Source organism: Lactuca serriola, chromosome 5 (assembly GCF_051521515.1).
Source record: "Lactuca serriola cultivar US96UC23 chromosome 5, Lser_US96UC23_V15, whole genome shotgun sequence".
Taxonomy (NCBI): domain Eukaryota; kingdom Viridiplantae; phylum Streptophyta; class Magnoliopsida; order Asterales; family Asteraceae; genus Lactuca; species Lactuca serriola.
The window spans coordinates 318,786,745-318,858,833 of NC_136412.1; the positions used below are offsets into that span (position 1 = coordinate 318,786,745).

At 36.6% G+C, this 72,089-nt stretch overlaps 2 protein-coding genes across 2 annotated transcripts; both read left to right on the forward strand.

Moving 5' to 3' along the window:
* Window positions 1-1,380: 1,380 nt before the first annotated feature.
* On the forward strand, window positions 1,381-6,370 carry LOC145051897 (uncharacterized). The gene is made up of 3 exons (XM_078999730.1): window positions 1,381-3,613; window positions 5,118-6,030; window positions 6,123-6,370. The coding sequence occupies exons 2-3, from the start codon at window positions 5,118-5,120 to the stop codon at window positions 6,137-6,139; spliced, it is 930 nt and encodes a 309-aa protein (XP_078855856.1). The 5' UTR covers window positions 1,381-3,613; the 3' UTR covers window positions 6,140-6,370.
* A 16,347-nt stretch (window positions 6,371-22,717) lies between these two features.
* On the forward strand, window positions 22,718-26,612 carry GLDH (L-galactono-1,4-lactone dehydrogenase). The gene is made up of 6 exons (XM_079003329.1): window positions 22,718-23,504; window positions 23,608-23,858; window positions 24,026-24,211; window positions 24,278-24,680; window positions 24,786-24,926; window positions 26,314-26,612. The coding sequence occupies exons 1-6, from the start codon at window positions 22,815-22,817 to the stop codon at window positions 26,473-26,475; spliced, it is 1,833 nt and encodes a 610-aa protein (XP_078859455.1). The 5' UTR covers window positions 22,718-22,814; the 3' UTR covers window positions 26,476-26,612.
* Window positions 26,613-72,089: the final 45,477 nt, after the last annotated feature.

The following is a 72,089-nucleotide window of genomic DNA, read 5'->3' on the forward strand; positions in this document are numbered from 1 at the left end:
CCTGAAGCTCCGAAGATCCTGAGAAGAAAAGACTTTCCGAGCCAAAGCTCTGCCCGCGAGAAGCCCGGTGTGTGAAGATATCACAGTTTCACCGAAGAATACTGCTTTTAGAGCCGTAGTGCTGTCCGAGCATCGTCTTATCAAGCGAGTGCATAGTCCCTTTCATATACACGATATTAATACAAGTATTGATGAATGTATTAGATATATGATATGAGTAAGTGTGTAGTTGCTTTCTGATAATACACATATATGAATTATACTCTAGGAAATACGTGCTATGTGATTATATACTATTTGTTATGTGGTATGAGTATTGAATGAATATGTTATACAGGTTTTAAGCTGTATATAAACAACTATATTTTATCTACAAATATGTTGGGGAGAACATGGGTAGATAGTGATGTGTGATGAAATAAAAATGACGAGAGGCCTCGATGTGATTGTGATCTAGTCGTCCAGCAGAATATTGATGACGACCACAGACGTTTCTAGACAGTTCAGTGGAACGTTGGCAGGCTCATAACCTGTAGGTGTAGTGAACTTGAGTGTTCATTTTTTGTATTCTATCCCCCTCATGGTTGCCTTAGGACATTCATTGCCGAGGAAACCCTTTTGCAGTAGTGTCCGTCCCAATGAAAATCCTAGATTAGGTCCCTTGTAATAGTTGTTGTCATAGGGACGTAAAGTGAGGATAACGGGAATGGGTAATCGGGTTATCGTTGGTTGGTGAAATTAAATATAACTATTTATTGTGGGTTGAAAACTCTATATGTTCACCAGGCTCCCAAGCCTGACCCACTCAGTTTCTTTGTATTACAGGTAGTGGCACGAGAGCATAAGTTGGAGAAATTGTGAAGATGTTTTTGTTTATAGACCAGTGGTTGTATATAATTGTGTAAGATCTATGTTTTATTGTTTATGATTTTGTGTCTGTATCAGGACATGACATCCTGAGTTTTGATATATAATGAAATTACATTTCTTAAAGAAATGCTTTGATAAACCTTATTTTATCATATATTGTTTTGGGGACAAATTCCGTAACTCTTTTAAATCAATGGATTTACTTTGAAATTATTTTAAAAGCATAAATGAAACCGGTCTTTTCTGGCCGTGATTTTGGGGATGTCACAGTTGGTATCAGAGCATTAGTTTAAGCGAACTTGGAATTTGTAGGATTTCTAGACTTAAACTTAGAATGCTAAGTGAAGATTGTGAAATGAGTGTCTGTCATATTTTAGACACGAGCACTAGTTTATTTTAGGAAAGTTGCCTAAAATGCTTTTATGTGCTAAATGTTATATGTTTGCCGTATATGATATTATTTGTTCGGATCTATGGTTTGTTGCCAACCGGATCTGGAAACCTCATGTGTTTACGATTCTAAGCGTATGATTACGGTATTAGAACTAGCATGTAAACGTTTCGGAGTGATAAGGATGATTTAATTATCTATCGTGATTGTGGATCTAAATTTGCCTTATTCGGTGTGTAGATCAAAGATGGTAATAACCAGAAGTGGAGTTGGAAACGTGAACGAAGACATGAATCAACCACCTGTGATTGAGCGAGTGGCTGTTGTAGCAGTAGCACCTGAGCCAATAACAATGGATGGTGTACAATTGATGATTCAAACAATGTTGGATCGTCATATGGAAGAAACGAGATGTCTGCTTCGGCAGAATTGTGAAGAACTTTCAATGCCGATTGAACAGCCCGAGTTGAATAAAGGGCATTCAGAAGGAGGTAACTTCAGTGGGACTGTTGGCCAAGCCAAGCTGCCGTTAGTTAGACAAAACTACCAGGAGGGAGGAATTAATGGACTTGGATGCAAGTACAAAGACTTTTTGACTTGCAAACCATCGACCTTCACTGGAAAGGAGGATCCGATCGGAGTTATGGATTGGATCTCAGAAATGGAGCTAGCCTTCATGACGTGTGGTTGTAGAGGCAAGTTGTAGACCACTTTCGCAGTGCGATAGTTCAGGGGTGGAGCTGTTCGTTGGTGGAACACACTGGGGAAGACCCTAAGCCCTTATGAACCACTACAAGTGACTTGGGCAGAGTTCTTGGTGCAATTAAAGCGCAAGTTCTGCTAGGCCCAAAATCTACTGGAGTTAGAGAACAAGTTTGTGACATTGACTAAAGGCAGCATGTCAGTCGACGATTACACTAACGCCTTCACCAACAAAATAGAGTTTGCTTTGCGCATCGTTCCAGACGAGTTGACGAAAGTTGATCGATATGAAAAGGGACTCCCATGGGAGTACGTTGTGCCAGTACGTCGGGAACCTACTCTAGAGGCAACTATTTGGGCTGCCAAGTCTGTTGAGGACATGCTCAAGGGAAGAACCGCCAGCAAGGTTGAAGTTGGTGATAAGAGAAAGTTTGAAGGAACTTCAGGTTCCAGCAAGAAAAGCAATTTTTCGAAGTCTGATTCGAAAAATTTTGGAGGAGGAAAAGGGGGCGAATCGAAATGGTGTAAAAAATGCAAGAAAAAGCACTCTGGGAAATGTAGTGAGGAAGTGACCTGCTACAAATATGGAAAACTGGGCATTATGCCAATGAGTGTCCGTCCAACAAGAGAGTGTGCTTTGGATGTAACGAAGATGGGCAAATTCTGAAAGATTGTCCTAAAAAGAAGGAGGCAGCAAAATCCAATATTTCGCCAAAGCCGAAGGCGAGAGCCTTTCAGATGACACTTGAGGCTGCGAAAGATGAAGCTGATGTCGCTTCAGGTACCTTTCTCATAAACAATTTGTCTGCCTAAATATTATTTGATTATGGAGCCAACTACTCCTTTATCTCGCATGAATTTGGTAGAAAACTAGCTTTGCCTGTCGATAGACTAGATAATGCTTTATTAGTCGAAGTTGCTAGTGGCAATTTTATACCTGTTAGCCATCACATGTGTAACGCCCAAAAAATACGAGCCAAAAATTTCATTTTTAAAACAAGTACATGGCAAAACATTAAAAATAAAAGGCTCAACGATGATATCATTTCACAAAAGATACTGCGTGTCCAGAAACATTTTTATAAAACATTAAAGTGTCAGAGTACAAATTCCCAGGAGGATCTCATGATGCGGAAAGCAAAGCGTGTGTGTGATGTACCGCTACCGCGCCGACTCCTTCCCCTTCGAAGAAGAGGTACCTGAAACCAAAACTAAAAACCGTAAGCACGAAGCTTAGTGAGTTCCCCCACTGTACCACATACCATATAACCATATAACATACATATATTGTCAGGCATATCTGGGTGCCCAACCTACCCCTTCGGTCCTCTCGACCGGATGTTGCCTAGCACTCCTGGGTGCTGGCCTCCCCTTCGGTCCTCTCGACCGGGTACTGCCTAGCATATCTAGGTGTTGGCCTCCCCTTCGATCCTCTCGATCGGGTACTGCCTAGCATATCTGGGTGCTGGCCTTCCCTTCGGTCCTCTCAACCGGATACTGGGGACTATTTCTCCCCTCTCTCCTCTACTTTCCTTCTTGCTAGTTTGGGTGTGATTCCATTAGAGGCATTACACTTGTGGTGCTAAGCTTCCAAGAAGATCAAGATCAAGATCAAGGGAATTATCAATTGTTTACTATAACAATTGAAAGGTATGTAATTACTAAACCCTAGTTTGTAAATTTCGATTATAGCCTCTCTCCTCTAGGGTTCTTGTTTTGCAATTCAAAGTTGTATGTTCAATAGATAAAACATAGATCCAAAGTAGGTTGCATGTGAACTTAGGAATTGTTTTCTAGTTTATTTGTTTTACCTAAAACCCATCAGTGGTATCAGAGCATTTGTTTGTTTTAAATTGAATTGTTATAATTGTTGAATTGCAAATTAGGGTTTATAGCTATTAAACCCTAAAGGCCATTTTTTCGATTTTTAGGGTTGTGGATCAAAGGGTTTTTGAAAACCCTAGCCTCCAAAGAACCCTAATCGAAATTAGGGTTAGGGTTTTGAAAACCCTAGCCTCCTCCCTTGGAAATTTCGAAATATGCTATAAAGATTAGGGTTTCTTTGTTTTGGATAATAGTTGCCTTATTGGATAATTGAGAAAAATAAGGAAATTATCCTATCCCCATATTTTCGAAATCTAGAAGGGATATGGATTAGGATTAAATTAATTGTTTAATTTAATTAGATAATCCTTACAAGATTTAATAAATTAATTAAAAGTTAATTAATAGATAAATATTAAATCTAATTAATTGGTTTATTTAAATTTAAAATTTAATAGTTTAAATTTCGAAAAAATTTATATAAACCCTTGGAGTTTTAAAATGTTTTAAAACACACCTTATATATATATTATAATTAAAAGTTAAATATTATATATGTATAAGAATATGGTCAGTCAAATCGCTAGTATGCCTCATTCACGAAGCTAGTCTATAAGGTGGTATAAGGAAACTGCCTATAAAATAGTAGTTGAATGGGTGTCCACTCTCACCCACCGCTTCCTTGATTAGTAGAGGGTCATTAGCAGAACGGATTTGATAGGACAACTACTTCCCATTAAAAGTATAAAGCTATTAAAGAAAGTACTAGAACACTATTTTTCAAAATCCCAACTCTAGTTACTTTAGGAAAAATATGAAAAGTATGCTAATCCATGAAATTGCACATTATGCTTTATTGGTCGTTAGTGGAGCGTGTGTGGTTAACCGGCACACTAAAAGGCACTAATAAAGAGTAGTAATGGGTATCTTATAATTATCATTTTGATGGAGCGTGTGTGGTTTACCGGCACATCAATAGTTAATGATAAAGACAATAAGGTTACCAAGCACATTTGCATGGTTATTCACATCTAGTTTGTGATCCTCGGTATCCCAGTCACAAATAGTAGAGCATAATCCGAGATTAAAACATGCCATTAAATAGTTTTAATGTATCTCAAAAGAATTAGGAATTTCACTTCGTTTATTTTGTCTAATGGTGGAATTGGTGAATCGTCATTCACCTACCTTTATGAGATTTGAACTTGGATCTCGGCATCCCATTTCTAAGTTGTAAATCATCATAGTTGGGTCCTAACCTTGATATGATATCTTTGGGTTATTATATTGAGGTGTCTTGGAATCTAACTAAAACTATCTTTCTTTTCAGATGTCTACTCCTGGAAACACTTCTACTTCATCATCCTCCAGCCACAACTTCTCTCTACTAAACATCTGCTCCAAAGTCGTTATGGATGGCTCCAACTATAACGATTGGATGCGTAACATCAAGATGGCGCTTAGATTCGAGGACAAAGAGTATGTCCTTGAAAAGGAGCTCAAAGAACTTGATGAGTCAAAAGCCACTCCCAAAGAGTATGCTGCCTACAAGAAACACTATGATGATGCTACCAAAGTGGCATGCATCATGGTTGCAACCATGTCCCCAGAATTACAGAGGTACTATGAGGACTATTGGCCTTTTGAGATGAACAAGGACCTTATGGAAAAGTACCATAAGCGAGCTCGTCAAGAAAAGTTTGAGGTAGTCAAGTCACTCATGGCTTGCAAGATGAAAGAGGGGGAATCGGTTGTATCTCATGTGCAAAGAATGCAACGCTACATAGAGCGTTTGGTCAAGCTCAACATTCACTTCGATGATGAATTGGCCATTGACATGGTCTTGAACTTGTTGCCTGATTGTTATGGTCAGTTTATCTTAACTTACCATTTGAACAACACTGAGCAGACTTTGGCCCAATTGCACAACTTGTTGCAGACAGCTGAGGCAGGGATGAAGGGTAAAAGTATACCCTCCACACCTGCAAGTGCCCCTGTCTTGGCCATTGGACAGGGAAAGAGGAAGAAGAGGAAAGGTCCTCCCAAGCAAAACTGGAAGAGTAAGGCTCAAGCTGTGTCATCTAGTAATGGCCCGAAGGCTAAGCCCAATGGTTCCACTCCCCATGTTTCTGATCCAAAAGAGGCCATTTGCTTTTACTGCAATCAAAAAGGGCATTGGAAGAGATCTTGTCCACAATATCTGCAAGATATCAAGGATGGCAAAGTGAAGCCATCCTCGGCAGGTATTTACACTATTTCTGCTAATAACTCATTATCTTCTCGTTCATGGGTCCTTAATACAGGATGTGGTTTTCATATATGTTCTGATTTGCAGGGGCTAAAGGAAAGTGAGGAGATAGAGCATGGGAGGATAAACTTGATCATGGGGAACAGAAAGTCTTCACCAGTGACCAAGATCGGAGTTTATCAATTATTGCTTAGTAATGATGTTAGATTAGACTTAATAAATTGTTGCTATTCGTCTGAGATGACGAGAAACATTATTTCATTTCATGCATTGTTCAGACAAGGTTTTAAATATTCTTTTAATGATTTGAATGGTTCAATTTCTGTTTATAAGAATGGTGTTTTTGTGTTTGAAGCTTTACCTTGTGATGGTGTGTATGAAACAGTGACTTGTGTTGATAGCTTAGGAAATAGTGTACTTAATATTGATTTGTCTAATAGTGTAGACAAGGCATGCTTGTGGCATTGTCGTCTTGGACACATTAGCAAGAAACACATAGCCCAACTCCAAAAGGATGGAGTGTTGGAATCATTTGACCTAAAATCAGATGATATGTGTGAATCTTGTCTTTTGGGAAAGATGACAAAATCACCATTCACAGGGTCTTGTGAAAGAGGTGAAGGTCTGTTGGATCTCATACACACAGATGTGTGTGGGCCCTTCAGATCAACCACAAGGGATGCTAATCGATTCTATGTGACTTTCACTGACGATTATAGCAGACATGGTTACATCTACTTGATCAAACATAAGTCAGAAACCTTTGAAAAGTTCAAAGAGTTTAAGCATGAAGTCGAAAATCAATTGGGCAGAAAGATCAAGATACTTAGATCCGATAGAGGTGGGGAGTATCTTAGTACCGAGTTCAACGACTATCTGAAAGAATGTGGGATAGTCTCACAATTGACTCCTCCTAGGACACCACAGTTAAATGGTGTAGCTGAGAGGCGTAATCGAACCTTGTTAGACATGGTTCGTTCTATGACGAGTCGTGCCTCGCTTCCTATTCACTTCTGGGGGTATGCCTTAGAGACAGCCGCCCACATCCTTATTCTTGTCCCTACAAAGAAGGTTGCCAAAACACCTCACGAAATGTGGACAGGGAAAGTTCCCTCATTAGCACATATTAAAGTCTGGGGTTGTGAAGCTTTCGTAAGACGAGAGACTCACGACAAGCTAGCAGCTAGAAGTGAGAAATGTGTTTTCATTGGTTACCCAAAGCAGTCTTTTGGATATTTGTTCTATAGACCTAGTGAAAACGTGGTGTTTGTAGCTCGAAGAGGAGTCTTTCTGGAAAGAGAGCTCATATTCAAAGAGGACAGTGGGAGTACCATTGATCTTGAAGAGATTCAAGAGTCAACCAATGAAGGAACCTTAGATGACACTAGCATTCAACCAGAGGAAACAGTTCCTGTTGAACCAGTTGATAAATCATTACCTCTTCGAAGATCCACTAGGGTGAGCGTGCCACCTGAGTTGTATGGTTTTCATATTACTTCGGATGGTGACACATTCATAAGTGACAGAACATTGGTAAACTTAGATGAACCAGTCACTTATAAGGAAGCAATGGCAGGCCCAGAGGCTTCCAAGTGGAAAGAGGCAATGGACAACGAGATTAAGTCCATGTATGACAACCAAGTTTGGAATTTGGTTGATAGTGCACCAGGTCGGAAGACAGTTGGGTGCAAATGGATCTTCAAGAAGAAGACAGACATGGATGGGAATGTGCATACATTCAAGGCTCGACTGGTTGCAAAAGGTTTCACTCAAACCCCAGGGGTTGACTATGATGAGACCTTTTCGCCAGTAGCTAAGATTAAATCTATTAGGATATTGCTCGCCATAACTGCCTTTCATGACTATGAAATCTGGCAGATGGATGTCAAGACTGCCTTCCTCAATGGGAAGTTGTCTGAAGATGTTTACATGAGTCAGCCAGAGGGTTTTGTTGATGCAAAGTTTCCCAATAGAGTGTGCAAGCTTGAGAAATCCATCTATGGATTGAAACAAGCATCTCGCAGCTGGAATCTTTGCTTCCATGAGAAAGTCAAAGAGTTTGGTTTCTCTAAAAGTGAAGATGAGTTTTGTGTGTATATCAAGGCTAGTGGGATATAGTAACTTTTCTAGTGTTATATGTCGATGACATATTACTCATTGGTAACGACGTTCAAACCTTGAATGAAGTTAAGTCTTGGCTTGGAAAGTGTTTTGCCATGAAAGACCTAGGAGAAGCCGCCTATATTCTTGGGATTAGAATATTGAGAGATAGAAATAAGAGACTAATTGGACTTAGTCAGAGCACATACTTGGATAAGGTACTAAAGAGGTTTAGTATGGAAAATTCCAAGAAGGGAGAGCTACCTATCCAGAGCAATACCAAATTGAGTAAGACTCAATGTCCGAGTACAGATGAGGAAATAGATGACATGAGTCGTGTACCTTATGCTTCCGCTGTCGGATCGATCATGTACGCTATGACATGTACTCGCCCTGATGTGGCATTTGCTTTGAGCATGGTCAGTTGCTATCAGGGAAACCCAGGTAGAGCTCATTGGATAGCCATGAAGAATATACTCAAGTATTTGCGAAGAACGAAGGACTGGGTCCTTGTACTTGGTGGCAATGATACTTTGAGAGTAGATGGTTATAGTGATGCCAGCTTTCAGACGGATAGAGATAACTTCCGTTCTCAGTCAGGCTGGGTATTCTTATTAAATGGAGGAACAGTTACTTGGAAGAGTTCCAAGCAAGATACGGTGGCTGATTCTACTTGTGAATCAGAGTACATAGCAGCAAGTGAAGCGTCGAAAGAAGCAGCTTGGTTGAGGAACTTCATCGGGGATCTCGGAGTTGTTCCAACCATCCAGGAGCCTATGGAACTGTTCTGCGATAATGAAGGAGCGGTTGCCTTGACAAAGGAACCGAGAGATCATGGTAAAACCAGACATATCGACAGAAAGTACCATTTCATCAGACATAGAGTAGAATAAGGCCATCTTATAGTGAAGAGGGTGTCATCTGAAGATAACCCAGCAGATCCCCTCACAAAGGGTCTGAGTAGGGCTAAGCATATTCAGCATGCTCGAAGCATAGGACTGAAAGATGATATTAGTTTTAGTAGTTAGATTAGTTTTGTTCTGAAACTTGTAACAAAATAAATGTAATTGACTTTTGGTGATTAAATAATAAAGTATTATTTATAAGTTTGGGTTCTACCTTTTGTCAATTATTGTGTTTCATTTTTGCATGTTTTACTTCCCGAATAATAAGATTATTCAAACTCCACAGTCGCTCGTACTTTTGGAAGTAAGTAGTGAATCAGGACTGTCATGAACTGGATTGTAGATTGTCTAAGGATAGACATGGCAATAGATTTTGCTGCAACGTTCATGAGTACTCAGAAATTGAGATTTGAGTATTGGATAAACCCTCGCTCAGAGTATTACTTCATGGAGTTCATCACGAGTAATACTGAGACGATAATATCTTATAATCTTGAAACATAGATATATGAGTTGTAATTTGCAAGTCGGCTACGCATTGGTAATACGAAAACGCATCAGTAACTTGGTGTTATAAAACGTATTATCATGTATGGTTTGATGAGTAAAAGATACAAGCATATGAGTCAATGTTTATTTGTTCCTTTTTCCTTAATGGGAAAAAGCGATATCTGTGGGCCCCTCGATGATTTGGTGTTGACTTATGTGCTGGGCCCAGCCAGGACTAAATTGATATGTTCAATTAGAAGTCCTACATCATCACTAATCAGGAATCGGGAAACATAGATTCTGGACAAAGAGGTTGATTGCATTCCATGTCTTTTGTCTAGGGATATCTAGCAGAACGAAGGATTATATGAACACTTATCTTAGGACACGTAACTGACTGGGTCAGAGTTCGGCAGCAGCTTTTTGGAAGCTACAATTTGCTGGTCAAATTTAGAAGGCATACTAGCAATTATAGTTACAGACTTATCCAAGTGGGAGACTGTTGGATTAGGTGTCTAAGCCCATAACTATAATTGGTATGTACTTGAATTGATAGCAGCATAGTCCTTTTGGGTTGCCCTCAAACCTAGCGACCGGACAAGAAAATTATGAAAGGAGAGATATTAATTTATTATAAGATTAATAAATTAATATAAATGAATTTATTAATATGTTAAAAGATTAATATATTAATAAGAAATCATTTTGTTTAATTAGTTGTTAGCCAGAAATTAATTAGAATTAATTTCGGGGTTAAAAGAATTAATTATAAGGTGCATGGACTAGTTTGCAATTATCTAATAGTTGAGTGGAAGGCTCTAGAACCCCCTTGGATAAGGGTGGACGAAATCTTTAGGGGAAACCCTAATAATTTCGTCCATAGGGGCTTGGATAAGGCCCTTGGGTTTGCTTAGGCCCTAAGCAAAGGATAACTAGGGTTTCCCCTAAACCCTAGATTCCTCAGCTATATAAGGAGCCTCCTGGTTCATGTTTTGGTCACTCTTTTCTTTTGAAAAAACCCTAAGGGCCGAAATTTTGCATACTCCCTCTCCCCTCTCTCCTCTACTTTCCTTCTTGCTAGTTTGGGTGTGATTCCATTAGAGGCATTACACTTGTGGTGCTAAGCTTCCAAGAAGATCAAGATCAAGATCAAGGGAATTATCAATTGTTTACTATAACAATTGAAAGGTATGTAATTACTAAACCCTAGTTTGTAAATTTCGATTATAGCCTCTCTCCTCTAGGGTTCTTGTTTTGCAATTCAAAGTTGTATGTTCAATAGATAAAACATAGATCCAAAGTAGGTTGCATGTGAACTTAGGAATTGTTTTCTAGTTTATTTGTTTTACCTAAAACCCATCAATAGCATCATATCATACTAGCACATAAACATAACATAGGTAGTAGTAATCCCTAGATGAATATCACAGAGACAATCATCTACTTACAACTCCTACCGGTGGGCCGGCATTGTGGCCGTAGATCCACCGCTACTGGAAGGTAACTCACCTCGAAAGTAACTGCGGAAGTCTGCTTGCTAAGCGTCTTATTGCTGACTCAGAAATCCTCCGGCTATAAGTCATAAACATAAGTTAGCCTCTCATTCACACCCTTAGGTCAGATGACTAACCCTCCCTTCGACCTAGGTCAACTTCTTAGTCGAGGTCAACTTCCAGTTAACTGGACTCGCCGAGTCATGACACCGACTCGCCGAGCCCTTCTCCACTAACCCGGTTCCACTCTACAAGCCCCTTCTTTCCACTCACCGAATCGTCCTTAACTCACTACTTGGGACGATGGGACCGGCTCGCGATCCGACTCGCCGAGTCCATGAACAACTCGTCGAGTCTATGAACAACTCGCCGAGTCCATGAACAACTCGCCGAGTCCATGCGAGCAGGCTTCCCACTTGCTTCCAGATCCTTGTCCGGACATCCTTCATGAGGATCTGGGGTTTCCGGGACTATCGGAACACGTAAGATTGCTAATCCTACGTGCAAACACGAAGGGTTGGACTTCTGACACTTAAACCCTTTGTACACAATTCAGTTCATACAACTCGCCGAGTTTGAAGAACAACTCGTCGAGTACCAGACAATCTTCATAGGACTCGCCGAGTTGTTCATCCAACTCGCCGAGTCTAAGGCCATATTCATAGAACTCGTCGAGTTCCACCTTGGGACTCGCCGAGTCCCTTGACCCATTTCCCATATGAACCAAATATGAGACATGCAACTCTTCAAAACCACAGATCTATGATCCTAGGGCATGCTTAACACGTAAAGTTGCAAACTTTACGTGCATGCATGGCCCTATAAGCTTAAAAATGCAATTCCAAGCTCTTTAAGAGGTCATGCACTCCAAGGGGGTCCTCAATCACTTCAACCACAACAACTTTATGCTTCTAACACGTCCATAAAGTCTAGATCTGAAGTCCTTTCGGATTATTAAGCACAAACACATGGAGTTTGGTGTTTTAGGGCTTGAAAACCACCAAATTGGGACAAAATGGGATCTAATGAACTAAAGATCAAGGTAGAGACTTTACTACCTGAATGGAAGCTTCTCCCAAAGTAGATTTCGGATCTACTCCCTCTCTTGCACTCTTCAAACTCTTATTTTCTCCTTCTAAGCTCCAATGTGCCCCAAAAATCCTTCACAAGGCAACAAATCACTCAAACTTACAAAGGGAGGCTAGGGTTTCGACAAGGAACGCTCTGAGGATGATAGAGGCTGAGATGGGGCTATAAGGACATTTAAATAGGGTGCAAACCCTAAGGATTTGGGTCTCCTCCTGATTGGCCTACTCGCCGAGTCCAGGCGTGGACTCGCCGAGTAGATCACTTAAAGACCGCACCCATCTCGACATCTACTCGGCGAGTTAGGGCTACAACTCGCCGAGTAGCTCTTCCAAAAAGAACCTTTAATCAAAACAAATACGTACCAGGAATTGGGCGTTACAGCATGAAAAAAAAATCATTGATTTGATCGGAATAAGTTTAACGATGAATTATTGCCTATTGAACTAAATGGTTTCGACATCGTGCTGGGAATGGATTGGGTTAGCGCCAATGGTGTCGAGATATTATGCAAGAAGCAGATAGTAAAAGTAAACCCACCAGGGAAAGAATCATTTATGGTGTATGGGGACAAACGATGAGTAAATTCTAGAATCATTTCTCTAATGAAAGCCAGAGAGTGTTTGGCCAATGGATGTATATCATATTTGGCATTCGTAATCGATGCAAAGAAGGAGAAGAAGGAGATGCAGAGCATTCCTGTGGTGTGTGATTATCCGGAAGTATTTCCCGAATATCTTCCCGGATTACCGCCTGATAGACAAGTGAAGTTCAGAATAGACTTGTTGCCAGGGACGACACCAATAGTAAAAGCACCTTATCGATTAGCACCGACGGAGATGAAGGAGCTGATGATGCAACTTTAGGAGTTGTTGGACAACGATTTCATTAGACCTAGTTCGTCACCCTGGGGAGCTCCGGTGTTATTCGTGAAGGAGAAAGATGGACGTATGAGAATGTACACTGATTACAGAGAGCTGAACAAGGCAACAATAAAGAATAGATATCCGTTGCCGAGGATCGATGACCCGTTCGATCAACTACAAGGTTCAAGTTATTTTTCAAAGGTCGACCTAAGGTTAGGATATCATCAGCTGAAGGTGAGAGAGCAGGATATCGAAAAGACTGCATACAGAACACGATATGGACACTACGATTTTTTGGTTATGTCGTTTGGACTAACCAATGCTCCAGCAACATTATGGATTTAATGAATAGGGTTTGTAAACCGTTCCTTGATAAATCTGTGATAATGTTCATAGATGACATTCTGATTTACTCGAAAAGCCAAAAGGATCATGGCAGACACTTGCGAGAAGTGTTGGAAGCCTTGAGGAAGGAGAAGCTGTATGCAAAGTTCTCCAAATGTGATTTTTAGATTTGAGAAGTCCAATTCTTTGGTCATGTGGTCAACCAAGAAGGGATAATGGCTGATTCAGCGAAGATTGAAGCTGCGATGAAGTGGGAACAACCGAAAAGTCCCACGGAGATCCGAAGTTTTCTGGGATTAGCCGGATGTTACCGAAGGTTTATCCAAGGCTTTTCTTCGATTGCTACTCCTCTAACAGCTTTTACCCACAAAAGAGCTACTTATACTTGGAGTGATAAGCACAAAGAAGCATTCGAGTTACTTAAGAAGAAGCAATGCGAGGCACCAATCTTTCTTTACCCGATGGAGTTGAAGACTTCGTTGTCTATAGCTATGAATCTAGGGTTTGGTTGGGTTGTGTTTTGACCCAAAGAGAAAAGGTGATAGCATATGCATCTCGACAACTGAAGGAGCATGAAAAGAACTACCCCACTCACGATTTGGAGCTGGCAGCAGTAGTTTTCGCTCTAAAGATATGGAGGCATTACCTCTATGGCACGAAGTGCAAACTTTTCACTGATCATAAGAGTCTTCAATGTCTCTTTAATCAGAAAGAATTGAATATGAGGCAACGATGCTGGCTAGAATTACTTAAGAACTACAACTGTGAGATACTTTACCACCCTAGTAAAGCAAATGTTGTCGCCGATGCTCTCAGTCGGAAAGTCAATCTTGAAAGAAAAAGGCCCAGAGCGTTGAGAATAGAAGTTGTCTCGACCATTGTGGAAAGTATAAAGAAAGCTCAATAGGAAGCTTCAAAAAAGAATGACCAGAAGGAGGAATGTTTGGGCAAAACGTTGGTGTTTGGTACAAACGGTCATGGACTGAAGGTATTCCAAGATCGTATTTGGGTACCTAAGTCAGGAGGAATAAGAGATCTTCTGATGGAAGAAGCTCACAAAACCATGTACTTAATTCATCATGGCAGCATTAAAATATATAGGGACCTGAAACCCTATTACTGATGGCCGCCGATGAAGCTTGATATTGCAAAGTACGTGGCGGAGTGCGTGACATGTGCACGGGTCAAGGCACGACATCAGAAACCATACAGAAGTTTAGAACCTTTACCTGTGCCTATGGGTAAATGGGAAGACATTGCTATGGATTTTGTCACTAAGCTGCCCAGAATAAAGAATGGTCATGACATGATTTGGGTGGTCGTTGATCGCTTCACTAAGAGTGCACATTTCATAACAGCCAATGAGAAATGGTCTATGGATAAGCTTGTGAATTCTTACGTGAAGGAAATTGTGAGGCTTCACGGTGTTCCGTTAACGATTGTGTCAGATCGTGACAGCCGTTTCACCTCGCAATTTTGGAGAAGTCTACAAGAGGAATTGGGTACCAAGTTGTGTTTGAGTAAAGCTTACCATCCACAGAATGATAGTCAGAGCGAACGAATGATACAAACGCTTGAAGATATGCTGAGAGCATGTACCCTGGAATTCCAAGGCAACTGGGATGAACATTTTCCTTTGGTAGAATTTTCCTACAATAATAGCTTCCACTCGAGCATTAATATGGCACTTTGTCAAGCTTTGTACGGACAGAAGTGTCGTACGCCGTCTTGGTGGCTTAAGGTTGGGGAAAAGCAGTTTATGGGACCTGAGATAGTCCATCAGACTACTAAAAAGTTGAAAGTGATTAAGGAGAGAATGTTAGCAGCTTAGGATCGTCAAAAGAGTTATGCTGACAACAAGCGAAGACCGATGACTTTTGAAGTTGGAGATTCGGTTTTGTTTAAAGTCTCGTCGTGGAAGGGACTTGTAATATTTGGTAAAAGAGGAAAGTTAAGTCCAAGGTTTATTGGACCGTTTAGAGTTCTTCAGAGGATTGAGAACCAAGCTTACAAGCTATAATTACCCGAAGAACTGAATGGTATTCCTAACACTTTCCATGTGTGTTATTTGAGGAAGTTTACGGGAGAAGTTCCCGACATGATTCCACTTTCGGAATTAAGAATTGATGAGAACAAAAGGTTAATTAAAGAACCAGAGGCAATCGTTAACCAAAAGACTAAGAAGTTACGATGCAAGATGGTCGAATTAGTGCTTGTCCGATGGAAACATGCGAATGGGCCAAATCTCACCTGGGAAACTGAGAGTGACATGATGAGTCGCTATCCGCATTTGTTTGTTAATATGTGATTCCGGGGACGGAATCATCCTAAGGTGGAGATAATTGTAGCACCCGTGTGGATATAAAGAACGTCGAAAACGAGAGCTGTAGAGCATAATCTCACCTACGCGTGGATATAATAAAAGTTAAGTTCAAAATTAGCCGGCGGAGTCTAAACGAGAGTTGTAGAGCATAATCTCACCTACGCGTGGATATAAAGAACATCGAAAACGGAGCTCGTATGCGAAAGATATGAATTTCTGAAGTTCGGGGCATGAACTTCCACTTATGTCAGAGCTCACGACGTGAGCACAGTGTTCACGACGTGAGCAGGTGATGGACACCCTCCAGGGCAAGTGACCTGATGTCGAAAGCCATGACATATCGAGCTCACGACATGAGCAGTTGTGGCTCACGATGTGAGCATAGATTTTCAGCCCTATAAATATAAGTTGAAGGACAGTCGGCCATGGTTGCTATTTCCCCACTCTCTCAGTCCCAATACTCTCTCTAGCCGTCTTGAAGTACCCCCGAAGCCCCGGTATCATCCCGACACCCGAAGTAAGTCCCGAAGCTCCGAAGATCTCGAGAAGAAAAGAGTTTTCGAGTCGAAGCTCTGCCCGCAAGAAGCCCGGTGTGTGAAGATATCACAGTTTCATCGAAGAATACTGCTTTTAGAGCCGTAGTGTTGTTCGAGCATCGTCTTATCAAGTGAGTGCATAGTCCCTTTCATATACACGATTTTAATACAAGTATTGATGAATGTATTAGATATATGATATGATTAAGTGTGTAGTTGCTTTATGATAATACACATATATGAATTATACTCTAGGAAATACGTGCTATGTGATTATATACTATTTGTTATGTGGTATAAGTATTGAATGAATATGTTATACAGGTTTTAAGCTGTATATAAACAAGTACAGTATATTTTATCTACAAATATGTTGGGTAGAACATGGGTAGATAGTGATGTGTGATGAAATAAAAATGACGTGAGGCCTCGATGTGATTGTGATCTAGTCGTCCAGCAGAATATTGATGACGACCACAGACTTTTCTAGACAGTTCAGTGGAATGCTGACAGGCTCATAACCTGTAGGTGTAGTGAACTTGAGTGTTCATTTTTTGTATTCTATCCCCCTCATGGTTGCCTTAGGACATTCATTGCCGAGAAAACCCCTTTGCAGTAGTGTCCGTCCCGATGAAAATCCTAGATTAGGTCCCTTGTAATAGTTTTGTCATAGGGACGTAAAGTGAGGATAACGGTAATGGGTAATCGAGTTATTGTTGGTTGGTGAAATTAAATATAACTATTTATTATGGGTTGAAAATCTTATATGCTCACCAGGCTCCCAAGCCTGACCCACTCAGTTTCTTTGTATTACAGTTAGTGGCGCGAGAGCATAAGTTGGAGAAATTGTGAAGATGTTTTTGTTTATAGACCAATAGTTGTATATAACTATGTAAGGTCTATATTTTATTGTTTATACTTTTGTGTCTGTATCGGAACATGACATCCTGAGTTTTGATATATAATGAAATTACATTTATTTAAGAAATGCTTTGATAAACCTTATTTTATCACTCATAACCACTGTCGGAACACCATTTCACATGTGCTTCTTCTCTCTCTAAAAACCCTAAACCCCTCACCACTCAGCCACCCACCCTGGAGATCGACACCACCAAATGCCATTGGTTCTTCTTTACCCATTTACTGATGTTCATCTCTACGGTTTTAAAAAGAAGTGTTTGGATCTGGATGAAGATGAATAAGAAGATGAACATGATAAGGAAAAAATAGTTTCCGATTTGCAATAGGTAACAAGCAATTACCTTTTACATCTTTAGATCTTTTATTTTTCTTTTTCGTTGCTTGATATTTTAGTAAAATTTGGAAGCTAAATTGTTTTTTTCATCCTCCATTTCGTCTTTATCTCTTTCATTAATGATTTTGTTTTTTTATAGGTTTGCAACAAATCATGAAACCACGTTGATTTTTGTTAGGCATGCTCATTTATTTTTCATATATTTTTCCGAGTTAATTTTTATTTATGCTTCCTATTAGATAAATGTTTGATTATTTGAGATTTTGATCATGGTTAATTAGTTACTTAATATTTGATGCAATATTAGAGGTGAAAGTGTTAACCGTAACTACCAAGGATTAAGAGTCCAATTATAGACAATTTATTTCTACTATGGACTTCGATTTCAGGTAAATCGAGAAAGGTTAGTTTGTTTCCTTTTCTTCTGTTTCGATCCATGATAGATGCTTTGACATTTTACAAAGTATTGCTTCTATTTCTACTTATCACTGATGGTCTCTAATTTTTGGCATAATTTATTGTTTTTCTGTATATTTGTTATGTCTTAGGTAATATTCACGACCTCTAGTTTGGCTGTTTCCCATTTGAAACGTTTGTTTTTTCATCATTTGACTTTTAAGTATGATTTCGTCTTTTTTAGGTTTTAGATGGTGTCTGATGCAAGAAAAAGAAGGAACTCAAGAATACAATTGTAGGTTGACTTTTTTGTTTTCTACTTTGGATTGGTTGCATGTTCGGTTCTTCTAAAAAGCATGAAATTCAAGAGCTTATGTGGAATGTCAAAGTCAAAGTCAAATTCAAATTAATGATAATAGCAAGTAGACTATCAATTTTGGACCTTTTGCAGCCTAATCTTGAGTGTTTCCAGCTCAATACCCAGCCCCTGTCACAATATGTTCATGTACTTATGTGTGCATGGTTAGTCATTGATATTAGGCAATTATTCTTACCTTATTTTATTTCTTGTAACGTTATGGTTGATGTGTTGAATTGGACATGCTGAGGTCGTACAGGAAGTGTAATGAATGCCTTTCTCTAATCTATTGAAACAAACAAGGTGAATATTTATACTTTGATAGTTTAACTAATGTATGACTTTGCTTATGACTTAAAGGTATGTATTCTATTTGTAAATATTGATTACCGTTTCTTTTGTATCAAATTTGATATTTGATTTAACTCCACCTTTTGGTTGATGTGCCAAGCATAAGAATTTTATTAGAGAGATTAACTAGTTAATCAGTTGATGATTCAAAGGTTACCTATGTAAGACGATGTATTTCTCTAAATCTCAAATTTATGGGCATTTTAGTCTTTTTATGCATTCTAGGTTCGCATTTTGCTTTGTGTAATGTAGGATTGCAACATTTCCCCTATGCACCACTATCACGACACCTTTGTATTTCTTTGTCATTGTTCTAGGCAATGCTCATATAACCTCTTTTATTTAATTAAATTTTTGATACAATTTCTGATTATGTATAGTTTTATAAAGAGGTTGAATAAAGAAATAATTTTTTATATATTTAATCTTTAGAGTGATGAGTTATTAAGAAAAAGTAAAACTAAAATCGATAGGCTGGAAATAGGTGTAATTTATTTAATCTCTTTTATGTAGTTGTAAAAGAAGTATGAGAAGTTGATGAATTTATTAATTAATACCCTATTCAACCTGTTGTAGGGGTCATCTTCATGCGAGATGAGTTTCGTTAGTGAAATCAAATGGAAGTTCTGTTCCATTCCATTACATTCCAATATATCTTATGCATGTGTAGTGCATGAAATTTTAACTGATGGAATCTACAAAAGTGATAGTGCATGGAATTTTAACTGAAAGAAGGTGAGACTCATATATGATGTATGGAAAAAGTTTGATTATAAAAATCAATTTGAATTTGAAATGCGATGTGTGAAGACACCATACAACCATTTTCTTTGATGAATGTGTTAACCGAAATAGATAAAATGATTAACGGAATATGATTTATAGTAATTGATTCTTTGTGCTATTTTATTTTTTAAATGGAAAAAATGAATTGCTAATAAATTCTATTTATAAAAAAAGTAAAATTTTAGTTAATTTATATGTAAACCGTTGATGAAAAATATGAAAATATAATGAAAATAGATTTCAAATATTGATTATTAGTTCGATAACAAACAAATTAAAGTTAATCGTTAAATTTTTGTAATGAACAACAAAATAAAATGTGATCTCTTTTGTGTTAAAAGGTATTTGGGTAAACAAATTTACTCTTAAGAGTTTGTTCAATGTTAATCAAAAAGTTCTCTTGGCACCAGCCCGAGAGGAAACTAAATGACTTCAATAAAAGCTGTCTTTTATATATCTTTTTAGTCGACGATCTAGTTTGGCCTTTTACAAAAGTTAGATATCCACTTCACAAAAGTTTTATTTTTGATATTTTTCAAAAATGATAAATGTCGAAAAATATATCTTAATGGTGCATGTCATGTGCAAATGTATTGCGTGTTTTTGGAATAAAACATGTTTATGAAATAAAACTAATTATCGCAAGGAATAAACATGTTTATTGTATATTAGGAAAAATTGCGAAAATGGTCCTTATGGTTTCTTATTTTATGTGGGTAATGTCCATACATTTGAAAAGTCGTAGATTTGATCATTTTCACCAAATTCTATTGTGGTTTTGGTCCCTCCTACGCTAACTTAAACAATGTTGGACCCTCTTTCGTTAACTTTAACAATGTATATTTATATAAATAAAACAACAATGTACATTTATTTTTAATCTAGAACAAATCATTAGTTTTTTTAACAAAATACATCAACATACTTCTATATTTAACCCAAAATAGCAACATACTTTTAAGAGACATTTCTAAATAACAAATAAACACCGAGAAAAAGGATTCGTCCAAAAATAACTTATGTTTCTCGAAATATAACATGTTTCCAAATGGAAATAGTTGTTGCAACAAACTATTCGCACTCGTCGCTTGACGCGGATAAATGATTAGTGTGTGTGTGTGTGTGTATATATATATATATATATATATATATGTGTGTGTGTGTGTGTGTGTGTGTGTGTTTGTGTTAGACCATGAAATGCCTCTTAGAGGGAAATGGTCAAACCAACTAGAGAAAATCCTCGAGGGAATCTAATTGAATTAAAATGATGTAAGATCACGAAAAGCCTCTCGCAAGGAAGTTGTCAATGATAGGTTAACTAGAGAAAAGTCTCTCGGAGGGAATCTAGCTGTACTTGTGTTATTTGTGTTAGCATATGATATGTGATAGATTATACTCGGTGGGAAGTTGTCAATGATTGATTATTCTATGTTTATGTATATGATGTAAATTACATATGATTTGTATAATGAATAAGTGTTGTGATTTTTCATTAAGCCTAGGCTTACAAATGCTACTTTATGACTTTAGTTACAGGTTCGTCAAGTTTGAAGGGTAAGGATTTAGATTGATTAGGATATTTGGACATTCTCGAGGTTATGACATCTAATCTATGTTTATCTATTATAACTTTGTTTTCAGAACAAGAATACAACTTCTGCTTTTGATGATGATTTTGTGATACTAAGCTTGATTATGTTTTCGATGGAACCCCTTTTAGTAATTTCATATTCTAAATTAAAAAAAAAATTATGGCTAGTTTTTGGGATGTTACTAACAACACGAGATCTATGATGGATTAATTCATTCATCTCGTATCCTTTGCAGGTTCATTAGTTGCTATATATTCAAACTCTACCGTCAAATCTACTACTATATCCTTCTTAGAACTCCTCCAAGTTTCTACTCCACCATTAAGTAAGAACACGAATCTCGACTGCGAATAAGAATCGTTTCTATGAACTAGCATCCATACACCCCTTTACATTGGGTTCCTCCACACCTCCATAAAATCAAGAATATGTCCTTCATCATCCTAAGATACTTAAGAATGTTACTAACTACATTCCAATAATTTCACTAGGGTTAGCATGATAACGACTCAACATGGTCAAATCACATGAGACATTAGGCCTAATACATATCATGATGTATATGAACGATCCCACAGTCGAAGCATATGGAACTCGAGTTAACTTTTTTAACTCCTCACTATAACTAGGACACTAAGTTATGCTCAATGTCACACCATGCTCCATAGGCACGGACCCTTTCTTAGAGTCATGCACCCTAAATTTCTTCAAGACTTTATCTATGTATGTTCTCTGGCTCAATTTAATGATTCTCTTAGATATATCTTTGTAGATCTTTATACATAGTATGTATGATGCTTCTCCTAAGTCTTTCATATAAAAACAATTTCCTAGACAAGTCTTTACACTTTGCAAGCTTGAGACACCGTTTCCTATGAAGAGTATGTCACCCACATACAATACAAAGAAAACTACAACACTCCCACCAACTCCAACATAAATAGATTTCTCAAGCTTACACACTTTACTTGGATACTTGGACTATACAAAGTCCGCTGGTTGTGCTATATATACATCTTCTGTAAGATTTCCATTAAGGAAAACGATTTTCACATCCATTTGTCATATTTCATAGTCATAAAATGTCATTATGACACATTATATCCTAGCAGACGTTATCATCGCCGCCGGTGAAATTTTTTTCTGATAATAAATTTCTTGAGTTTGAGTATAACCTTTTTGCATCCAGTCATGGTTTGTATGTATGAACATTTCCACCCATGTCAATCTATTTCTTGAAGACCTATTTGCACCTGACTATTTTAAGGCAATGTATATGATAAACTAAGTTTCAAACTTGGTTAACAAACATTAATTTTATCTCATTCTCCATAGTCTCCTTCCATTTGGCATTCTTAGGGCCTACCATAGCTTTCTGATAGCTGATATTCTCACCATGATCTACTAGTGACTCATAACTGGTATTCTCATCATGATCTACCAGTGACTCATAGCTTGTATTAATATGTAACCCATAAAACTCAGGTGTATGGCATACTCTATTAGATATTTGGAGAGTTGGTGGGTGTATGTCAGATTCCTCAACAACCGTTTGCTTAGACTCGATATGACTTTCAACCTCAGGTTTAGAACTAATGTCAAGCTGAGTTAAAAACAATCAACAACCGTTTGCTTACACTCGATATGACTTTCAACCTCAGGTTTAGAACTAATGTCAAGCTGAGTTAAAAACAAACTTTTCGACTAAATTGTTAGATGACACATGCTCTAAAAACCGAGGGGGGAAAAAGGTTGATCATTATAACTTAAGGGGTCAATGGTACAATCCTAAAGCAAATCTGGCGATACGCCCTTTGACATGGTGAAAGCAGACGAGGAGGTGTGGTGTCACTGCTACAGCCGATGTGAATGAATCACCGGAAAAATCAATACAAATGTTGCGATCTCTCCGAATCAAGCGATCCCTCCAATCCTCCGTTATCCACCGCAAAAACCCACATTTCAACAACACCCTCGAAACCCTATCTTCTTCACCTACCACTAAAACCCCTCTAATAAACCTCATACGTCAATTTTCTTCATCATCTCCACCGCCGCCAACACCGCCGCCTCTATCCGCCACGCCATCTACTTCCTCTGAACTCCGGAAGTACCTCGGATACTCCGCACTCCTCCTCAGCTGCGCCGTCGCCACTTACTACTCCTTCCCTTTCCCTGAAAACGCAAAACACAAAAAGGCCCAACTCTTCCGGTACGCCCCTCTTCCCGATGACCTCCACACGGTCGTTAATTGGAGCGGGACTCACGAAGTACAGACCCGGGTCTTCCTCCAACCCGAAAGTTTAGAAGAATTGGAGAAGATTGTGAAGGATGCCGACGAGAAGAAGCAGAAGATCCGTCCTGTTGGATCCGGGTTATCCCCGAATGGAATCGGTTTGGCCCGTGGTGGGATGGTGAATCTGGCTTTGATGGATAAAGTTTTGGAGGTGGATAAAGAGAAGAAAACGGTTCGGGTACAGGCAGGCATTCGAGTCCAGCAACTTGTCGATGCTATCAAGGATCATGGCATTACTTTGCAGAACTTTGCGTCTATCAGAGAACAACAAATTGGTGGCATTGTTCAGGTATGGATGCCATTTCCATTAGTTTTAATTTGTGTTAAACAATTTCATGATTGTTGAACTCATCTCCATTGCTTACTAGTCGCTTAAACTCTCCTACCTATAGGTAGGTGCTCATGGTACTGGTGCAAAGTTGCCTCCGATTGATGAGCAGGTTATCAGCATGAAATTGGTTACCCCTGGAAAGGGAACAATCGAAATTTCAAAAGACAAAAACCCTGAACTGTTCTATTTAGCTCGATGTGGGCTTGGTGCATTTGGGGTTGTTGCTGAAGTTACTCTCCAATGTGTTGAGAGACAGGAACTTGTAGAACACACATTTGTCTCAAACTTGACTGAAATCAAGAAGAAACACAAGTATGTATACAGTTTTCACTCGACATAGTTTCATTTCTTTGTGTATTATAGCATCCTACTTTCATTACTTTCAGTTACCATATGACAACATTGTAAATTCAACCTTTTTCAATTGCTCTATGATCTTATATTCTCTCATCTGATTGCATTTCTTCTTGTGGTTGCAGAAAGCTTCTAAATGACAACAAGCATGTAAAGTACCTTTACATACCATATACAGACACTGTTGTAGTGGTGACATGTAACCCTGTTTCCAAATGGAAAGGCCCACCCAAATTTAAGCCCAAGTATAGCCTCGATGAAGCTTTACAACCTGTTCGTGATCTATACAAAGAATCATTACAAAAGTACAAGTAAGTTTATTCCATAAATACCCCTCTTTCATTCACGTATCTCATCAATTAACATCTTATTTTCAGACGCCAACCAAATGAAAACGACTCAAAGCTTTCAGACCTTACATTTACTGAACTAAGAGACAAGTTACTATCCATCGATCCTCTTAACAAAGATCATGTTAAGAAAATCAATGAAGCAGAATCTGAATTTTGGAAGAGGTCAGAGGGATTCAGGGTAGGGTGGAGTGATGAAATTTTAGGGTTTGATTGTGGAGGTCAACAATGGGTCTCTGAGACATGTTTTCCAGCTGGAACTTTATCAAAACCAAATATGAAAGATCTTAAATTTATAGAAGAAGTTATGGAATTAATAGAGAAAGAAGAGATTCCTGCTCCTTCACCTATAGAACAAAGATGGTCTGCTTCTAGCAAAAGTTTGATGAGTCCTGCTTCAAGTGAATCAAATGATGATATTTTCTCATGGGTAAGTCTCTTTTTAATAAATTAATTATGATTCATTACATTTTTTCTTCAATTAACTATTTTAATAAATCAAAGGGAATGTAATATTTTGTTTTTTATGTGACAGGTGGGTATAATTATGTATCTTCCTACATCAGATGCTCGACAAAGGAAACAAATAACAGAAGAATTTTTTCATTATAGGCATCTCACTCAAAAACGTTTTTGGAATCAATATTCAGCTTTTGAACATTGGGCCAAAATTGAGGTATATTTTATAAACCAGATTCTACTTATATATTAAGTTGTTTTTTTTTTGTGTTAAGTCAAAAGAAACACCCATATATAGCTTATATGATTAACTTTTTGTTAAGTCTATTTTTTAAGAATAAAGGGATAATCACAAGACAAAATGATTTTCGGTTGTGAAATTACAAAAAAGGAAGTAAATTTGTTAAATAGACAATTACCATTTTGGTCATTTTTTGTGATTATTCTTAAAAAGAAACAGTATGTAATCGATTTAGCTAGTTAATTGTTTTCTATAGTGATTAAGCTATTATACTTTTTTGACTGTTTTAAAAAAAAAAAAAAACCATTTTTTCCGATTACCCGGTTTTGAATCACCATTTTATCGTTTTAGTTATTTTTATATGATTAAAGGGTTAAAAAATAGTAGTTCAGTTGCGAAAATGATAATATGGTTAAAGTATGTTATATTTTTTTGTATTTTGATCAATCTTGTATCTTATTATCCTAATAAATCAAAATCATTTTTGTCAATGTCATGTTCTCATTGCATTTGCATTTGACACATGTCATTTTCTAAGATTTTTTTATTTGTTTTTTTTATCTACTTATCATTTTATGTTTTTTTTTTTTTTTTTTTTTTTTTTTTTTTTTTTCATTTTATTAAATTCCATATAGTATTTTAATGTAATAAATACATATCAATTTCATTAATGCAACTTTCCTTTTTAATTTCTAAATTTCTGAATTGAATCAAATTATTTCATTTGTTTATTTATTTAAATTTAAAAGAGAAATAAAAAAAAGTTAAAAATAACAATATTTCAATAATTTTCTTTTTTTCCTTATAAATTCAAAATTCTTGAATCTCACTAGTTGTATGATATCAAAAACCAGTTACCAAAACCGAGTAAACGGAAGAAACGGTTATTTTAAATGTTAAAAAAGTTATAAAGCTTCAAATTCCAATTATTAAAGATAAAATGCAAGCTTTTCTGTTTTTTTGCCCTGTTGACTGGAAAAGTCAAATCTGTCCCTAACTCTGGAACATATTACTAGCATTTACCTTTTATCTTTATTGCTTGTCAACATCTTGTATGGTCATAATGATTAAAGGGATTTGTGATTTGAAAGCTGTGTATTATTTTTTCAATAATATAAAATCCTATTTAAAACTTTAAAACTTCAATTAAGTTGTTTTTATATATATATATATATATATATATATATATATATATATCACTAACCAAAAAATTTATGTCTATTCCATTCTTTTTACCATCTTACATTCCTCGTCCAAGAAATTAAAAAGAACAAGATAATGCAAAATATTGAGTTTCTAAAATCATATTTTAAACACAAAAAATCTATATCTATATTATTATTTAATAAAATCATATTTTCAGGTTCCAAAAGACAAAAACGAGCTTGCAGCCCTACAAGAAAGGCTAAGAGCACGATTTCCTGTTGATGCGTTCAACAAAGCACGAAAAGAGTTGGATCCGAATCGTATTCTTTCCAATGCCATGGTGGAGAAGATGTTCCCAATAGAAGATAATGCAACTTAATTACCAAAATTTATGTGTAAATTACATGAAGAGGATTCAAGTACTAAAAAGGATATCAAATTTTAAAAATAATGTCTTCATATCCTACAAATATAATATCTTTACATGTTTGGTTATCATATATTATATATTATATATATTATGATATGACATGATAGATCAAATTGTATTGTATTTGGCATGTATTGGACTAAAAGGATTCAAGTACTTAAAAGGATATCAAGTTTTCAAAATAATGTCTTCGGATCATATGAATATAACATATTTACATGTTTGGGTCATATATTATAGGGAAATTTTGGATAAAATCTCAATATTTTGGGTTAGTTTACGGTTTAATTTAAATATTTATTTTTTCAATAGAAAAGTCATGATTATCTAATTTTATATGATAATATGTTATTTTCTATTGAAAAATAAATAATGACTATTTTCGTATTTTGTTAATTTGTGCAAAATATAAAATAATTATGATTTTTTCAGTTCAAAAAAATAAAAGTTGAGATTAAATCAGGAATGAAAGTGGGTCTAAACCCGGTCCATATGGATTCAGACCTGGAAAACCTGGAACCGATTAATGAAATTTTGTAGAACTGGAAACGAAACTAGTATATAGGAACTGATTCCGGTTCGGTACCGGGTAAAGTGGGTCTAGAACCGAAAAACATGAAAACATCAAAGTGGGTAGGTTGGAACCGAATAAAGTGAGTTTAAAACCAGAAAACCCGAAAAAACAAGAATTTTTTGGTAATTAATTACTACTTAGTGGGTTGAACCTTAAAATTTTTCATATTGATATCCCGATTTCGGGAGATTGTAAGTTATTGAATTAATGAAAATCATGTCTTTAATTAATTAATTTTGATCTAATGCTCCATCTTTAGTTCTCAGGTTCTCGGGAAACTATGAGTTCTCAACGGATCTCACCCCAATATATATATATATATATATATATATATATATATATATATATATAAAACGGATTTCTCTCCTGTAGATATACTTATGTAGTATGGACGTATAGGTACATATACGAAAATTGTTTTATAAGCAATTGCATGTGATGGAAAGTGTCAAGTCGGTCATGGACATGTCACTTCAAGCATGTTGGTCCAATTTTATGCAAAGGGTGAATGCTACAATGAAAACTCTATTCCATGTCCCAAGAATTTACTACAAAAATCCAACAAAGCTTTCCTATAAAGGGAGAAGTTTTATATAAACAATGTAAGTACATTTTGTCCATATTATAACCATAAAAATATGAATTGTCTAGCACAAAAAATCTAGCATGTAAAGTGAAGCTGATCCATGAATGAATGAAAGCGGCTTATGATCAAAAGAAAACTTATTCTGATTCTAAGAAAAGGCCTAGGGAATCCAAGTTGGGTGATTGTGTCATGATAATTTCATCCAGAAAATGAAGTATTTGTTTCGGCAACTGTGCTAAGCTTAGTCCAAGGTTTATTCGATAATTTAGAATCTTAAAAAAGATTGGACAATATGATTATAGGTTTGAACTTCCATCCAAACATAATGGAATTCATGACACCTTTCATATGTGTTATATGCTAAATTTATGTAGATGAAGAAAATATTATTCCTTTGACCTAACACCATGTCGACGAGGAAAACATGATAATTTATGAACAAAAGCTTATGTTGGATCACAATACTAAACAATTTTGGAAAAACGAAATTGAACCAGTACTTGTTTATTGGAAGGATGCTTATGGATCAAATCTATCTTGGGGATAGGAGACTACATAAGGAAATGTTACCTTGAGCCTGTATTAGGGGAGAAGGATCATAGTGCCGAAATCAGATTAAGGGAGAGAGAGACGGGGTATTTTGGTATCATCCGTAATGTTTTAAAAGTATCCATAATGATGTAAATTAAGTAACAGATATATTTTTAATCACTAAATTTTTTAAAAAAAGTTGGATGTTATTAATGGACTTAGAACACATAAAATGACCAACTATGGACTAATAATATCTATATCTAGGTCGCAAGATCCCAAGTCACCACAAAGTTACTTAACCCAAGGGAGACCATAACATGGCTTATGTTGTAAGTTAGCATTGTCTTTTGACAGGTAGCGTACAATGTTTTTGATAATTTGTTTGATATTATGTTATTGGATAAATTGATTGTTTTAGTATATATCTGTTTCTGTATTTTTGTATTATTCGTAAATGCACGTCGTAAATGCGTATATGGCTGAAGACAGTAGCTGATTCAACTTGCGAATCAGAGTATATAGCAGCAAGCGAGGCGGCAAAGGAGGCAATATGAATGAAGAACTTCATTGGAGACCTTGAAGTTGTACCAGCTATAAAGGAGCCTATGGAGATTTTTTGTTATAACGAGATTGCAGTTGTCTTAGCCAAGAAACCATGGGATCACAACAGATCCAGGCATATCGATAGAAAATACCACTTCATTAGACATCGAATATAAGAAACACTCCTCGTGGCAAAGAGGGTATCATCAGATGAGAACCCAACAGATCCCCTCATGAAGGGACTGTGTAGGGTTAAGCATTTACAACATGCGAGGCGCATTGGGCTGAAGGATGATATTAGTTTTAGTAATTAGATAGCTTTCGAAACTTGTAATAGTTGAAATGTAATTGACATCTGATTTTTAAATTAAATGTGCTTTTATTTACTAGTATGGTACTGTCTTGTGTCAATCATTTACTATTGTTTCATTTTGCATGTTTTGACTTCCAGAATAATTATGTTATGGTATATCATATTATTCAAACTATCCACAGTCGATCATACTTTGGAAGTAGGTATTGAAATAAGACTGTCATGAATTAGGTTTGTAGATTTGTCTGAATTGTATTAGACATAACAATTTTTGCTGCAACATTCATGAGTGCTCATAAGCACTGAGTATTGGATTCAACCCACGCTCACTTGTATCACTTCATGAAATTTATCTCGAGTGATCGTGAGACGGTAACATCATATAAGTCTTCAAACCAAGAGATATGAGTTGTTAACTATGAGTTAGTTGTACATTGATAGTACAAAAATGCATTAGTAACTTGATGTTATAAAACGTGACGTTGTGTATAATTTGATGATTAGTTAGTACAAGAATATGAATCGAAGTTTATTTGTTTCTTTTAGTCCTTGGAGGATTAAAAACGATATCTTGGACCCCTCGATGATTTTTTTTAGTTATGTGCTGGGCCCAGTCAGAACCGAATTGATGTGTTCGATTAAGTTCTATGTCAAACAAATCGGAAATTTGGAAACAAACTGCTTGACAATAAGTACGCTGTTGTTCCATGTATTTGTCCGGCTGATATCTTGAACAAAGGATTATATGATCACTTAACTAAAATGGCACAACTTAGTTCCGCGAGACTTTGAAAGAGCTACGATTGCTGGCCGGATCCTGAAGTCATACTTGCAGCTATAGTTATTAGACTTATCCAAGTGGGAGACTATTGGATAAAGTGTCTAAGTCCATAACAATATTTGGTATGTACTTGACCCGATTTGGCATGGTCCATTTGGGTTGTATGGCATCGGAACAATTTGGATAGACTTTTGTGAGAAGAGGATATTTATGGTTTATTAATATATTATAAGTTGTAATATATTAATATGAATTATTTAATTAGTATTGATCAAGAATTAGTTTGGAATTAACTTTGTGATCAAAAGACACTAATTAAATAAATGGGGATTGATTTGGTAAATCATTCATTCTTATATAGTGGGCTTATGATCCATAGTTCTTCATGATGGGCTAAACCCATGTGGTTACCCATGGATACTCCATAGAGGTTAAAACCCATGGATCATGAAGAATATGGAAAAACATGAGTTACATGGAGTAACCCTATTATGCACACTATATAAAGAAGCCTCATCCTTGTAAAATCGGCACTTAAGAGATACTAGTGAGGGCTAGCTGATTTTGGTGCATAGTATCTTCTCTCAAGTTATTCCAAGTTGTTGGTGGTGTTGTGTGAAGCATTTGAGGCAGCACATTTAGGGTGCTAGGCTCACAAAGTCTTAAGGAATCAAAGCTACAAGAAAGGTATGTAATTCTACTAGTTTTTTATATTACATATACCCCATGATATGCTAGTTAGGATGAAACCTTGGAAAAATGAAAGTTTGCATGTATAATAGAGAAAACATAGATCCGAGGTTTCTAGGGTTGCATGCACACCATAGGAGTGTTAGAATGCTCAAAACCCATAAGAAATTAGGTCTAGGACCTAACACAATTATTTACAATTCAGAAGAGGGATGCCGTAATCTAATTGCAAATAATTTGAAGGTAAGTAAATGACGATTTACCAATTTCCACCATGAAAAATGAAAAACGATTTTAAGTTTTAAATGAGTTGAAACTCCTAGATCCTTTTGCGATTCATTGAACTTTTCAATGGCATGTTTAAATCTCGATTATGCCCTTGAAGTTTGTGACTGGGATACCGAGGATCACAAACAAGGTGTGAATAACCATGCAAATGTGCTTGGTACCCTCTATGTCATTTATCACCTTATCAATGTGCCGGTTAACCACACACGCTCCATTAATCTATGATAAACATCGAGCTACCCTTTGCCACCCTCGCTGGTCCTAAATTAGTGTGCTGGTTAGCCACACACGCTCCACTAACAACTTGGCAAGGTGCAAAGTGCAATTTCATGGGATAACATCATTTTCACATTTTTCCTAAAGTAAGCTAAGATTGAGAATTTTATGAAAACATTTAGTTACTTTATAAATCATCATACTTATTAATGAGGAATTAGGTTGTCCTATCCTACCTCTTCGGCTAACGACCCTCAACTAGTCAAGAGTGCGGTGGGTAAGAATAGATACCTAATGACGATCATTTTACATGCCGCTTCCTTAAACATCCCTTATAGACCAGCTTCGTGAACGAGACCTACTAATGGTAAGACTGACTTGTATTATACATATATATAATAATTAATCTTTTCATATTATAATAGTATACAGGTTGAATTTTAAACTTTTAAAACTCTAGGGTTTAGAATTTAAATATTTCAAAATTAAAACTTTTTAATTAAAATTTAAACTCCAAAACTTGTGGGCAAGTTTTGAAACTTTTCAAAACCTTCTAGATCAAATTGAAATAATTTAATTAATCAAATAATTTGTCATTATCTAAATTTGACCTAATTCAATTTATGGCAAGATAATTCACATCAAATAATACAAATAATTATCTTTATCATATAAACTAATAATTATAGTATGGATTGAAAATTATCTTCTAATTGGATTAAGATATGCATTACCATAACAGATAAAAATGAAATTTAATTAGAAAAACAATTTATGGTAATCCTCTAAATCCAATCTTAGCCAAAATCCCGAAAAATGCATTCTGACTTGCTACCACGTCGTGGCAAGAAATGCCACATCGTGGTCATCAGGCAGATGCAAAATCAAAAAACTTTTGCTTTAAACAATTAAGCATCGCATCAAATACAATAGAAAAACAACTTAGGCTCTGATACAACTGATGAGTTTTGAGCATAACAACAATCCTATGGTGCACATGCAAACCCTAACGCTTTGGATCTAGGTTTTCTAATTGTAAATGCAATAATCATCCAAAGCTTATAAACCCTTTTTCTAACATCTAAAAATCGAAAATCATAACTAAAAACAAAGTTAGGATGTTACCTTTGAATTGTAGCTTGATCTTTAACCTTTGAGAGCTTTAGTATCACAAGTATAATACCCCTAATCGATCATAAACACCAAGAAGCAAGTTGGAGAATATGAGAGAGAGATAGAAAGGAGAAGGCTCAAAATCGGCTCTAAGATCCTTCTAGGGTTTCTGGTCGCCGATTTTAGGTGCCCAAGGGGTTCCTTATATAGCTGAAGAATTAGGGTTTCAGTCAAATACCTAATTTGGTTGCTTAAGCCCTAAGCAACCCATAGGATCCTTCCAGAACCTTATCATTGGATGAAATCCTTATGGGATCCCATAAGATTTCGTCCATCTCTTATCCAAGAGATCCTCAACCCCTTTTGCAACTATCTTATAATTACAATATTAGTCCCTTAAATTTAATTAATATATTTTGACCACAAAATTAATTCTAAATTAACTGTTGACCAATATCAATTAAATAATATGATTTCTCTTTTAATATATTATTCATATATTATATAAATAAATCATAATTAACCTCTTTCTCCATAATTCATCCAGTCAAGTTGCTTTGGTGAAGGCAACCCAAAAGGACTATGCTACTACCGGGTCAAGTACATACCAATTAAATTTATGGGCTTAGACATCTAATCCAACAGTAGGGATGTGGAGCACGGGAAGATGAACTTGATCATGGGGAAGAGGAAAGCATCGCCTGTCACCAACATTGGAGTTTATTCTTTATTGCTTAGTACTGGGTTAGGTTTAGAGTTGAATAATTGTTGCTACTCGTCAGAAATGGCAAGGAATATTATTTCAATTCATGGTTTGTATAAACAAGGTTTTATATTTTCGTTTAATAATGAAATTGGTTCTATTAATGCTTTCTATAATGGTACATTCTATTTTGAAGCATTTCCTTGTAATGGTATATATGAAACTGTGATGGTTGTAGATAACTTAGGAAATATTGTATTGAATACTGATTCATCCAATGGTTTGGACAAGGCATGCTTGTGGCATTGTCTTCTTGGACATGTTAACAAGAAGCGCATAGCCCAGCTCCAAAAGGATGGAGTGTTGGAGTCATTTGACCTTAGGTCCGATGACGCGTGCGAGTCTTGTTTGCTTGGAAGGATGACTAAGTCACCTTTCACTGACACTTATGAAAGGGGTGAGAGATTATTGGATCTCCTACACACCGATGTGTGTGGGCCCTTTAGATCCACCACAAGGGATGCAAATTGCTTCTACATGACTTTTACCGATGATTATATCAAATATGGGTATATTTACTTAATCAAGCATAAGTCAGAAACTTTTGAAAAGTTCAAAGAGTTTAAGCAAGAAATGGAGAATCAATTGGGTAGGAAGATAAAGATGCTCTGTTCTGATCGAGGTGGTGAGTATCTAAGTATCGAGTTTCACGACTATCTTAAGGAATGTGGAATTGTTTCACAATTGATGCCGCCTAGGACACCGCAAGTGAATGGTGTGGCTGAGAGGTGAAATCGAACCTTGTTGGACATGGTTCGTTCCATGATGAGTCGATCTTCATTACCTATCTCATTTTGGGGGTATTCCTTAGAGACTGCTGCCCATATCCTTAATCTAGTCCCAACTAAGAAGGTTGATAAAACACCTCACGAGATGTGGACATGGGAGGTTCCCTCGTTGGCACATATCAAGGTTTGGGGTTGCGAGGCTTTCATAAGACGGGAGAATCACGACAAGCTTGAACCTTGTAGTGAGAGATGTATTTTCATCGGCTACCCGAAAAAGTCCTTTGGATATCTCTTCTATAGACCAAGTGACAATGTTGTTTTCATTGCAAGGAGAGGGGTTTTGAGAGAGAGAGAGAGAGAGAGAGAGAGAGAGAGAGAGAGAGAGAGAGAGAGAGAAAACTCATATGCCAAGAGGAGAGTGGGAGGAAAATTGACCTTGAAGAGCTTCAAGAATCAAGTGATGAAGGAACCTCAAACACTGGTGCTCAACCCAAGGAGGAAACTCCTGTCGAACCAATTGACGAGTCCTTACCTCTTAGACGTTCCAATAGAGTTAGTGTTCCGCCCGTATTATATGGTTTCCATATAACTGTTAAGGGTGATACATTTATTAGTGATAGTACACTAATAAATATGGATGAACCTAACAACTATAAGGAAGCCATGAGAGGCCTGGAGTCTGCAAAATGGAAAGAGGCAATGGACAACGAGATTCAGTCCATGTATGACAATCAAGTTTGGAACTTGGTTGATAATATACTGGGTCGTAAGACAGTCAGTTGCAAGTGGATCTTCAAGAAGAATACCGACATGGATGGGAAAGTGCATACGTTCAAGGGAGGATTGGTTGCGATGGGCTTTAATCAAACCCCTGGGGTTAACTATGATGAGACCTTCTCACCAGTAGCCAAGATCAAGTCTATAAGGGTTATGCTAGCCATAGCTGCGTTTCATAATTATGAAATATGGCAGATGGACATCAAAACCGCTTTCCTTAATGGAAAGTTGGCTGAGGATGTTTACATGAGTCTGCCAGAGGTTTTAGTGGATGTGAAGTACTCGAATAGAGTGTGGAAGCTTTAGAAATCCATCTATTGATTGAAACAAGCATCTCGCAGATGGAATCTTTGTTTCGATGAGAAAGTCAAAGAGTTTGGTTTTTCGAGAAGCGAGGATGAGTCCTGCGTATATGTCAAAGCTAGTGGGAGTATAGTTAACTTCTTGGTGTTGTTTGTGGATGATATACTACTCATATGAAACGACATTCCAACCTTGCAGGAGGTTAAATCCTGGCTTGAGAAGTGTTTCGCTATGAAGGACCTAGGAGAGGCTGCCTATATTCTAGGGTGAAGGATATTAAGAAATAGGAGTTAGAGACTAATATGACTTAGTCAAAGTACTTACTTGGATAAAGTGTTGAAACGTTTTAGCATGGAAAATTCCAAGAAAGGGGAGTTACCGATCCAAAGAAATATCAAATTGAGTAAGACTCAAAGTTCGAGTACCAATGCTGAGATAGCAGAAATGAGTCGAGTACCATATGCTTCCGCCGTTGGCTCGATCATGTACGATATGATGTGTACTTGGCCTGATGTGGCTTTTGCGCTGAGCATGGTTAGCCGATATCAAGGGAATATTGGTAGAGCTCACTGGATAGCAGTAAAGTACATTCTTAAGTATCTTCGAAGGACAAAAGACTGGGTCCTCGTACTTGGTGGAAATGAAGACTTGAGCGTGACAGGGTATAGTGACGCTGGTTTTCAGAGCGATAGAGATAACTTCTGCTCTTAGTTGGGCTGGGTATTTACCTTGAATGGAGGAGCGGTGACGTGGAAAAGTTCCAAGCAGGAAACTGTAGCTGATTCAACGTGCGAATCAGAGTACATAGCAGCGAGCGAAGCATCGAAGGAGGCAATATGGTTGAAGAACTTCATCGGAGACCTTGGAGTTGTACCAGCCATAAAGGAGCCTATGGATATTTTCTACGATAACGAAAGAGCGGCTGCCCTAACTAAGGAACCGAGGGATATTTGAAGATCCAGACACATCGACAGAAAATACCACTTCATCAGACATCGGGTAGAAGAGGGACTCCTTGTAGTAAAGAGGGTATCGTCAAAGGAGAACCCATCAGATCCCCTCACAAAGGGTCTGAGCAGGGTTAAGCACTTATAACATGCAAGGAGCATTGGTCTGAAGGACAATATTAGTTATTGTGATTAGATAATTATTTAGAAACTAGTAATAGATAAAATGTAATTGAAATTTGATGATTGAATAAAGAAGTTTTATTTATGAGTAAAGTTACTATATTGTTTCAATTGTTTACTATTGTTTCATTTTTCATGTTTTGACTTCCAAAATAATAGGATTATTCAAATTATACACAGTCGATCATACTTTGGAAGTAGGCTGTGAGGTTAGACTGTCATGAATTGGCTTCTAGATTGTCTAAACATTTAGACATAGAAAAAATTTCCTGCAACGTTCATGAGTACTCTTGAAATAAGATTTGAGTATTGGATTAAACCCACGCTCATATGAATCACTTCATGGAATTTATCACGAGTGATTGTGAGACAATAATATCTTATAGTCTTTAAATCGAGATATATGAGCTGTTGTTTACTAGTTGGTTGTGCATTGATATTGTTTAAACGCATCAATAACTTGATGTTATAAAATGCATTGTTGTGTAGTTTTTAATGAGTAAATAGTACAAGTATATAAGTCAATGTTTATCTGTTCCTTTTATCCTAAGAGGATTAAAAGCGATATCTTGGGTCCTCGATGATTTTGTGTTGACTTATGTGTCGTGCCCGGTCAGGACTGAATTGATGTGTTCAATTTAGTTCTATGTCAAAGAAATCAGAAATCAGGAAACAAACTGTTCGACAACGAGTATGAATTCATTCCATGTCTTTGTCCACACGATATCTTGAGAACCGAGGACTACATGATCCCCTATCTAAAGGACACGTGATTGGCTAGGTCAGAGTTCTATAGCGGCTTTTGAGAGCTACGACTGCTAATTGGATTTTGAAGTCATACTTGAAGTATAGTTATTGGACATATCCAAGTGGGAGACAGTTGGATTAGGTGTCTAAGTGTAACACCCGTCAAAATTAGTTCAATAACAATCACATGTGATTATGCCAATTATGTAATGTGATTTTGTTAAACTAGTAATGTGATAAACTTACTATGTAATTCATGTTAAAGTATGAACTTTCATGATACAACTCAAAGTATACGTTCATACGATTACAAAAATATAGAGAACATCTAAATCTGACTTCGCGTGAAGAAGTTATGATAAATTCTAATGCTATAATGCCTTATAACAAGAGGGATTTAAAATAGACTTAGAATTAGCTATTGGAGTCTAAAATAAAGTCATAGTACTCGGAATTACCTACGCGTGCATATAAAGAATGCCAAAAATGGAGTTCGTATGCAAAAGTTATGGCATTCCGAAGATGCAGCGGTCAGAAACCCTAATTTGACTGAACTCACGACGTGAACATCAAAAATTCACGACGTGAGGAGTCAAAAGACACTAATCGGAGCTATAAAACACACGTTAAGGCTATGGGATGACTCATGGAAGTTCACGACGTGAACCTATCATGTTCACAACGTGAATGGCCCCAAACACCCTATAAATAGCGATCAAAGCTCATTCAACCCTTACACCTTCTCCTTTCATTCTGTCTCGTTTCCGAAGGCCGTTTTCCCTTCTCGAGCCTGACAACGACGAGCCTCTGACCGTTTAGATTCTATAATTACGCTAATAAGGTGAGTTTCACGGCCCACTTTCTAATATTTTCGGGGGAAAACGCATGCTAAATATTGAATAAAAGTTAATATTATGTTTATATGATAGTATGTTCGTATCAACATATATAGTTATATTAACTGTGATATAGTTGTTTTTCCTCATATATACCTAAAGTATATATGATATTTTCAAAACATACAACTATCGTAAACTTGTTAGCATGCTATTATACTAATGTAGACCTTGAGTTATACTCGGGAGTTCTATATATACTATGTGTGATATAGCCTCGATGCTATACTCGAGAGTTATATATATATATATATATATATATATATATATATATATATATTGATTTCTAAGTATGTTATTATTGTTGGTTTTATGTCAAGATAAAACCTTGTTTTACTTCAAGTTATAGTTGTTATACTGCCTAAATGTTATGAAATTAGGAGTAATGTTTTAAAGCATAGTCTAGTAACTTAGGGTTTTAGACATGAAAATGTTTTTGTTGTTAGAACTATAGAACGTCGTCAAAGTCTACCTGAGCTACTATATTCATCATCTAAGATTGGGGATCTTAGTGAAAGTCCTTTGACCTGTATTCGTTAATCCCGTGAGCGAGGAAGTCGTGTATAATTAGTATACGGGTTGACCACCCCACTTGTGACTGTTAGCTACGGTCAACCAAAAGCGAGTGATGAACTATCCTTTTATTTGTTATTGTTCCGGCATCAATGAAACGTGCGGAAACTACCACAAGGTGTGATCCTTGTGCTACCGCAAGGTGTGATCCTTGTACTACCGCAATGTGTGATCCTTGTAATAATAATAAGAGGTATAAAACTAAGTCATACAGTCGCAGCTACAGACTCATGGTAGAACAACTTTAGAAGCATTATAATTTGTCGATATACAAGTATGAATGTTAAGTATAAGTTTCCCAAAGACTTATACTCTAAGTATAAGAATCTAGTAGGTATATTACTTGTATATTAAGTAGGCTACTATACCTATCCTACTTACTCGTATATAATTGAAATAGATTTATACGTAGCGGTTTTACTCGTATAGAATTGAAATAAGATTTATACGTAGCAACTTAGTTTGTATGGAATTACAAACATTTATATTTTTAATATATAATACTTATAGGTATATACTTATTCGGTAAGTAAACCATTATACCTAGGATATATATACTAAACGTTGGAGAGTCAAAATGATACTTTCAAAACTATACTTTCGAACTTGGAAAATGTATTATTTTATGGAGTCAAAACCTGTGAACTCACCAACTTTATGTTGATGTATTTTAAATTGCATGTTTTTTTAGGAAGTTGATAACTATGATACGAGAAATGACGTTACACTGCCCGGTGTTTCCGCCGACGGCCGGGGTGTGATAGATTGGTATCAGAGCTATTAACTATAGTGAATTAGTACTTTCTTAGGAAAGCACGACTATAGTTTAGGGCTTACTCTGCTAGGTTTAGGTATACCCCTTAACCTATAATAAAAAGTATTATTAAATTATACTACTGAAGGACTAATTACGGGAGCGGTGACATGATAGACACGTTGCTTGGGTTGCTGAATTTCAGAACGACTATATGCTAAAATGATCCTGCCCTCCGACTGTCTGGACTGGCCGGTGCCTTATCAGTTAGACCTGAAGTAACAAACTATAATTAATACTACCTGTGAATACAAAAAGCATAAAGATATAGAGTTATGTATGAACTCAGTCCCGCGATGAGAACACATGTATATAACCCAAAAATATAGAAAACCCAAACCCTCGATAAGAATTCAACGCAAGGTTTTAGGTCAAACTACTTAGTCGAGTTTTATTGTACATGGTACGAACCACAACTAAACGTAGACTGATCACCTATGTTTAATTTTGGTCAGACCTATGCACAACTAAACTTGGATATGGTGGTTGATGGACTAAAACACCTGAAGATTCTAGAAGATTAAAGATAGATCTCAGATCAGGATACCATCAACTCGGAGTACAATAAGACGATTTACTGAAGACAACATTTAGGACTCGGTATGGTCAATATAAGTTCCTAGTTAAGTCTTTGGATTAACCAGTGCTCCAACAATGTTCAAGGACCTCATGAATAGTGTTTGCAAACCGTACTTGGATAAATTCGTGATAGTATTATCGATGATATATTGATATATTCACGAACCAAGGAAGAACACGGTCAACACTTGCAAATAATCTTGGAACTACTAAGAAAAGAAAAGTTGTACGCCAAATTCTTCGAATGTGAATTTTGGATTAGAGAAGTACAAATTTTTAGAACATGCAGTTAGTAACAAATGGTTTCATGTCGAACCTTCCAAGATTGAAGAAATTAAGAATTAGGAGGCATTGAAGACACCAACAGAAGTGCGCCAATTCCTAGGATTTGCTGGCTATTACCGTAGATTCATAGAGAATTTCTCCAAAATATCCAAGCCGCTTACTGAGAAGGATACAAAGTTTAACTGGGAAAACAAACAAGAAGCTGCTTTATGATTTGGATGATTAGTATGGCATGTATAACTTGAGAAAAACCTAGATCCAAAGCATTAGGGTTGCATGTATACCATAGGAATGATGTAGTGCTCACAACCCATCAGATGTGTCTAGAATGGTCATGTTGGCTTGGTTGTTGAATTTCAAAAAGGCTATATAACGAAATGGTCCTACCTGCCAATTGTCCTGCCTGGCTGATCCTTACTTGATAGATCTTAATGTAAACATTATGAATAGTGGCGAATCTTGACTATAATTATTATAGTCAGCAAAATTACACAAATAGACTAAGGCATAGTATGTTATGCGTGTAGGTATTTTTAAAGTATGAAGCGAAGTGCCGCCGAAATCTTCAGTTATCCATTTTTATCAAGTGAGTGCATAGTTACCATCATCTTACATATAAATATGAAGTATCTAATTAATTAATTGTTATATGTGATTATGTGCAAAGATGTTATGTGTTAGATGAAATGTCACAAAGATAAGTTATATGATTTATACCATATATGATTTTTATAAATATAATACATTGGATAACAGAAGGTAGTAATAGATGCCATAGTATAATCAAAGATCTAGGCAATGATAGAATGCCATAACTGTAGAAATGGTACTAGTGTGCCAATGATGTAGGAATGGTACTAGTGTACCAGTGATGTAGTCATGTAACAAAGTATAAGTGACAACCACCAGACTATTCATGACAGTCTCGTGGAACACTGGCATCGATGGACTTCATGCTTATTTATTAGATAAACTTAGAAAGCGATCGACTTCGTGCCTATTTGACGGACACATGCAGCGATGGAATTCATGCCTATTCCTTAGGGAAAACCCTTAGGAATAAATATAGGAAGAAACCTACTGACATGTATTGCGGATAAATCCCTATAATAGTACTGTCAGAAACGATGACTATGATAACCCTTAGGATAGATAATCAGGGGTGAATAAGTAAGAAAACAGTGGTGGGTAATCGGGTTGAGTTTTTTTGATGAAAATAATATAATTAAAGAATTTAATTATTATGGGTCGAAAACCCTATGTACTCTCTAAGTTTCCCAACTTGACCCATTCAACTTGTTTATATCATAGGTAGCGGTACAAAGGTACATGCACAATGAGAGATTCAAGGAGAGTTAGACTGTTAGCCTAAGACATTGTAAGGCATGTTTATGCTTATGTTTTGTATCAGTTATGACATCCCAAGTTTTTTATAAATTAATGAAAATCATTTCTTCAAAAATAATTTTACGAGACCAAATTCCGCATTAATAAATAAACTCTAGTTTTGAATAAGCATAAACAAATTTTTTAAAATGGCCGTAAATTCGAGGATGTCACTATTTGTATTAGAGCATTAGTTTAAGCAAAATAGGAATTTAGAGGACTTCTAGACTTAAAATTAGAATGATAAGAGATGATCGTAAGATGAGTGTCTACTATAATTTAGGTAATACACTTGAATTGACATAAACACTAGCTCATTTTAAGATAAGGTGCCTGATTTGCTCTTATGTGCTAAATGGTTTTTTTTATTGCATGCCTTAGGTTTTCTATCTAATTGGTATTATTAGGTTTAAGGTTTGTTGCCAACCTAGAATTAAGAAATTTTATGTGTTCAGGTTTCTAAATGCTTAATTACGGTATTAGAACCGACATATAACTTTTCCGAGTGATAAGGAGGATCATGCGTCTAGACGTTCCCTATCTATATTCTCGTTTCAATACACTGGTAATATGATTTAGTGTATAGAACGTCATGGTGAGGACACGAAGAAGATTAGGAAACGGTAATGAAAACCAAAAGCATGAGCCCCCTATATGTGACAACCCGAAAACTTCTACCCGGTACATCTAGTCAGTTAGTCTAAGTTAAACTCATTTCTATTAACTCCTAGCACTGATTAAGGGCTCATTTAAGCATTTAAAGCCTTGAGTACAACCAAATTTTGAATTAGGGATGGGTTGGTTTAATATTTAGGGTTGCAAATAGGCCAAACACTCCATCAAAAGGAGTGTGTGGCCACAAACATGACTGTGTGGCCGCACACCCGAGTGTATGGCTGCACACATGAGTGTGTGGCCGCACACCCGAGTGTATGGCTGCACAAATGAGTGTGTGGCTGCACACCCGAGTGTATGGCTGCAGACATGAGTGTGTGGCCGCACAACCGAGTGTACGGCTGCATACATGAGTGTGTGGCCGCACACCTGTGTGTACGGCCACACACATGAGTGTGTGGCCGCACACCCATCCTCCAGCCGCACACTCATCCTAATTTATATAGGGTGACCCTTCACTCATTCCTTTCATTTGGCTGCACTCTACTTTCTCTCTCTAAAAACTTCATCCAAGAACACTCTAAGGGCCTCAAAAACGTGGAGAATTCCATCATTTAGCTTGTTATACAGGTAAAACACCTAAATCTAAGCCTGAAGCTCTTCATGTTCTTCGTCTTCTTCATCACTTGAAGGTGTACGGCGGTACACCTTCATGAGGTGGCTGTACACACCTCAAAAACCCACCAAAGTGAGAGTTTTGGCCCTTTATCTCTTAGTTGGACTTGGTTTGAGCCTTGAAACACTTGAAAATCGACGTTTGGAGCATAAACGAAGAGTGTACGGCCGCACAGTCCCGTGTGCAGCCGCACACATACCCTGGCCGCACACTCTAGCCACACAAACCCTCTGTCCGGCCGCACACTCCTGTGTGCAACCGCACACATAGCCTTGCCGCACACACCTTAAAGGTGGCCATACACTCACCTAACGCAATCCTTTAAGGTCCTAACACTTAGTGCAAGTAGTCCCAAGTTCCTAGAGTGGTTCTCCATCCAATTTGGTGGTGAAATACCTTCATTTGACTCCTTTATGTATCACTGCATGTTAATTAGGATCAAATCGCGTTCAAGGCTTCACTTGAACACCCAACTTTGCGTGTCAATCCTTCATTCAAATCACCCAAGGTGAGTTCATACCCCTATGTTTTTCCGAGCTTTTCATGTTTTCAGGGTGGAATACAAGCAAAAGTACAAGGAAACTTGTGCTCAGATGTATTATTTTGTTTAAGATAATTATATTTTCAGTATGCTTTTAAACACGGAAAACAGTTTTACCAACTGATTAAGAAATCAACACGTAGAAACAGTTTTCAAAACTAGAACAATGAACTTGTGAATCATATAGTAAAATGTATTATTTTATAAAGGATTCATGCAAATCATAAACAGGATTTCGGTATTATTACTTGTAAATTTGTTAGGCTATGTTTGAGACACGTCCTTGGTAACACTCACCACAAGAAACAGAGTGGAGGACTAGCACTCGTGACCAGAATCTCTTGTAGGGAGAGCATGACTGTTGTGTATAGATCTATACGGGACTGACAATCCCGCACCTCATTGCTAGCTACAGTCGGACCGACAGGTCTACGGGTGACAAAGTCATTTGGGATGCAGGCCGATGCAGGCTATATCCAGTCAGTTATGGTCATGAAACTCAAAACCTAAATAATAGAGATTTACTTTTGTAATAATGAATCAAATGAACTAACCTCAAAGTAATAACCGATAGATTACTGGAGGGTATTACTAATAATACCTTCAGGATTTAGTTCATCACGGTTTTCTATTGTTTAGTTTTATTTATGTAATAAGGCTAATATACCTCTCTGGGTGTAACCAGGGTTTTTAAAAGAAAACTGCTTTTATATACACGAGTATGGTAGATACTTGCAAACCTCAGTTTAAAACGGATAATCAACCTTCAACCTTCAGGGAAAATATAGGATTTTCCCGGGATAAACCGACTATTCAAAACGGATTGTTTTACAACCAACGGATATTCATATTCATTCCACGACATATTGGATTGTACATGTTCCGTACGAACCTGGAAGTCATGGAATGAATGGGTTTTCAAACATGCTTTTCATAAGAAAATATAGGATTTTATTGAGGAACACTTTTCAAAAGGATTCAAAGAACACTTTTCCATCAAAACTAAATGCTTATGAACTCACCGACTTTATGCTGATATTCTTCAAAACTGCTTGTATTCTCAGGGAATTAGTAGATAGGTACTTCCAGGAGTTCGGAGAAGTCGGAGCATTAAATTCGCATCTTTACTATTTTACTTTTGATATGAACAAAACTATGTATTAAACAATGTAAACCTTTTTCATATATGTATTCAATGTCTGGTTGTGTTTACTATGCTTTCTATGATACAATTGTTGTGATACTACGCATGACGTCAGCCACCCCCGAACGTTTCTGTCGTTCCGGTTTGGGGGTGTGACAGATTGGTATCAGAGCTCTTATTTATAGTGAACTAAGTATACCGAACCATACATGGTATACAACTATAAACATTAAGGGGCCTAAGTTCTCTAAACTAAAAGTATACTTTCAAAAATATAAGTATTTTTATAAAAAGTATATAAGTATACCTAAGTACCCGAACCAGTGTCATAAGTAGAACAAAAAAAAAGTATTTGGATGTTGGACATCGCGGTTAAACCTGGGCAATTATGTAATCATGATGTCTAGGTTCAATATAGACTGATCAACTATATTCATTCGAGACATGACCAACATGTGCTTGGGAGTGACTGTAGTGTCGCAGCAAGTCTAAAACTTACCTAGGTACCAGAAAAGTTCTAGAGTCAAACATAAGGGTTAAAATACTATAGGAGTATTTTAGGATGCTATAACGACCAAACCAGAAACTTACCCAAGAATCCATCATTGGAAGTATTAATAGATTCGATGCCTATCCCTTTACCATCACCTCGCATAGATAGCATGGCTGGATTCCATCTCCTTGGCAACCCGTACTTTCCCAACCAAGGAGATGATGGATGGATCGAGCCAGAGCCAGAAGGAAACCATGAAATCCCTTTGGAAAATGACCTTGCCGAACCATTTCCCGAAGAGACTAACTCGGAACCCGAATTCAAAAACATACCTCAAGTGACTCCAATACCAAATCCTAACCCTCGAGATGAAAACCAAGGTCCAACGCCTATGTGGGTCGGGAGTTTGAATAGGTGGAGCAATGAGCAAGACCAACCCCTCCCATATGACGGAAACCGCAACTTCTACAATCTGAACGAAGGAGGCCCCATGGACAGGGCCCTACCAATCCTGTTACGTTGAGTGGCTCGTAATGTGGAGCTATGTATGGCAACCCTTCAACGAACTATGGAGCTCGAAGCTGATTCGAACACCAGCACAGACCGCATCCGTTCCTTCGAGATTGCTCATGCGAGAGCTGCAAGGAACAATGAAGCCCTACAACAAGAGTAGCTACCACTTGAGCTGAGCTCATAGAGCTCCAAGCATGCCAGACAGTTACGAGAGCCTCCTTCTTGACATGGAGTGCCAGCTGGCTAACTTAAGGATCCGTCCGAGGAGTACCCATCGGCGATAGGAGAATACTCTACTCATCCTTCATTTTTGGTCCAAGGAATAACCATCATATCTATGTTCTAAGTAGCTCTTTTCTGTAAACATCCCTGTCCTTCATGTTGCCAAGATTATTTCCCTTTTAGAATAACTTAGACCTATTTTTAGGTCAAGGGTTCCGAAATATGGGTAATCTCCGTTTCAGTTATGATGGCTATTGGGTTTTGAGCATTCTAACACTCCTAAGTGTACATGCAACCCTAAATACCTTGGATCTATATTTTCTCTATTATACATACAAATATGAATATTCCAAGGTATTACCCTATCTAGCATACAATCTTTTGATACTTGGGTAATAAGATAGATAGAATACATACCTTTTTGATGTAACTTGTCTTCATGCAGCTTGAGTGCCTAGTGCCCCAAGTGTGACACCTCAAATGGTTCACACAACACCATGAACACTTGGAATAACCTTGAGAATAAGGATACTTTGGTTCTCACTAGTGAAATTGGCCTTGCCCTTTTGTGTACACACACTAGTGCATGATTTCTTGAGCCATGGGATTCTTTTATATGGTGGCTATTAGGGTTACACCATGTAACTCATAACTGTACCTATTCCTTATGCTCCATGGATTTTAAACTCCATGGAGTATCCATGGGTCACCCCATGGACTTAGTCCAACATAAGGAATCTTGGATCACAAGCCCACATATATAAGAATGAATGATTTACACAATCAACCCATATATTTAATTAGTCTCCTTTTGGTCACTTAATTAATTCCAAATTAATTCTTGATCAATACTAATTAAATAACCTTATTAATATATTAGAACTTATAATATATTAACAAACCTTAAGTGTTATTTCTCTCATTATAGTCTATCCAAATGTATAATGTCGTGCAACCCAAATAGACCATGCCGGGTCGGGTCAAGTCTCAGAATTACACTTAAGCTTGTAATTATAACCATATTTACTGAGCTTTAGTAAATTATGACGAATAGTCTTATCGATCTTTTTTGGTGGAGTTGACCCGTGCACAAGAATGTGTACTCAATCCCTTAGTCCTTCACTTGACTTACATATACATGTGAACAAGGAACTAGTCTTAATTTTCCAAAGATAAAAAATTCTCATTCATCATGCTATACAACTTGCAAGATTCCAAGTTTCGGTCCAATAGAAACTTGGGTGATGAGGATCTTTCCTTATTTGGTAAATTTAGACATTACCACAGATGAAAGAATCATTTTCATATTTCCACTCTTGCTATTAATGGAATCATATAAGCAACAAAATTTTTTCCACAACTGCCACTGTAAGGATATTTTTAAAATAAATAAAGTCAAAATTTTTCCTTATATTTTAAGACTTTGCGGAAAAAAAACTATCCTTACAATGCTAAAGAGCATGAAAACTTTGTTGTTATCTATTACTAAGCAATATATCATAACTCCTAAGAAGTAGCTCAAGAATCTGATCTTCAAACTATGTGATAGAAATCCATCTACGCGATCAAATTCAACATATTCTTTCTTTAAGTTTCTTCACTTTTCTTTGATTCTTAAAAACATCTACATGTGACCCAGTCAAATCATGTATCAAGAATCTCAGAAGAGAAACTTAGCAGAATTAGATAGTGGACTTTACCTGAAGTAGAGTCAAACTTATTGACTTTAACATCCATAGGTAAAGTTTGACAGCATCGCAACTAATTCCCCTTGCTTTGGAAATGTAAACATATGGACCCTTTGGTAATGGTATGCAGGACTATCACCAACTTAGCTTTTCTCTTTACCATTTGGTCAACCGAGTTGACTATGGCCGATCCCTTACCATTGGGAAGAGAGAGCGTTACTGGATATCCAGTGTCTTCATTGTCAATGTCCATAAAGTTTTAGGAAGTTTATCTTAGCAAATAGACAAGATCATTAAGGGTCTTGTCATAGTCTGTTTCATAGGGGTCCCAAAGGAACTCACTATGTGACTTAGAAAGTGATTGAACATCCAACTTTCTCAAGACTTTGAAACCCAACTCTCCCGGATTGTCAATATGTGACTTCATCTCCAAAATGTGATCACACCTAGAACTTGCCTTGCCAATAGGGCTTGAGTGACCTTGAATTTTGTGGGTTAGGGAGAATAATTGGAGGAGGTGGAGGAAGTGAAGTTCCAAGAGATTTGGGAGGATCATAGATGTCTGAACTAGACATATTTTGGGAGATATTCAAGATATTTGATTAAAAGTTCTTAATATAACACCCAATATGACGTATTAAGGCTAGGACCCTACAAACTATTTTATAACTTGGAAGAGGGATGACGTAATCCAAGCTATAAAATATTTGAAGGTAGGTGAATGACGATTCACCAATTTCCACCAAGATAAACGAAATATATTATTAGGTTTTAATTGGTTTTTGAAACTTCTAGATTCTTTTGAGATTCATTGAACTGTTCAATGGCATGTTTCAATCTCGAGTATGCCCTTTAGGTTTTGTGACTGGGATGCCGAGGATCACAAAACAAGGTGTGAAGTAACCATGCAAATATACTTGGTACCCTTAATTATTTACCCCTTAATTGATGTGCCGGTTAACCACACACACTCCACCTATACTATGATAAATATTAAGTTACCCTTTGCCTACCTTGTTAAGTACAGGTTAGTGTGCCGGTTAACCACACACGCTCCACTAACGACTTAAACAAAGTGCAAAGTGTAATTTCATGGGTTAGCACCAAGTTCACATTTTCCTAAGTAACTAAGATTGGGTATTAATAAGAGTTTTGTTACTTAGTATTTATCATTAATACTTTTAATGAAGGGATAATTCTAGTCCTTGTCCTACCCGTTCGGATAACGACCCTCCACCGGTCAAGGAAGCGGTGGGTGAGAGTGGACACCCATTAAACTGCCATTTTAAAGGCAGCAACCTTATACCCCCCTTATAGACCGACTTCGTGATTGAGGCCTACTAACGGTAAGACTGACTTTACTCTTATACACACACACACACACACACATATATATATATATATATATATATATATTATTAACTTATAATATTATAAAGTATAAGGGTTGAATTTTAACTTTTAAAATTCTAAGGGCTAACTTGGAATTAAAGAATTCATAAGTGAAAACTTTTCCAAATTCCAAAACTTGAGGGCAAGTTTTGAAACTATTGAAAACTAATTAATTCCATAACTTATGTGTTTAAAGTAGTTTTAATTAAAAGACTCTTCAAGTTCCATAACTTGAGGACAAGTTATGGAAGACTTTCAACTAATAAAAGAATGTAACTTTTCTTTATTTTGTAACTTATGGAATTAATTAAGGTTACACATTTTATTACTTAATGAAGTGACTCTTGAACCTCCATAACTTGAGGACAAGACTCTTCATTTTTTGTAACCATTGCCAAATTTTATGAGTTTTATGAAACTTAAATGTGACTTTTCATATAACTTGAGGACAAGTTACAAAACACATTTTAGAATCAACTCTTAGATTAAAATGGATTGAAAACACATAATCAATTAACTTTTCTATTAATCTAAGCAACTCATAGGAACAAGATAATTCAAATCAAACTTTTTCATGTAATTAGTCTAAACTTTAAACTAATACAAAGCATGAATCTATTGACATTTATCTTTGAAATTGGATTAGCATGAACATTACCACATCAAAAACAAGTTTATAAGTCCAAAAACATCTTAGGTTAATGTTCCTAGTCCAATTCCAGCCAAAACAATTGAATATATGCTGTCTGGGGGTCCAACTCGTCGAGTGCATGAACCAACTCGACGAGTTGGATGCATTTGGTCTTGGACTCGGCGAGTCTGCTGAGCAGACAACATAAAAACTCGATTTTTTAGCCAATTTTGCAAGTATAACAAGAAAACAAGCATATGATCTGATACCACTGTTGCGTTTTGGCATTCTAACACTCCTAAGGTACATGCAACGCTAAATACCTTGGATCTATGTTTTCTCTATTATACATACAACTATGAATATTCCAAGGTATTACCCTATCTAGCATAGAATCTTTTGATACTTGGGTAATAAGATAGATAAAATACATAACTTTTTGATGTAACTTGTCTTCATGAAGCTTGAGTGCCTAGTGCCCCAAGTGTGACACCTCAAATGGTTCACACAACACCATGAAAACTTGGAATAACCTTGAGAAAAAGGATACTTTGGTTCTCATTAGTGAAATTGGCCTTGCCCTTTTGTGTACACACACTAGTGCACGATTTCTTGAGCCATGGGATTCTTTTATATGGTGGCTCTTAGGGTTACACCATGTAACTCATAACTTTACCCATTCCTTATGCTCCATGGATTTTAAACTCCATGGAGTATCCATGGGTCACCCCATGGACTTAGTCCAACATAAGGAATCTTGGATCACAAGCGCACATATATAAGAATGAATGATTTACACAATCAACCCATATATTTAATTAGTCTCCTTTTGATCACTTAATTAATTCCAAATTAATTCTTGATCAATACTAATTAAATAACCTTATTAATATATTAGAACTTATAATATATTAACAAACCTTAAGTGTTATTTCTCTCATTATAGTCTATCCAAATGCATGATGCCATGCAACCCAAATGGACCATGTCGGGTCGGGTCAAGTCTTACCAATTATAGTTATGGACTTAGACATTAATCCAACAATGGCAACAACCATATTTCAGTTAAAGATGATCTTTGTCAAAAGTATACCTTAGATCGAAAACATGCAAATTAAGCAACTTTATCAAAGTCACGTTACCGTTTCATCTTAGAAGCATGTGTCATAGGAAGTACTCTTACCTTAAGACGATCATTCCTTTTCCCCATCGATTTTATATCAGTCTCCATAACAAGCTACGACGTCATAATCGTCATGAGATGGTTGAGCCCAAATCGTGCTGATATCCTTTGCTTCGAGGAAGCGATTCGTCTCAATCTTCCCTTCAACGAAATCCTTACTGGTCTCAGTGATAAGATTTTTCGAACCTTTGTATCATTTCCTGCGCCAAGCCTAGGAGCATCTGTGGAAGGAATGCTATGCATTCTTGGCTCATGTTGACAATGAGACGGAAGAAGTTAAGGACCGTGAGAGCATCTTCAAAGTCTGCAACTTTCCCGATGTCTTCCCCAGAGACATTCCAGGGATTTCTTCTAAGTGCCAAGTTGAATCCCATATCGACTTGATCCTCGAAACTACCCTTATAGCCAAATCTCCATATCGTCTAGAGCCGATGAAAATGTGAGAGTTATCCAACCGACGTAATGATCTAAAAAACAAGGAGTTCGTAAGTTATTATATGTGAACTTTATTGCGTTCAAATCATTTTCTATTCTTGCTAGACCACATCATGGGGATGTGGGTCGAATAAAAAATGAGAAATCTTAGTGCATAGATAAACGTTTAGGATTCATCTAGAGGAAACCATTGTTGCTCACAAACTCTTTTCTTGACATATAGCAGATCATGCCTCCGAAGAAGCAGAATCAACCCACTGGTAAGGCCTCAATCCTCCAGATGGACTCAACTACGTTCCAAGCTACTGTCACAGCAACCGTAGCAGCCACCCTAGCTGTTCTTAACACTAACAACACAAATGCGAGTAGAAGTGTTAATGGAAGGCCAAACCTTGGTGTGAACCAACCTCAACAACAAGTGCCTACTGGAAAGGACACCCTTGATCCCCAACCTAACCTCCTGAAATGAAAGTTCAAAGGAACTTGTTCAACCCAAGGACCTACTAAAAGGCAACCAATTGGGGCAGTCAATACCCCAGTCATCCCTTCTGTTCCCACACTAACCATAGCCTACTGTGGAAATCTCCTGCAATGCAGCAAATGTAACTACCATCATCATGGAGTCTGCCGAGTGCTGCATTGCACCAGATGCAACAGGAAGGGACACACCTCCCGCGGTTGTAGAACCCTAGTCAAGTTCATCACTCCAACTAAAAATGTTGGGACAAGTCCAACCTGTTACCTCTGTGGAAGTTTAGGACATTTCAAAAGAGACTGCCCAACATAGAAGAACAATGGGGAAACAGGAGGAGTCTGACCTCAGAGAATGAGGAGGCATCAAAGAACCCTGCTATGTTTTGGTACATTTTCGAAAACCCCTATAATTGCTCATAATCGTGATTATTTCCCAGTCCAAATTAAATCACGACATTCTTATAAGATTGAAAGCCCCTAATGAGTAAGTTATGACAATTTAGTGAATACGTTAAGTTCAATTGTAATTATACACGGCTTGTGTACACCAAATGATCATAGAGAGATCTAGTAAGAACCATTTCATGAAAGTCATAGTTTCAAGACATCAGAACCCTCGTGTTAGTAGTACATGTTAACTTTGAATCAAACACAACAAACACCAGAGCTGTTCACCCAGAGGCACCAATGTGCTAACGAAACGAACTTCCTAGACAAAATTAATGCATGATTCTACGACGTCATCTTGTTTAGTTCGACTGAGTCTATGTTAAACATAACCCTTTTGTCTTAAATCGTTCGATCGTGAAACTCCCGTCGCTCGTGACGACAACCAGATGCGAACTTCAAAGAATTCATCTCTCTTCAAAATCCGAAAGTATGCATACGAAGAGTATCATCCACAAAGAAAAGGAAAAAGTAAGAGAACCATCCGGATAATTGAAGATGTGTCATGGGACACACATCTACCCTTAATCGAACTTTCTTGCAGCAACGACGACCTTTCCGGTATCGATGTTGCTCCGTTTGAAGCCCTCTATGGTCGTAAGTACAGCTCCGCTCTTTGTTGGGCTGAGGTGGGTGACACATATCTAGTCAAGAGTTAAGTCCCCAACAGCACCCTCACGAGCCCTAAAATTGGTGGACGTGTCCCTTGAATATCTTACCCTGGAAAGGCCAGATACGCTGCGAAAAGCGTATAAAGCTAAATCCAAGATATGTTAGACCATCCTAGATCCTTGCTAGGGTTGGTCCAGTAAACGTACGAACTCCGGTTACCTCGAGAAATTAGCAAATTCCATTCCGCCTCCCACGTATCGAATCTAACGAAGTATCGGTCCGATGAGACATTTGCAATTCCCATGAACCTTAAGTACCTCCATCTTTTCCAAGGCCATGAGTTATATTCTTATTCTTGAATTTCAGGACGGAATTCCCTCTAACGGGGGGATGATGTGACAACCCGAAAACTTCTACCCGGTACATCTAGTCAGTTAGTCTAAGTTAAACTCATTTCTGCTAACTCCTAGCACTAATTAAGGGCTCATTTAAGCATTTAAAGCCTTGAGTACAACCAAAGTTTGATTTAGGGATGGGTTGGTTTAAGATTTAGGGTTGCAAATAGGCCAAACACTCCATCAAAAAGAGTGTGTGTCCACACACATGAATGTGTGGCCGCACACCCGAGTGTATGGCTGCACACATGAGTGTGTGGCCGCACACCCGAGTGTATGGCTGCACACCCGATTATATATATATATATATATATATATATATATATATATATATATATATATATGCACACACACACACACACACACTAAGGCATATATAATTAAGATTGAAAAGACAATCGAATAAATGATTCTACCCTAAGCCCACAACCAAACAAGGAACAAGAGTTAAGGCGAAATCACCAATTCTAAGCCTGTAGAATCTTATATATATATATATATATATATATATATATATATATATATATATATGTATATATATATATATATATATATATATATATATATATATATTGGTAAAACAACAGTTGAAACACTTTGAAATAGTTTGAATATTAACACGAGATTCCTTGTGTTTTACTTGTATTCCCCCCTAAAATATGGAAAATTCGTGAAAACGTAGGGGTATCAACTCACCTCGAATGTGTGTTCTTGGTCGGATATGAAAAGAGTGGCGATGTTCTTCGAGTTAGGACACTTGTAAATAGTCGTATCCTAATAATATTTATACCCGATACTGTATGTAAATTAGTGAAATAATCAATTAAACTTTTAGTTAACACTAGCTTATGTCAGAAATCGTTACAATAATTCTTAATAATTTTTGGAGATGTTCTTGGTATCCTTGAAGATATGAAGGTTATTCTTGATGTTCTTGGGTGAAATATGAAGATTTGAAGGAGTTATGAATGTTCTTGAAGAAAAATATGAAGATTTGATGATAATATGGGCAATTCTTATGAAAATATGGTGTTTTCGGATGAGTTTCTAGAGAAAAGGGAGGAGTTTTCGAAGTGAAAATGTGAGGAATGATGTATGTTTTCGGTTTTACATACATACATACATACATACATATATGTATATATATATATATATATATATATATATATATATATATATATATATATATATATATATGCATATTAAGTAAAAAGTGATGGGATGTTTGCATTGGAAAGTGTAATATATCACATAGGTTAGTGTGCCACCTAATAAAGCAAGGGATTTCGGTGTAGGATCCACCGAAATCATCCTGATTTTGGTCTTAAAGACCTACTGAGAACTAGTTTTCGGTCAAATGAGTTTGCGGTCTATGTGGTTTTCGGTTCGAAGAGTGGGACCTCCCTCACATGATTTCGGTCTCGGCCGAAAAGTGTTTTCGGTCTCACAAGGTTTTCAACCTAAATTGATTTCGGTGTACTTTTTGGTTCACAATTTGTGTTTTCGTTTTTGGTTTTGAATTTGATTCCAAATACCGAAAACCCATTAAGTGGGGTCTAAATCACTAATTATTGTAATTAAATCTTTAGCTATTTAATTATTTGATTTATAATTTGACGTGTTTGACTTTTATTGATTGGTTTGGCTTTTATTGACCCAAAATAACCGATTGTTACATATATCAATTTGATGAATATTGGAGGACGCCAAAGAAATAATGGTTGCCATATGAATTATACAAGAAGCAAAAAGAAGAAAAGTATCGGCAAACCGGACAAGGTTACTACAAAAAAGAACAACCACCACCCGAGAAGAAGATGGACTTTAAGCCAATGCTTAATTGGTTTATGGAAACCTCTAAAACACAAAACGATGCTAATGATGTGACTTTTAGAAATCACCAAGCTTCCACAAAAACACTGAGACTGAAATCGGGCACTTGATTATATTTGTTAACGAAAGGTTACCACCCAAAAATCCCGATCGAAAACCACAACCACATGTCACGGCCATAACCACTAAAGAAGACCCTCATTTAGAGCCTATAGTGATCCATAATTAAGCCTCGAAGCAGCCTGATCCACAGCCGAAACAAATGAAGATCGAAGAAAAAAGAAAGGGTTGATGCCCAATTCTTACAACGTGAGCAACAGATGCTCACGTCGTGGCTCAGTCTGAACAAAAAAAATTCTTCTTTTGATAAAATGTATCAGCCTCTGTTACTTTTTCCTTTTTGAGAAAGGGTACATCCATTGGAGCAAGAGCACAAGAGATTTATAAAGAAAGTTAGGGGTATTCCAATTAATAGCCCATTTATTGAATCATTAGCGAAAATGCCCGAATACGCAGAATTTCTTCTAGATCTTCTAGACACTAGCCAATAATTAGAGAAAACTTCCGAGGTTGTTCTTAATGAACAATGATCAACGATAATCATGGAAGGCATAACAAAGAAGATGGGAGATCTAGGATGCCTTACACTACCATGTAAATTTTTCTTAATGAACTGTCTTACTATAAGGAAGCGAGGACAGGCTCCAAAGCTGCTAAATGGAAGGAGAGTATGGAAAGTTAAATTTAAAAGATGTATGATAACTAAGTTTTGAATTTGGTTGATCATACACGGGACCTTAAAACTGTTGGGTCAAATGGATCTTCAAGAAGAAGACTGACATGGATAGGAATATACACACATTTAAATATAGGGTGGTTACAAAGGGTTATACTCAGGATCAAGGATTTGATTATGAGGAAAATTTCTCACTAGTTTACCAGATTAAATTTATTAGAATATTACTTGTCGTAGCTGCTTTCTATGATTATGAAATATGGAAAATGGGTGTGAAGACTGCTTTCCTTAATGGGAAATTGATAGAAGATGTCTATATGACTCAACTTGAAGTCTTCATTGATCCAAAATATCATAATAGAGTGTGCAAGCTTGAGAGGTCCATTTATGGACTCAAAGAAGCGTCATGTGACAACCCGAAATTTCTATTCTGTACAACCCTTCACTTCTTTAGAAGTCACAACAGTTTCTGCTAATTTTCAAGCTTTTTGGAATAAGTTTGAGCATTTTAGGATTAGCACTTTAGGAGATATCAAGAGAGAGGATGCCCTAGGGTTTATTGTGCATCAATAAAGTTCCAAAAACTCCAAGAGTTTGGAGTTTACGGCCCAAATGGCTTTTGGATCGTAAACCCTAATGACTATATATATGACACTTAGCCATTTTTCACACTTTTTACCATTTCAAAGCTAGAACTCAAATCCTCTCAAGTAGCATCCGACTTTTCCTCCTAGATCTTCAACTTGTAAGTGTTTCCAGCCCTATTGAGTTAATATATTACTTAATCTAGTGATCTAACACACTTCCATCCGTGAAATCATTCCAAAAGGTTAGATCTTCAAGTTTCACCAAGAACACCAAGAATACACACTAGTATTCTTGGACTTTTAGCACCTTTTCAAGCCTCTATCTTGTAAGTACTTCTATCCTAGAGTATCTTAAGGCTTGTTACACTTCCACATATCAAGAAATCACACGAGAAACACCAAGATCAAGGTGTTTACGGTCCAAGATGTTCTTGGACCGTAAACCCTAAAAAGGGTGCCAAAGTGTGCTCTAGCCCCTCCTAAACCTTGGAAACTTGCTTAGATCCCTTCCTTGATGTGTTTAGGACTTGAAAACATCAAAAGACCATAAACCATATGGGTTTACGGTCTTAAACCCAAAGGAAAATGGTCTAAGGACCGTAATTCCATTTAGGAGTGAAAGGGTGCCCTAATCCCTTCCATAGGCTTATACTTCAAGTAGAAATGCTTCTAAGGACTTTTGAGGCTTCAAATCACAAAGTGGTCAAAGGAGCATGAGTTTACAGCTGTAAACTCATGGGTTTACAACCGTAAACTCATGGGTTTACAACCGTAAACTCATTGGGTTGTGGTCACAAAAACCGTAAACTCAAATGAAGGGTTTCCTTGAACCCTAGACTTGATAACAATGTCCTACAACACTTAGATGCAATCCTTAGGATTTATAGCACTTATATAAGGTGTTTTGCATGTCTTAGGATGTCTTAACTTTGTTAATTAGTTGTTTAAAGACTAATTGGATACATATATGTGTTATTATATGTTAACTAGGATCATTGTACGTGTTCAAGTCTTCACTTGACACTTAGCATCCTATACAGTCCGTTCAGCCAAACCACTCACTACAGGTGAGTTCATACCCCCTTAATCAATATTTTAAATGTTTTTAAATGCTTTTATGGGGGTGGGGATACAAGTTGAATCATGCTAGTTATTATACCAATCACATGTCATTAATAAGTAGCATACAAATGGATTTACTACTCTTTTAGCTGTTTTACCAAGCAGATTACTTCAAATGGCTTTCCAAAATGTTTTTACTTGTTTAAAACTCTTTATCAAACTGCCTTACGTACTGAATGTTTCTTTTCAAACTCTGTTATAATTGTGTTTCAAACAAAAGTTTCCTTATACTTTAAACTGTTCTTATCAAACAATCTGCTTTCAAATCGTTTTACAACTGACATCAAGTCATCCTTTCTTAGTTACTAAACGTTTAAATGGTTTTACAAAACTTATTTTATACTTTTATATTGTCAAATGCATGGCTATGTATGTATAGTTATATAAGCAATGTTTAAAGGACTTAGGAAGGCTAGCTCGCTTTATCTTCTTTTTCTCGTTGGGATGTGGCTTTAGGACATCGGTTATCCATCCGAAGGTCGTCTAAATATTAGTTATATATTATGTATACATATGTAGACATAAAAGTTCTATCATTCAATTCAATACCCTTGGGTAGCAAGGGTATACGTTCATGTTCATACGTACAAGTCATATTACTAGTAAACTACGATAAGTGTAGTTTAGGAAGTTACTAATACTATTACTAGAACAAAGAATCATATAATGAGTCAGTTCATTCATGAGTCAATACTTGCTAGATAGAGAGAACACACAATACAGCTAGTACACACAGTACATTTCAATACTTTCTAGATAGAGAGAGAACACACAATACAGCTAGTACATGCAAAACATTACAATACATATAGGCTAGACAGAGGGAGAGCATACAATACAGCTAGCACATTCATTACATATACATTCATGCAGTTATGTGAGCCACTAAACGGGGCATGTCACTACTTTCCATGACCGTTTTTGTATCCAGAATCTCCGTAATTGGGGAGCGTATGATTTTGCGTATAGATCTATACTGGATTGACTATCCTACACCTTGCTGCTCGCTACAGTGGGACTTGCAAGTCTACGAGTGCCAAATGTCATTTCTTACAGCGTCTTACATCATCGTTTTACTAGAGTCGGTAGCAGGATACAGGCCGATCACATGTTACTTTAAATTAAAATTGGTTTAAGGTAGTTAGTATAGCAGTAGTTACTTATTACAATACTACAATACTATAATATTTTTCCCATTACATTCACTTCGTGAACATTCACACGATGCACGGTAATGTAAAAACTATATTTTTGGTTAATGATAGTCGGATTTGGGAAAATACACACTCTTACAAGAGACACACACAGATACTAGATGCCTTGGTAGAAGGCTACTTTTAGTAGGAAACATAGGGTTTTCTAGGAGGTTCAAAACTTTTACATACTTAAACTTCACATACTTACAAATACTTTCTTACAAATTCAGACACTAAAATACTTATGATCTCACCAGCTTTAAAGCTGATACTCTCTTTCAAAATTACTTGTATCCTCAGGTCAATAGTAGATAGGTACCGATGCAAGGTTTAGAGAAGATGGAGCTCGTTCAAGACTCATCTTTCATTTTGATTTGTACTTTAGTGTCTATTAAACATGTCAGAACACACTTGTATTAAAATTTTATTATTAATGCAATGGATGATGTTGTTGCTTGTTTACTACTATTCAATGTTGTGATACTGTACATGACGTCCTCTACCCTAATACGTTTCCGCCGTTCCTGGTTTTGGGGTGTGACAGATTGGTATCAGAGCATTGTTTATAGTGAATTGAGTATATCAACCCATAAGAGATATACAGACTATAAATACAATGGGATTAAAATATTCTGACCAAGAGTTTATACTTTAAATAATAAAATATTTAATTAAGTATACGTGCCTGCATTCATACTAAAATCAGTGTCACTAGGACAGTACAAAAGTATTACGATTGTTGGGCAGCACAAGTAGACTTAGAGACATATAGTCAAAACTGGGAAGATATAACCTGATCAACTATATTATCCGAGGGTTGACTAGCATGTGCCTAAGGATGGTTGTGAGGTTGCAACAAGTCTAAAAACTTACACACAATACCACAATGAGAACAATAGAACCTAAATCTAAAATACTATAGGAGTATTTCGAGTTACTATAAGCTACTTATGTGCTAGATTCTTATACCTCTTTTCTCGCGTAGATAATATGGCTGAATTCCATCCTTACGGCATCTTGTACTTCCTTAACCAAGGTAATGAAGGCGGGTTTGAAGCTGATCCAGGAAATGACCACCCAATCCCTGTGGATGGTCACCAGGCTGAAGGCTTAGGAGATGGTTCTGACTCCGAGCCTGAAGTAGAGAATCTACCCCCAATGGCTCTTGTCCCAAATCCTAACCCTCATCCGGCTTTTGAAGGCCCGACGCCTCCGTGAGTGGAATGTTTGGAAACATGGAGCCAAGGGCAGGATCAGTCCATGCCATTTAATGGAGACCGAAGCTTTTATGACCTGAGCGAAGGGGGCTCAACAGACAGAGTCTTGCCAATCTTGGTCCGTAGAGTGGCCCGAAATGAGATTCAAGGCAGGACAACCCTACATCAAATCACGGAAGTTGTCACCAATGCGAGAATGCATACCCTCTGCACCATTCGTCTAGAAGATGCTCGTGAGAGATCCGAGAGAGACCACGAAACCCTACTGCAAGCACTGACTGAATCACGAGCCGAAGTCATAGAACTCCGAGTACGCCAAAGGGTGTATGAAAGACACCTGCTTGATATGGAACGCCAACTGACTGAACTAAGGGTTCACCAGAGGGATGGACGTCACCAGTAGTAGATGCGTTACTTTCTTTCCCTATTAAAAGGAATCATTCTTCCTATCTATGTCCTATGTGGCATTTTTCTATGAAACTATCTTGTACTGTAGGTACTCTTAGTTAGGCCTTTATGCGGCCAAAACCTTTCTACTTTGGATATGATGTAAGACCCTCTACATGGTCAATTTTCTCAAACTTATTACGTCATGAATATCAAAGATATTGACAGTCGGCTAACTTCTGAGTCATTCTTTGTTCAAATACTTTCATCATGCTATCATGGGAGTCTATCTGAAACCCACTCTAGTCGAACTATGAACAAGGGTAATGTAGCTCAGGGATCATTCCCAATTCTTTTTCAAGGGTTGGGTTATGTTATTTACCAACCGATGGTACCCTGTTTTAGACGTCAAGCATCTTGTGACCATTCTACGAACTTACTTCTACTCTTTACTAGGACTACATCATGGGGATGTAGGTCAAACCTTCCCGAACTTACTTCTATTCCGTACTAGGACCGCACCATAGGGATGTAGGTCAAACCTTCGAGAACATACTCTTTCTCTTTACTTGAGCGATCGAAATTCATCTAGGTTCAACCATAATAGCTCACGAACTCCTTTTCTTTTTCGTGTAACAGAATCATGTCGTCATCCGGAAATAGTCAGCCGAACAACGAAACCCCTATCCTTCATATCGACGCCGCTACATTCCAAGCCGCGATAACAACTGCTGTGTCAGCTTTCCTTACACACCTTGGCTCTGGCAACGCAAAAAAGACTGACAAAGGGGTTGACATTTCTTATCGTGGTAACGATCCGAGAAATCAATAAATAGTAACAGTCGCTAACACCCAAATCAACAACTCAGAGTTTAAGAAACGAAAGCGTCAAGCCCAAGTGGAACGCAAGCGATTTCAAAGGCTTTCCAGGCAACAACAACCAGTGGTGACCCCTTCCGCCTTAGCAACAGTCAAGCGATATGAGGGAACACTCCCGAAGTGTAACACATGTAACTATTATCATACTGGAACTTGCCGGGTATTGCAATGCAACAATTGCAACAAAATGGGCCACATTGCTCGTTTCTGTAGAACCACCGCTACCACAGGGGCCAGCCAAGTTTGCTATAGTTGTGGTGAGGCAGGATACTATCATAGGAATTGTCCAAATGGGAAGATCCACGAAAGCAACCGTGTCCACATAACTCCGACCCGACACATCGCTTCCACCACCGATGTTGGTACCAGCCAGATATGTCACCAATTCGGTGAAATTAGGCACCTCAAGAAGGATTGTCCGATAGCGAAGAACTCCGGCGCAGACAGAAAGATACTAAGGATCACTGCCGCAGGAGAGACTACTACGGACCCTCGTTAAAGTATCTAAGGCGTTTGTTGTAACAGACTCATAAACTGTTTAAAACTAGTGCAACTTGAGTCTTATCTTTTGTGAGATCCCGTCAGTAAAGGGATGCTCGTGCTGCGTATACTTGTCTTTTATAGTATACCTTGTTCGCAGCAATAGTTTTGTGGTAAATCTATAGTACTGTATCTCTGTTAAAGGTTGCACTATTGGGTTTTGTTTGTAACGTCTTTATGATCAAGTCTAATGTCTTTATTTCCAAGTGATTCCGATATTATCATACAACTAGACTCCATTCGATCCACACAATACCAGTTCGTGCGTACATCTCTTTCTCCGTAAACGTCTTTCTAGCGAGTCCGATATTATCATACAACTAGGCTTGTTTTCTTGTTAAACTTGCAAAATTGGCTGAAAAATCAAAGTTTGTTGCTGTCTGCTCAGCAGACACGCCGAGTCCATGAAGGCACTTGACGATTCCAAGGCTAAACTCATCCAACCCGCCAAGTTGGTTCATGCACTCGACGAGTTGGACCCCCAGACAGGATATCTTTGACTGTTTTGGCTGGAATTTGACTAGGAACATTACCCTAAGCTGTTTTTCAGCTTATAAACCTGTTTTTGATGTGGTAATGTTCATGCTAATCCAATTTCAAAGATAATTGTTAATAGATTCATGTTTTGTATTAGTTTAATGGTTAGGCTAATTACATGAAAAAGTTTGATTGAATTATCTTCTTCTTATGAGTTATTTAGATTAATAGAAAAGTTATATGAAATTGTTGTTTTCAATCCAAATTATTCTAAGAGTTGGTTCTAAAATGTGTTTTTATGAATTCTCCTCAAATTATATGAAAAGTCACATTTAAGATTCATAAAACTCATAAATATTTCCATAGGTTATGAATAAAGAAAAGTCATATTCTTTTAATAGTTTAAAGTCTTCCATAACTTGTCCTCAAGTTGTGGAACTCGCAGAGTTTTTTGAATTAAAACTACTTTAAACACATACGTTATGGAATTGAATAGTTTTGAATAGTTTCGAAACTTGCCCCTCAAGTTTTGGAATTTGTAAATTTTCCCTTATGAATACTTTAATTCCAAGTTAAGCCCTTAGAATTTTAAAAGTTAAAATTCAACCCTTATACTTTATAGTATTATAAGTTAATATATATATATATATATATATATATATATATATATATATATGTATAAGAGCAAGTAAGTCTTATCGTTAGTCAGCCTCATTCACGAAGCCGGTCTCTAAGAAGGGTATACGGTTACTACCTATAAAATGGCAGTTTAATGGTGTCCACTCTCACCCGCTGCTTCCTTGACTGGTGGAGGGTTGTTAGCCGAATAGGTTGGACAAGGACTAGAATTCTCCCTTCATTAAAAGTAAGTAACTAAACTTTTATAAATTCCCAATCTTAGTTACTTTAGGAAAATGTGAATTTGGTGCTAACCCATGAAATTACACTTTGCACTTTTCTTAAGTCGGTTAGTGGAGCGCGTGTGGTTAACCGGCACACTAGTTGGATTTAACAAGGTAGGCAAAGGGTAACTTAATGTTTATCATAGTATCGGTGGAGCATATGTGGTTAACCGACACATCGATTGAGTGGTAAATATTAAGGGTCCCAAGTATATTTGCATGGTTATTCACACCTTGTTTTGTGATCCTCGACATCCCAGTCACAAAATTTGAGAGGGTACAATTGAGATTGAAACATTCCATTGAACAGTTCAATGAATCTCAAAAGATCTAGGAGTTTCAAATCCAAGAGAAACCTAATTAATTTATTTCGTTTTCATGGTGGAAATTGTTGAATCATCATTCGCCTACCTTCAAATATTTTATAGCTTGGATTACGACATCCCTCTTCCAAGTTATAAAAGTATTGTGTTGGGTCCTAGCCTTAATATTTCATATTGGGTGTGATATTAAGGACTTTAGATCAACTATCTTGAATATATCCCAAAAGATGTCTAGTTCAGACATCTATGATCTTCCCAAATCTCTTGGAACTTCACTTCCTCCACCTCCTCCAATTATTCTCCCTAATCCACAAGTTCAAGGTCACTCGAGCCCTATTGGCAAGCAAGGTCTATGTGTGATCGCATCTTGGAGATGAAGTCACATATTGACAAGCCGGGAGAGTTGGGTGTCAAAGTCTTAAGAAAGTTGGATGTTCAATTACTTTCTAAGTCACATAGTGAGCTCCTTTGGAACTACTATGAAACAGACTATGCCATGACCCTTAATGATCTTATCTATTTGCTTGGTGCTGCTGAATCAACAAAGGTTTAAGGACTAGTAAAGCAAATTTGATTAGGAGATCAACTTCCTAATGGATGTTGACAATGGTAACATTGGATATCTAGAAAAGGCTTTCTCTTCCCAAGGAAAGGGATCGGTCACAGTCAACTTGGTTGCCCAAATGGTAAAGAGAAAGGCTAAGTCTGCGATAGATCCATGTACCATTTCCAAAGAGTCCATATGTTTCTCTTGCCAAAGGAAGGGGTATTGATTGCGAAGCTGCCAATTTACCTGAAAGATCATAAGGTTGATTAAGTCAAGAAGTTTGACTCTACTTTAGGTAAAGTCCACTATCTAACTCTGTTAAGTTTATATTATGAGATTCTTATTACATGATGTGACTGGGTCACATGTTGATGTTTTAAGAATCAAAGAAAAGGTGAAGAAACTTAAAGGAAGTATATGATGATTCTGATCGTGAAGATGGATTTCAATCGCATGGTTCCGTGATCAGAATTTTGAGCTGTTGCTTAGGAGTTATGATATATTGCTTAGGAATAGATAACAACAAGTTTTTCATATGCTTTTGCACTATAAGGATAAGTTTTTCTGCAAAGTTTAAAATAAAAGGAAAATTTTTATTTTATTTATTCTGTGTATCCTTACAATGGCATTTGTGAAAAATTGTTGCTTATATGATTCCATTGACAACAATATTGGAGGATTTGTTTCTTTCATTTGTGGTAATGTCTAATTTACCAAATAAGGGAAGATTCTCATCACCCAAGTTTTAATAGGACCGAAACTTGGAATCATGCAATTTGTATAGTATGATGAATGAAAATCTTCATCTTTGGAGAATTAAGACTAATTCCTTAAGGGACTAAGGGATCGAGTACACATTCGTGTGCACTGGTCAAGTCTACCACAAAAGATCGATAAGAACATTCGTCATGATTTACTAAAGTTTAGTAAATATGGTTTTAATTACTAGATTAAGTATAATACTGAAACATTGGAAAAGTTTCGATGCATGGCAGAACGAATGAGAAGAATCAAATTAGGTAGAAGGATAAAAGTTTCTCAAATCTGAAAAGATGGGAGAGTACTTTAGTATCATGTTTTGTGATCATCTTAATAATTAAAGAACCATATCACAATTGTTCTTCTAAGGACATCTTAGTGCATTCTTATGTCTAAGAAGAGGAATCTTGAATTGTTGAAATGGTTAAATCAAGAAGATGAGTCATACTTCGTTCCAAAAGAAGTCTTAGAGTCATACTCCAAGATTGTAACTTGAGTGACACATCTTAAAGAAGGTTTATAACACTTTTCAAATGTAAGAGTAAAATGTTTTCTACTCTTGTACATTTGAAATTGGTAAGTTGTGATGTTTTGGATAAAACAAAGACTAACTAAGGCCAATTGTGTGAAGTGTTTGTCTTGATAAAGAATCCGCACTATCTCTTGAATATTTGGCAAGATAGTCTTATATGTCAAGAGGACAGTGGGAGTCTTAAAGATCCTGAAAGAATTTCAAGATTAATCAAGTATAAAAACCTGTAGTTTGACACTAGCACACGACGTGAGGTTTATAACCTATCGTGTTGACATATTTCTATTTCTGTGCCCATTCCAGTTAAATTTGGCTTTGCATATGATTTCTGAGAGTTCTCAATTGGTTGCATAACAACTTAGAAGCAATGGCAGGACCTTGTGTTGCTAGGTGGCAAGAAATTAAGATTGAGTTCAGTCCATATGAGTTTGGATTTGTCATTATCCTTGTCTTGTGATTATGGTTTTGACAAATTCACATGGATAAGAACACATACACCATAAAATCTAAGTGTCATAATGTTTCTCTCCGATTCATGAAAATGATGGTGAGGAAACACGTTCACTAAGTAGATTTTAAGTAGATAATAGTTGTGGTATTTTCATTATCAAAGTCGTTAGTGGAGCGTGCGTGGTTAACCGACACACTAACATGGACTTGTGAGAAATGGCAAAGATCTAAACAATTGAGACTATGATTACGACGTCCCTTTTCATAGTTCTAAAAATTGTTTAGACACACATGTGAGATATCTAAGGAAAGGTGTGTGATTTTGATAAAGTCTTATCAAAACATCTCGTATCAGAAATCTGAACTTTGGTAAGAAAAACAATAAAGTATTGATTTCTAGAAGTTCAGCTGATTTCTGAGTACATGTCAAACCTAGTGGGAGCATAAGTGTTATGCTAATAATCATCATGTTAGTGGGAGCATGATAATTATTATTAGTATTGCAAGATAGCAATGTTAATTATAAAAAACAAAAGTTTCAATTCATGAAGTTGCAGGGGCTGAAAAGTTGTTTTGCTATAATTAAGGGAGAGGAAATTATACTTCATTTCAATTCTAAAAGCTTAGATTGAGGTTTTAATCATCTTTAGTCTAGGATATATATATGATTTTTGTGTTGGAATGGCTCAACATAAGGAAATTCTATATATGGGTCCATTATTTGCGTTCGAAAATTCGATTATGATTACGACATCCCTTTTCATAATCTGAATTATGAGAACTTGGAAAATAGAAATATTATAGCAAAAGGACTGGTCTAGGATCATGTCTTTATGTGAGACATCATGAATCGTGTCCCATATGCTTCAGATATAGGATCGATTGCATGTGCTATAATATTCACCCTTTCTAAAATTTTCCAAATGGATGGGGCATTAAGAAGGGAAAAGGTCTAGAACTGGATATGACTAAAATGATTAAGCAATTGTCGAGGACAATCTAAGGTTTACCAAAGATTGGTTGCTCAGGGACAGTTGGAAGTATAGTGTTAATTTTGGATGGACCATATTGACATATTTTGAAAACAGGCAACTCTTGTTCGGAGTAATGTTCAAAAGGGGAATATGGAAATGTTCCCACAGGTGGAAGTTATTCATTAAATCTGTCTAAGATTAGGAAACTTAATGCAAGAAGAATGTTCGAAGGCAATGAACTTTGAATATGAGACTAGTTCCATGGAGTTGGTCTCCATTGGAATACTCTATAATGTGTGTTGACAAGTCTTTGTTACTTTGTGCATAAACATTACAAGAGTACCAATGCATATAAGTTTAGAATCTAACAGATTTAGGTAAATGACAAGAATTTGGAATTCTTGCATTTGCGGTAAGGATTTGGGACTGTGAAATGAGAATCGTTGGAATTATGTTCAATCGGTCTATTTCACAAATTAAAGATCATATACAAACTTAGTATGCATACTTGGTGTATGGCATAAATCATGTTTAGACAAACATAGTGTGCATACTTGGTGTATGGCATGACTAGTGTTTAGAAAAACATAGTGTACATGCTTGGAGCATGGGAAAACTATTGTTTTAATTCAAATATAATGTTGATAGTTTGAAACAGTATGCAATGAATGATAGGTAATCAATATGGTGATAAATAAAAGGTGTTTTATTTATATTCATAAGTTCTGAGACCATATTGGATTCGATTATTCATGTGTTTCACTTTGCATGTTTTGACTTCTAGAATAATTAGGTCGTTCTTCCTGAATAACTAAGTTATTCGAACTATCCACTGTCAGTCATATGTTGGAAGTAGATATGAATCAAGACTGTCATGAAGCTAGATTGTAGATGTCTAAGGTATGAGACATAGCAAGTGGTGCTCCAACATTCACGAGTACTCATAAGTTTTGATTATTGGATTCAACCCACGCTCATTGGAATCACTTCATGGATTTTATCACGAGTGATCATGAGACGATAATATCTTATATTCTTCAAACCTAGAGATATGAGTTGTTACTATGAGTTGGTTATACATTAATTGCCCGAAAACGCGTTGGTAACTCGATATTATAAAACGTGCTTTTGTGTATGATTCAAAAAGTAGTAGAACAAGCATATGAGTCGAAGTTTATCCATTCCTTTTACCCTTGAAGGGATAAAAGCGATATTTGTGGGCCCCTCGATGATTTAGTGATGACACCCCGAAGTGCTTAGCCAAGCCAGGACTAATATGATTTGTTCAATTAGTCGGTCGTCATAAATTGGAAATCTCGAAACAAAAAATGGACAGAAAGAATGATTTTAATCCATGTCTTAGTCCATATGATATCTAGAATGGAGGAATATATGATCCCTTATCTGATGGACGCGTCCTTGATTTGTTTAGAGTTCGACGACAACAACTTTTAAGAGCTACGATTGCTAGTCAGGTTTTGAAGTCATACGCAATAATAGTTTTAGACTTATCCAAGTGGGAGACTGTTGGATTAGTGTCTAAGTCCATAACTATATTTGGTATGTACTTGACCCGATTGGCATGGTCCATTTGGGTTGCATGGCATCATGCATTTAGATAGACTAAAATGAGAGAAATAACACTTAAGGTTTATTAATATATTATAAGTTGTAATATATTAATAAGATTATTTAATTAATATTGATCAATAATTAATTTGGAATTAATTAAGTGACCAAAAGGAGACTAATTAAATATATGAGTTGATTGTGTAAATCATCCATACTTGTATAGTGGGCTAATGCTCCATGGATTATCAAGTTGGGCTAAAACCCATAGGATGCTCCATGGTGTTTTTCTACCCATGGATCATGGAAATTAAAGGACATGAAAATTAGGGTTTACATGGTGTAACCCTAATTGTGACACACTATATAAGCATCTTATTCTTCCAAAAAATTGGCCACTATGAAGGAATGGTGAGGGCTAGCCGATTTCATGAAGTGTCTCATTTCTCTCAAGTTATTCTAAGTGTATTTGATGTTGTGTGAACCATTTGAGGTGTTACACTTGGGGAACTAGGCTCTTAAGCTCCATGGAATCAAGCTACATAAAAAAGGTATGTCTTCTAACTTATATTACTCCATATAAATCAATGTTTTGTATGCTAGTTAGGATAATACCTTGGAATATTCATATTTGCATGTATAATAGAGAAAATATTGATCCATGGTATTTAGAGTTGCATGTATACTTAGGAGTGTAAGAATGCTCAAGACCCAATACCATACTCTTCTGCTATAAAATCGATCATGTATGTCATGACATGTACTAGAATGTATATCTCATATGTGTTTGTTGATATCAGGACAACCCTGTCGAAAGTTATTAGATAGTTGTAAAAATATCCTCAATTATCTAAAAAGAACTACGGATTTGTTTTTAGCATACTGAAGTAGAGAAGAGTTGCAAGTTACAATTTACACATTTGTGAGTTTCCAGATTGACGTGGACAACTCATGTTCACATTGAGGATGTATGTTCTTGCTAAATGGAACAACTGTCATTTGGAAAAGTTCCAAGCAAAAGATAGTGGTAGAATCGACATGTGAGTTAGAGAATATTGCAGCTAGCGAAGCAACAAAAGAGGCTACGTGGTAAAAGAACATCATCGGTGATCTTGGAGTTTTACCAAGCATCAAAGAGCCTTTGGAAATCTTTTGTGATAATGAGGGTGCAGTTGCTTTGACTGAGGAACCCAAGGACCATGGTAATTCTAAACACATACTTTGAAAGTATCATTATGTTTGACATAGAGTAGAAGACGGTGACATCATCATGGATAGAGTATCATTAGAAATCATCCTATTGATCTGTTCATGAAGTCATTACTGAGAGAGAAACATGATGGTCATTCTAGGACCATTGGCATGAGACTTAATAATGATATGATTTGATAGTTTAGTTGATTAGTTTGATTTATTTTGAAACATATAACAATATGAATTGTAACCGTTTTGATATTTATTTCATGGTGACTTAATAAAGAGCTTATATTGCTAGTGCTATTCATTTCTATGTTTCACTTTCACATGTTTTGAACCCACTTACAAAATGTTTAATTATATTCAAACATCCACAGTTGGTCACACTCCGGGAAGTGAGTAAGTGATTTAAGATTATCATGAATATTAATTGATTGGCCATAGAGATTATGTTAGCACTCACGAGTACCAGAGAATAAAGACTTTAAGTATTGAAACAACCCACACTTAGAGATTACTTCATGGATCTTGTCACGAGTAATTCTTAGATGATAATATCTCTTATTCTTCAAACCGAGATACATATGGGGTTTTGCTTATGAAATCTGTTGTGCGTTGGTATGCTCTATGTATTCAAAGTTTATTTGTTCCTTCTCATATACGGGAAGAAATATCTAAGGCCCATCGGTCATTTGGTGCTGACATTTGAAGTTCTTTGCCGAGCCTTGACTAGATTGATTTATTCAATTTAGATGTCATATGTAATCGTTAAAAATATTTATCGGAAAATAGAACTTTAAACACTGAGATTGACCCTTATTCGTGTCTCATGTTCTAACTGCTATCTAGAACAAAGGAATATTTGATCACTTATCTAAGGACCAAATTTTTGATTAAGATTAGAGTTTGGTAGTTTCATTGGATGACTACTCTCTGTTGATTATTAGTGAAATATTAATACCTTTAATAGTTAACAACTTATCCAAGTGGGAGACTATTGGGAATAGTGTTCAAGGTCATTAACTGTCTAGTAATACTTCTAATAATGACATGACCCTTTTGGGTTGGTCTCATAACACAATTAAGTATAAGGAAATGGTGAAAAATAAGTTAGTAATTTATTAAATAATTAATAAATTAATTTGAAATGATTTTGGAATTAATTAAATAGTTTTAATTAATTATAGCTCTTGAATATTAATTAATTCTAGAGATTAATTGGAATATTCCAAAAGCTCTTGGAGCATAACTGGGATGGTTCTGCTTATCATTGGATAGGGATATGGTAGTTTTTGAGTAAGGTAAGGATTATTCTAGAATTTTTGAAACCCTTAAGGATTTATCTACTGCTTATAAATAGTTTGTTAGGGATCAAACCCTGGTTGATGATTTAATTCTCAAAACCCTCCATTCTTCTCCCCCTCTCATCTCTATGAAAATTATAACCCCTCTCCTAGAGTTATTGAATTTTTGCATAAACCCTAATCTTGGGTTACTCCTTGTTAGATTTTGGAGTTGTGGGTCTGACTACATTAGAGGGATTCTACATTGGGTTCTTCATCCTTTGGAAGAGCCGTCAGTTATGGGATCATAGTCGAAGCAACAAAACGTGAGTATTTCATCCATTGTTTGATTTTCAAAGTAAGTTGCTATAACTAGTAAAATTTAGATCCTAGGATGCATTTAAACATAGGTTTTTGTTTTTTTTCCACTACCTTGATCATGTGTATTGATTCCATGAAAACCCAATAGTAATTACCAAGCATTCTTAGATTAAACACTTGTTGAGTTAATATGTATATATTGTTGGAAATAAAGTTCAAGGTCATTAACTAGGTTGTAATATTTCTAAATAATAACATGGTCCTTCTAGGTTGGGCTCATGACACAATTAGCAATAAGGAGATTGAGAAAAATAAGTTTTTAATTTATTATGAATTAAGAAACTAATTGGATGTTATTTCGGTAATTAATTAAATGGTTTTAATCAATTAAAAGGAATTGAATATTAATTAAATACTAGAGGTTAATTAGATTAGAATATTATATAATCTCCTAGAAAATGATGGTGGACGAATTTGACATCTCTAGGATAAGAATAAGGCAAATTTTGAAAAAGATAAAGATAAACTCTAAGAGTTTGAATATCTTAAGGATTTGACTACTGCCTATAAATAGGGAGCTAGGGATTAAACGCTAGATGATTTTTGCTCTCTAACTCCATTCCCTTCTTTTATCCCTCACTCCATATTAAAGAAAATATAACCCCTCTGCAAAGGTTATTGATTTACGCAATATGCCTCATTAAGGTTTCCTTGTTTTGCTTTTTGGAGTCCTGGTTTTGGATACGTTAGAGGGATTCCCCTTTGTGTCCTTCATTCATTGCAAAGGTTGTCAATAAAAATGTATTAATCAAGAGATCAAGAGGTATATAATATATACTTCTTTTATAAAATCATGATATGCTAATTGTTTTCGCTGCTCTTATATCTCACTAGTTCTTCTGCTATCATCATAATTCTGGCATTCTGATGATGCCAAGGGGGGGGGGGGGGGAATGTGTTTAGTTCTGCTATGTTGTCACTTGATCATTCATATAGTAGAAAACACTCTTGAAAGAAGAAGATTATTTCTTGGATTCAAGAAAGTATTCATTGTCTAAGCGGGAGATTTCTCATCTCATGGGGAGCTGAAGCTGGAAGCAAATTTCTCAAGTTTTTCAAAAATTAAGTTTTTACATCATCAGATAGGGGAGCTTTTAAGGTCAAGCCTTATTATCTAATAAGTCAAAATACTCTCACATGCTTACCAGCAGCGCCAACGCCAACGCCAACATGCTTAAAGTACCAACATTAGCACAAGGATTAAAGTACTAGCGTCAGCGTGTGACAATTTGTACCATTATATTTCTATTGTATGTAATTATAGTATTATATTGTATTTTGGATAATTGATCCAATATCTTGGTGATAAGGAACAATTTGCATAATTAGAATAGATTAGAATCAATCCCTTGATTGATGGGATTCTCTAGAATAGATTAGTATATAATCATGTATTACGGTAAAATCCTAATAAGGTCTTTGTGACAACTTTGTACCAATTGCTTTGTGCACCTGTTCTCTTGGTGAGAACTTTTCTTAGTGAAAAACCATCTTTGTGATAATCTTTTTGTTCTTTTTTTCTTCATTATATCTTGTCTGTATCCGATCAAACAAACCTACAAGTGGTATCAGAGCAGGTTTACCAATACATT

Bases quoted from the DNA above. Each gene is read 5' to 3' on its own strand.
- LOC145051897 (XM_078999730.1), top strand. From the start codon at position 5,118: ATGTCTACTCCTGGAAACACTTCTACTTCATCATCCTCCAGCCACAAC.
- GLDH (XM_079003329.1), top strand. From the start codon at position 22,815: ATGTTGCGATCTCTCCGAATCAAGCGATCCCTCCAATCCTCCGTTATC. The intron at 23,505-23,607 runs GTATGGATGCCA...TCCTACCTATAG, and splicing joins AAATTGGTGGCATTGTTCAG to GTAGGTGCTCATGGTACTGG. The intron at 24,212-24,277 runs GTAAGTTTATTC...TCTTATTTTCAG, and splicing joins GAATCATTACAAAAGTACAA to ACGCCAACCAAATGAAAACG.